Source organism: Bombus terrestris, chromosome 7 (genome assembly GCF_910591885.1).
Source record: "Bombus terrestris chromosome 7, iyBomTerr1.2, whole genome shotgun sequence".
In the NCBI taxonomy this organism is placed as follows: Eukaryota; Metazoa; Arthropoda; class Insecta; order Hymenoptera; family Apidae; genus Bombus; species Bombus terrestris.
Window position 1 is genome coordinate 7,511,775 of NC_063275.1, and position 69,611 is coordinate 7,581,385.

The 69,611-nt window shown below is 38.4% G+C and overlaps 2 protein-coding genes across 4 annotated transcripts; both read right to left on the reverse strand.

Moving 5' to 3' along the window:
* Positions 1-15,676: 15,676 nt before the first annotated feature.
* Positions 15,677-44,368, reverse strand: LOC105666794 (aminopeptidase N-like). Of its 3 annotated transcripts, none has more exons than XM_048407883.1 (12): positions 44,350-44,368; positions 42,201-42,886; positions 41,366-41,821; positions 40,660-40,843; positions 40,230-40,389; positions 34,198-34,279; positions 27,461-27,810; positions 25,582-25,859; positions 24,688-24,881; positions 17,120-17,425; positions 16,942-17,020; positions 15,677-16,179 (listed from the first exon to the last, which is right to left on the reverse strand). In XM_048407883.1, exons 2-12 carry the CDS (start codon positions 42,677-42,679, stop codon positions 15,952-15,954), a joined length of 2,796 nt encoding a protein of 931 aa, XP_048263840.1. In that variant the 5' UTR covers positions 42,680-42,886; positions 44,350-44,368; the 3' UTR covers positions 15,677-15,951. The 3 variants fall into 3 exon arrangements, with proteins under 3 accessions (XP_048263840.1, XP_048263841.1, XP_048263839.1); XM_048407884.1 differs by lacking the exon at positions 44,350-44,368 and adding an exon at positions 43,741-43,866 and having other exon boundaries at positions 42,201-42,737; XM_048407882.1 differs by lacking the exon at positions 44,350-44,368 and adding an exon at positions 43,741-43,825.
* Positions 44,369-60,101: 15,733 nt separating this feature from the next.
* LOC125385516 (aminopeptidase N-like) lies at positions 60,102-61,385 on the reverse strand. The gene is made up of 2 exons (XM_048407886.1): positions 61,038-61,385; positions 60,102-60,549 (listed from the first exon to the last, which is right to left on the reverse strand). Exons 1-2 carry the CDS (start codon positions 61,300-61,302, stop codon positions 60,254-60,256), a joined length of 561 nt encoding a protein of 186 aa, XP_048263843.1. The 5' UTR covers positions 61,303-61,385; the 3' UTR covers positions 60,102-60,253.
* Between the last annotated feature and the right edge of the window lie 8,226 nt (positions 61,386-69,611).

The following is a 69,611-nucleotide window of genomic DNA, read 5'->3' on the forward strand; positions in this document are numbered from 1 at the left end:
TTGTGGTGGTTGTTGACTCTTGTGTTATATCTGCTTCTGGACTTGTGTATTTCAACTTTGACTGTAGGTATCTTGAGGTCACGATGGATTGTTTCGTTGGTAACATACCAGGGTGCATTTAATAGAAATCTTAGCGTTTTCGATTGGAAGCGTTGGAGTATTTCAATGTTGGAATTACTTGCTGTTCCCCATAGTTGGATTCCGTAGGTCCAGACAAGTTCTATTACGGCCTTGTAGAAGGGTTATTTTGTTCTGTATGTTTAGTTTGGAGCGTCGGCCCGTGAGCCAATAGAATTTTCTTAGTTTTTCCTTTAGTTGCTTTGTTTTTTCTGAGATATGTTTTCTCAAAGTTAGCCTCCTGTCCAGGGTCATGCCCAGGTATCTTACGGAGTTCTTGCTTGGGATTATTGTGTTGTTAATGGTGACCTGTCAGTTCGTTCGTGAGTGCCGAGGCGTGCAGACGTGTGTCCAGTGCCCGGCAAAGTCCACAAAGCAGCAGTGACCATCCAGTTGCTGCTGAGTGCCGTGACGTGCAGACGTGTGTCCAGTGCCCTGTGAAGTTCACAAAACTCCACGTGACGCCCATCTGTCGAAAGCGAATCCAACTAACCTAGCCAGGGTTAACAGCCTCTCGACTAGTTCTTTCACACTGAATTAACTAGCTCGATGATGGCTCTATCATTTCCAACAGGCTCCCCGGAGCTAAATTATCACACCGCCATTTTTCCTCCCCCGTGGCAAGAGGGCAACACATCCATCCTGGTAAACGACCAGCACACGAAAAAACGGAAGCTCGAACCGACCAAGACAAACGTAAACAAGAATCAAACCAAACCATCAGCCAGCCAAGTGACCACCTACAATAGATTCTCAATACTGGAGTCCACGGAAGACTCCATGATTACAACCGAAAAGGTAAACAATCTCCATACTCAAAGAATTCCCCCTCCCCCACCGATATTCATAAACGACGTAATCGACATTCAGTCAATGATTAAGACTATCGAAAAAGAAATCAGCAAAGAGGACTACAAACTAAAGATTAACAACAACCACGTGAAAATACTGCCGACCCACCCAGACGCCTATAGAAAGTTAACCAAGCTATTAAAAACATTAAACGCTAAATTCCACACATACCAGCTCAAACAAGAAAGACCATTTCGAGTGGTGCTACGCAACATCCATCACTCAGTCGATCTAGACGAACTAAAGTGCGAACTGTCAAACCACGGCCACGAAGTAACTAATATCAGCAACATTAAGCACAGAATCACAAAAAACCCACTATCCTTATTCTTTATAGACTTAAAACAAAAAACAAACAACAAAGAAATCTACAATATCAATCGGCTGATGAACTCCATAGTTAAGTTCGAGCCACCTCTTGTAAAGAAAGAAACAATACAATGCAAAAGGTGCCAAAGGTACGGCCACACGCAGAAATACTGCAATCACAACTTCCGGTGCGTAAAATGTGCAGGTAATCACCCCACTGACCAATGCACTAAATCCCCGGAAACCCCCGCCAAGTGTATCCACTGTCAAGGAGAGCATCCTGCAAACTACAAAGGATGCTCAGCCTACAAATCGCTACATAATATAAGGTATCCAAAACTGAGACCCAAGGACATAAACATACAAGAACCTAAACCCCAAAAACTCACCTCACCAACAGTATCCTATGCGCAAGCAACGCAAGGAAACGTATACAACTCGAAAACACACAGTGTACACACAGAAAATAGAATTCCCACCCCACAAAGCACAGACAACTTTACCAGACTCGAAAAACTTATCGAGAAGCAAACTGAGCAAATTAACAACTTGCTGTCACTACTCACACTCTTTATGGACAAATTCATAAACACAGAAGCAAAATAAAACCAATGCGAATAGCTCTGTGGAACGCCAACGGTCTAGCTCAGCACAAATCTGAGCTAGAACTATTCTTAAAACAACAGCAAATCGATGTGATACTCATATCCGAAACCCATTTCACCGACAAAAACTACCTCAAAATACACGGCTACAACTTCTACCACACCCAACACCCCAGCGGAAAGGCTCACGGCGGCACCGGAATCATAATCAAGTCAATCATCAAGCACCACGAACTTCCACCATTCCAGAAAGACTACCTCCAAGCAACAAACGTAGCAATAGAAGACTGTCATGGTACAATCACCACCTCAGCTGTGTACTGCCCTCCCAGACACTCCATCGCCAAAGAAGACTTCGACCACTTCCTGGACACCCTGGGCAACAGATGCATAGCCGGAGGAGACTACAACGCTAAACACACCCAATGGGGTAGCAGACTGGTTACAGTAAGAGGCAAAAACCTCCTCAACAGCATAATATCCAACAACCTCAACTACCTTACCACATACGAACCCACACACTGGCCCACCGACACAAACAAAATACCCGATCTCCTTGATTTCTTTATAATTAAAAATATCTCGCCAAGACACGTCCAAATCAATTCCTCGGCTGATCTCTCCTCTGATCATTCCCCCGTGATAGTAACAGTCAGTTCAACTATCATCGAAAATACACCTAATGGCTCCATTCATAACCAACACACCAACTGGCAGCTCTTTAGAGAAGTCTTTACCCACACAACTTCAGCCTCAACCTCACTAAAAACCAATGACGAAATCGAAGCAGCCACGGAATACCTAAATGCGAGCATAATAAACGCTATCCGCGTCTCCACACCGGCAAAAACGTCCATCAGCAACCACGAATACCCCCAGTACATATTAAAAAAAATAGCAGAAAAACGTAGACTAAGAAGGATATGGCAGACCCATAGAACACCGGAGGACAAACGCAAACTAAACAACGCAACTAGAAAACTATCCAAAACCATAAAGAACTACAATAATGACCGTTTTCACAAATATCTCGCCAGCCTGTCCCCCACAGCCGACTCAAACTACTCACTATGGAAAGCCTCCAGGAAACTCACGCGCCCCCCACAAATAATACCTCCAATCCGCCGCCCGCAGGGTGGATGGGCGCGTAGCCCTATAGAAAAAGCCAACCTATTTGCCAAACACTTGACTGAAGTATTCGAACCCCATTCCTCCATAGCTGCAGCGGACGTCACCGAATACCTGCACACTCCCTTCCAAATGTCCCCTCCTATCCAACCCTTCACTTCTGCAGAGATCATAGAAGCAATCAGTCGCCTAAACCCCAAGAAAGCAGCAGGTCACGACCTAATAGGAAATAAAGCAATCAAGGAACTCCCCATAAAAGGGATTGCACTCATCGCATCAATCTTTAACGCCATCCTCCGCCTTGAACACTTTCCTAAGGCGTGGAAAATCTCACTAATCACCCTCATCCCCAAACCCGGTAAACCAATATATGAAGCCAGCTCCTATCGCCCAATCAGTCTCTTACCTACCCTGTCTAAACTATTCGAGAGGCTGCTCACGAATCGTCTCCTTCCACTCCTAGAGGAATTGAAAACTCTCCCAGATCACCAATTCGGCTTCCGAAAACAACACTCAACAGTAGAGCAAATCCACCGCATAACCCACATGATCAGCCAATCCCTTGAAAAGAAAAAATACTGCTCAGCCGTATTCCTAGACATCCAACAGGCATTCGATAAAGTATGGCATGAAGGGCTACTCTACAAGCTTAAAAAAATCCTACCCCACCCATACTACTCCATCTTAAAATCCTACCTAACCAACAGACAATTCATAGTGAAATGTCTAGGCGCCACTTCCGCAACATTCCCAATAGAATCCGGCATACCGCAAGGTAGTGTCCTCGGACCCCCACTATTCTCCATCTACACTGCCGACTTACCCGTACCAAACGAGGTAACAATAGCAACATTTGCCGACGACACAGCACTATTAGCTACCCACGCAGACCCGGCAATTGCCTCATCCACTCTCCAGCGAAGTCTCGACTCCATGGAAATGTGGTTCCAAAAATGGGGTTTTAAAATAAACGAAAAAAAATCCTCCCATGTAACCTTCACGCTCCGAAAACAAACCTGCCCCCAGGTCACCATTAACAACACAATAATCCCAAGCAAGGACTCCGTAAGATACCTGGGCATGACCCTGGACAGGAGGCTAACCTGGAAAAAACATATCTCGGAAAAAACAAAGCAACTAAAGGAAAAACTAAGAAAATTCTATTGGCTCACGGGCCGACGCTCCAAACTAAACATACAGAACAAAATAACCCTCTACAAGGCTGTAATAAAACCTGTCTGGACCTACGGAATCCAACTATGGGGAACAGCAAGTAACTCCAACATTGAAATACTCCAACGCTTCCAATCGAAAACGCTAAGATCCCTATTAAATGCACCCTGGTATGTTACCAACGAAACAATCCACCGAGACCTCAAGATACCTACAGTCAAAGATGAAATACACAAGTCCAGAAGCAGATATAACACAAGAGTCAACAACCACCACAACCCACTAGTCACCCAACAACTGGACACGACGGACCAGATCCGCAGACTAAAAAGAAAATACCCACTAGATTAAATCTTTAGTCCTACTAGAATCAACAATATAAAGCTATTATAATCCATGTCATTGTATCACGCCAAATTAAGTTACTGAAAATTCTCAACGAGAATTGATTGTAAATATTCTAATAAATAAAAAAAAAAAAAAAAAAAAAAATGGTGACCTGGGGGCAGGTTTGTTTTCGGAGCGTGAAGGCTACATGTGAGGATTTTTTTTCGTTGATTTTGAAGCCCCATTTTTGGAACCACTTTTCCATAGAGTCGAGACTTCGCTGTAGAGTGGATGAGGCAATTGTCGGGTTTGCGTGGGTAGCTAATAGTGCTGTGTCGTCGGCAAATGTTGCTATTGTTACCTCGTTTGATATAGGTAAGTCGGCAGTGTAGATGGAGAACAGTAGGGGTCCGAGGACACTACCTTGGGGTATGCCGGATTCTATTGGGAATGTTGCGGAAGTGGCGTCTAGGCATTTAACTATGAATTGTCTGTTGGTTAGGTAGGATTTTAAGATGGAGTAGTATGGGTGGGGTAGGATCTTTTTGATCTTGTAGAGTAGCCCTTCATGCCATACTTTGTCGAATGCCTGTTGGATGTCTAGGAATACCGCTGAGCAGTATTTTTTCTTTTCGAGTGTTTGGCTGATCATGTGGGTTATGCGGTGGATATGCTCTACTGTTGAGTGTTGTTTTCGGAAGCCGAATTGGTGATCTGGGAGTGTTTTCAATTCTTCTAGGAGTGGAAGGACACGATTTGTCAGCATCCACTCGAATAGTTTAGACAGGGTAGGTAAAAGACTGATTGGGCAATAGGAGCTGGTTTCATATATTGGTTTACCGGGTTTGGGGATGAGGGTGATCAGTGAGATTTTCCACGCCTTAGGAAAGTGTTCAAGGCAGAGGATAGCGTTAAAGATTGATGCGATGAGTGCAACCCCTTTTATGGGAAGTTCCTTGATTGCTTTATTTCCTATTAGGTCGTGACCTGCTGCTTTCTTGGGGTTTAGGCGACTGAATGCTTCTATGATCTCTGCAGAGGTGAAGGGTTCAATAGGAGAGGACATTTGGAAGGGAATGTGCAGGTATTCGGTAACGTCCGCAGCAGCTATGGAGGAATGGGGTTTGAATACTTCAGTTAAGTGTTTGGAAAATAGGTTGGCTTTTTCTATAGGGCTACGCGCCCATCCACCCTGCGGGAGGCGGATTGGAGGTATTATTTGTGGGGAGGCGCGTGAGTTTCCTGGAGGCCTTCCATAGTGAGTAGTTGGAATCGGCTGTGGAGGACAAGCTGGCGAGATATTTGTGAAAACGGTCATTATTGTAGTTTTTTATGGTTTCGGATAGTTTTCTAGTTGCGTTGCTTAGTTTGCGTTTGTCATCCGGTGTTCTATGGGTCTGCCATATTCTTCTTAGTCTACGTTTTTCTGCTATTTTTTTAAATATGTACTGGGGGTATTCGTGTTTGCTGATAGACGTTTCTGCCGGTGTGGAGAAGCGGATAGCGTTTATTATGCTCGTGTTTAGGTATTCCGTGGCTGCTTCGATTTCTTCATTGGTTTTTAGTGAAGTTGAGGCTGAAGTTGTGTGGGTAAAGACTTCTTTAAAGAGCTGCCAGTTGGTGTGTTGGTTATGAATGGAGCCATTAGGTGTATTCTCGATGATAGTTGAACTGACTGTTACTTTCACGGGGGAATGATCAGAGGAGAGGTCAGCCGAGGAATTGGTTTGGACGTGTCTTGAAGAGATATTTTTAGTTATGAGAAAATCAAGAAGATCGGGTATTTTGTTTGTGTCGGTGGGCCAGTATGTGTGTTCGTATGTGGTAATGTAGTTGAGGTGGTTGGTTGTTATGCTGTTGAAGAGGTTTTTGCCTCTTACTGTAACCAGTCTGCTGCCCCATTGGGTGTGTTTGGCGTTGTAGTCTCCTCCGGCTATGAATCTATTGCCCAGGGTGTCCAGGAAGTTGTCAAAGTCTTCTTTGGCGATGGAGTGTTTGGGAGGGCAGTATACAGCTGAAGTGGTGATTGTACCATGACAGTCTTCTGTTGCTACGTTTGTTGCTTGGAGGTAGTCTTTCTGGAATGGTGGAAGTTCGTAGTGCTTAATGTTTGATTTAATTATGATTCCGGTGCAGCCGTGGGCCTTTCCGCTGGGGTGTTGAGTATGGTAGAACTTGTATCCGTTTATGTTCAGGTAGTTTTTGTCGGTGAAGTGGGTTTCAGATATGAGCATTATGTCGATTTGCTGGTGTTTTAGGAAGAGTTCTAGTTCAAGTTTGCGTTGCGCTAAACCGTTGGCATTCCACAGAGCTATGCGTCTTGGTTTTATTTTGTGTCGGGGCGTATTAATTTATCCATGATGAGTGTTAATAGCGATAGCAAATTGTTTATTTGCTCTGATTGTTTCTCTATTAGCTTTTCAAGCCTAGAGACATTGTCTGTATTAGGTGAGTTGGGGGCACTATTTTGAGGAGGATCCCTGTGGCTATTTGGTGTATTTCGAGTGCCTTGTACCGCTTGGGCATAGGAGGTTGTGGGAGTGGTGAGTTTGGTAGGGCTGGATGTTTGATTGGTTGGGGGGATTGGGGTTAAGATGAATTTCGGCGAGCTGGATGTTTGGTAGGTTACCTCTTTTGTTCTGTGTTTGGGGTACTTGTTTGAGTACAGAGTTTTGTAGGCTGTGCAGCCTTTGTAGTTGGCAGGATAGTCACCTTGACTGTGGATGCACTTCGCTGGGGTTTCCGGTGATTTCCTGCATTGGTCGGTGTGGTGTGTTCCTGTACATTTGACGCAGCGGAAGGTATGGTTGCAGTATTTCTGCGTGTGCCCTTATCTTTGGCACCTTTTGCATTGCACTATCTCCTTTTTGATTTGCGGTGGTTCGAATTTTATGATGGCGTTCATTAGGCGACTGATGTTGTAGATTTCCTTATTGTTGGATTTCTGTTTTAAATCGATAAAGAACAGGGATAACGGGTCTTTCGTGACTCTATGCCATATATTGCTGACATTGATGACTTCGTGGCCGAGTTCCGATAGTTCGGTTTTTAGCTCGTCGATGTCCGTGGAGTGGTGGATGTTTCGTAGCACCACCCGAAAAGGTCTTTCTTCTTTGAGTTGATAGGTGTGGAAATTGGCGTTCAGGGCCCTATGTGTCTTGGTAAGCTTCCTGTAGGCTTCTGGATTCGTCGGCAGGATTTTGACATGGTTGTTGGTTATCTTCAGGTTGTAGTCCTCCTTGAAGATATCTCTCTCTAAGGACTTGATCATTGTCTGGATGTCGATGACATCATTAACAAATATTGGTGGGGGATGGGGGCTTCTCTGTACGTGGTGGTTTGGTGGCGGGCCTGCGATTTCTATTGCGTCGTTTGAGGATTCCAATATTGCGAACCTGTTGTGAATGTTAATTTGTGTTGTTGGCTGTTGGTTCGAGTTTGTGTTTGGTGATTCAATTTTGCGTTTTTTCGCCTTATTGGCGTCGTTGGCACGTGGGGATCTGCTGCACTTCTGCCACGGGGGGAGTAGTGCGGGGTAGTTGTGAGTTTGCACAGGTGAGCCTGGTCGTGATTGCTGGGCCATCATCGAGCTAGCTATTTCAATATGAATAACTAGTCATGAGGCTATGAGGCAAGGTTCGGGTTGGGCTTAGGTGCGTAGGCTTTTCTTCTCTCTGACGGATAGGAAACACTTGTGAGGATAAGAGCACGTTGTGTTCACTTTCGACGGTTGGGTGACACATGTTACTTTCGAACTTCACTGGACACTAGAGATACGTCTGCGCGCTTCGGCACTCAACAGCGAACTGTAAATGATAAATGAATATAAAATATGTTCATGATATATAAAATAAAATAAAATATATACTATACAGTTATATGAGATACATAATGAAAATGAAACCATTAGTCCAGTCAAAATAGACATAAAAATAGTGATGAAAGAATAAACATTCCAACGGAGCTAAATTCTGGTAGAAACCTTGGGTACACCTGTAGAAGTAAAGTGCCAAAAGTCTCCATTGATTCCATGTGTGCTAAAAAAGTTATTCAAGGTCAAAGTCAAAATTTTCGGATTTTTTGAATCTTTCTAGAAAACGGTAAGTTTTATTGCAAATATAGCCCAGACAAAAATTGTAGATCATAAAATTATCTACAAAAATGTTGCTCATACTTTTTCCCCTAAGAATATCGCCTAATCGAAGGAATCGAATTTCTAAGATATCGCCATTCTAAAATTTGAAATTCTATTGTCCACGTGGCGACGCTCATATTCCTGCTTTTCAGAAGTGGCTTAACAGAAATACTTTTAGTGTTGAACGTTCCTTTCGAGTGAATACATGTATTTATTGATAGCGTCTATTATTACAGTTTGTACCCGTTAATATTTTTAAAAAATGTCACAATTGAGCTATATATGCAATAAACTTTTGACGGAAGATGAAACTTACAGTTAGTCGTGTAATGAAAACTTTGATCGATGCAAGTATCGAAAGAGGTGATGAGTTTGTTGATTATCTGAGAAGTGAAAAGTCTGTAACAGTTCTCGTGGATTGCCGAAAATCATGCACCCGGAAAACTTCAATTGCTGCTATCAATAGACAACAGCGGGATGGACAAGCTAATGCATCAAAAGTATGTCCACCTCATACTAGAGCACAAGTAAGTGAATCCGACTTTTGTTTTAAAAATGAGCCTTAATTTCCCTAAAAACAAATGAAGATATTGAAACAGCCACGGAATACTTAAACACAAGCATAATAAACACTATCCGCTCCTCCATACCTACTAAGAGTTCTATCAACAAACATGTATACCCCCATTACATATTTAAAAAAATCGCAGAAAAGGATAGACTTTGATGGGTATAAAATGGGGATAAACACTATCCGTTGCTCCTCACCTACTAAGAGTTCTATCAACAAACATGTATACCCCCATTACATATTTAAAAAAATCGCAGAAAAGCATAGACTTTGATCATAGAACACCGGATGACAAACGCAAACTAAATAACGCAATTAGGTATTTAACCAAAATCATTAAAAACTATAAAAATGACTGTTTCCAAAAATATCTCGCCAATCTGTCTCCCAAAGCTGACTCCAACCACTCACTATGGAAAGCTTCCAGGAAACTCACGCGCTCCCCGCAAATAATTCTTCCAATCCGCCGTCCGCAAGGTGGATGGGCACGTCGCCCTATAGAAAAAGCCAATCTGTTTGCTAAACATCTATATAACGTATTTAAACCCTATTCATCCAAAATTGCCGCGGATATCACTGAATACCTGCACTCTCCCTTCCAAATGTCTCCTCCTATTGAACCCTTCTCTTCTGTAGAAATTATAGAATTAATCCGTCGTCTAAATCCCAGGAAAGCAACGGGGCATGACCTAATATACACTAAAGCAATCAAGGAACATCCCATGAAAGGGATTGCATTCACCACATCAATTTTTAACGCAATCCTTCGCCTTGAATACTATCCCAAGGCCTGGAAAATATCACTGTTTACTCTCATCCCTAAACCCGGAAAACCAATACACGAAACTAGCTCCTATCGCTCAATTAGTCTTCTACCTATTTTGTCAAAACTATTCGCGAAGATGCTAACGAATTGACTCCTTCCACTCTTAGAGGATTTGAAAACACCGCCAGATCAACAATTCGGTTTTCGGAAGTAACATTCTACAATAGAGCAAATTCATCGTACAACACATAATATCAGCCAAATCTTAGAAAAGAAAAGATATTGCTGAGCGGTATTCCTTGACATTCAACAGGCATTCGACAAAGTATGGCACGAAGGACTTTTATTCAAAATAAAGAAAATCCTATCACACACCTACTGCTCCATCCTAAAGTCCTACCTAACGAATAGACAATTCATGGTTAAATACATAGACATCACAACCACAACATTTCCAATAGAAGCTGGCATCCCCCAAGGTAGTGCCCTCGAATCCCTGCTATTCTCCATCTACACTGTCGATTTACCACTTTTAACACATATAATCATAGCGACATTTGCTGATGACACAATGCTATTAGCATCACACGCCAACCCGAGAATTGCCTCATCCACTCTCCAGCGAGGTCTCGCCTCTATGGAAAAGTGGTTCCATAAATGGGGCTTCAAAATTAACGAAAATAAATCCACACATGTAACCTTTATGCTGCAGCCCTCAGGTGACCATTAACAATATAACAATTCCTAACAGGGATTCAGTCAGATATCTGAGCATGACTTTGGTCAGGAGATTGACATGGAAACAATACATCATAGACACATAGAAGCAACTCAAGGCTAAACTTAAAAAATTCTATTGGCGACGTTCCAACTAAAGCACGCAGAGCAAAATGACGCTCTATAAGACCACAATAACACCTGTCTGGACCTACGGAACCCAACTATGGGGAACAGCAAGTAATTTCAACATTGAAATACTTCAACGCTTCCAATCGAAAACTCTAAGATCCCCTATTGATACAACCTGGTATGTTACCATCGAAGCAAATACATCGCGTCTTCAAGATACCCATAGTCAAAGAAGAAATAACAAAATGTAGTAATAGATATGTCATAAGAGTTAACAAACATCAAAACCTCCTAATTACTAAATTACTTAATACATCGAACCAGATTCGCAGGCTAAGAAAGCACTATCCGTTAGACCTAAGCACTATATTCAACTAGAAATAAACTTATTATAAATAATTAGCCATGTCACTGCGCCACGCCAAAGAAACTTACTCAAAATTCTCAATGCGAGAATTGATTATAAAGTACTTGTAAATGAAAAAAAATATTTCTCGAGTATACGTAAACACGTATACTCGAAATATTATACAAATATATGTAGTATAGTGTAGTATCGTGGACGGAATGTCTGGGAGATATTGAGAGCATGTTATCAGCGTTGTCAAGGAGTGTTGTCAGCGATGTCAAGAAGAGTTATCAGCGTATTAAAAAAGAACCGTTGTAACGAAAGTAGTGAGTGACGAATGGTGACTACATACACATAGACTGATGGAGTATCAAAAGATATTGTAACAAATCATACCGTTACCCAAACCTAACGTTTGTGTGTGTTGTAACGTTTGGTTGTGTAACGTGTGCGTGTGCGTGGGCGCGCGCGCGGCTGTGTATATTTCATTATTCGCATCTACACCCAAATATTTGTAACTCTTTTGTACTTAAGGTCACATGAAGGTTACAATGTTACAGATCCTTAGAGTGATTTCGTTATGATTTCGCTATCACGCTGTGATGATTCTTATCATCAAAACAACTCAGATATTCAAGGCGATCAGGTTATGTTATTCATCCTGTATATATGCAGAAGCTGTCTTAATGCAAATTAATAACGTTTATTGATTACAAGTACTTTATAATTTGATGTGTATTTATGCTTCAACATTATAAAATGAGTGTAATGAAGATTAGACAGAATTTTTTCGACTTGTAGCAAGAACACTACTTGTAGAAAGACAATTAATGAAAATCAAATTGAAAAGTGCGTTGATTTTTACAATAAATTATATGTGTCAATTCTAACTACAGATAGGTAGATTCAGTAAAAATTATATGTAATATTACATATAATAGTTTGTTCCTAATACTTTATGACAGCAAAATTTCTTTTATAAAATTGTATAATGTGACTCTTCAAAATCATATTTAAAAATTTACTATTGGAAATAGTATTGATATATATACTTTTATATAAAATTTACTAAAAAATTTCATAAAAATTTGTGTTTGGTATCATTTTAATCAGGAAAATGACATTGATATGTTAATGAAATTTATATTAACTACGCATTTAAAATAAATTGTGACACTTGTGTTGGATTACCGATGCGAAGGCCAAAATAACCATATTTCGAGTGTCCAGAATCTAAACAATGTTTAAGGCCTGTCATGTTTGCCCTGAGGGAAGATAGAGGGGGCCCTGGAGTTCCACCGGGTGCCTCTCTACTTCCAGGGCGTAGTTCGGATATATCTCCGGGACAGGAGTAATATCTACACTAACCGGGGCGGAGAAGTGGTTAGCAAGGTCCCGCAGGCGTCTGTATTAGGCCCACTTCTCTGGGACCTCGCGTATGACGGGGTGCTACAGACACTGATGCCTCCGGACTCGGCACTGACGTGCTACCCAGAAGTGGCATGCGTGGCTTCCATCAGAGGATTGGGGCTGGAGCTCTCTCTTGAGAAAATCAATTACGGGGCTTCTCCAACAGAATACCGCCTGATTCTAGGCTGGGGTTTTTAACTGAAAAGAAACAATGGATATTTATAATCTGGTTAATCCAGATGTAAGACGGCATATTGTACCGGTAATGAAAGTATTATTTACTTAACAGGATTACCTTATCTAGTTAATACTGCCTGTCAATTTTCCAGATAAGATTATCAAAAATAATTTCTCCTTTGTATATGTCGCGCAGAACAATCCAAATATCCACTGAAATCTTTTCCACTTTTCAGTAACTTACGACTTAAGTATAACTTTACTAATTTCTAAGACTTCTATTATTTCATTTAAATCGATACGTATAAATATCTCTGAGATTATTCATGAGACTGAAAAATGTTTCAAAAAAAAAGCTAAATTAGGGACGCATAACTTGATGGCAATAGTCTATTATGGGTAGAAACATAGAGGATATATGAAGGACACCTTTATTGTTTTGAATGAAATTATTTTTTAATACATTAATCGTTCCGTCTTGACATTCCCTATGAAAAGTTATCAATTTATCTATGTCGGAAAATTAATAATTTAGCAGATATGTTATCTTCTATTTTACAAAATTTAGTCTACGAAGGATAAAGGAACGCAAGTGTAGAAATAGTGCCTTAGATTTTTCATTGTCTTTCTCTTCTGAAGACAAGAAGAATTAGTTCACTTTTTGTGATTTACTTCTATCTATAATAGTATTAACTTCATGAATATAAACTAGATGATTTATTACTATTTTACGCAAAATGGCTCTAATTTACTTTATGCTCTATCGTATTCTTACATTGTGTGAATACGTATATTCTATTATATCTATAGGGAATGTATCATAATATATGAGACCGACTTCAGGAGTGAAGAAAAGGCATAATGAAAAAGGTTCATATGAGCATGGCTCTATCTGACCTTGTTTTAAAATTATAGTCACTATGAACAAAAAATATATGAAACTTACGTACAAAAGTGCGTTTCTAGAGCAGCTATTTTAAAAAATGTACCAAAAAAGTGATAATTACTGATATACTGAATTTCCACGAATTTAGCATGCACTTTTCAGGCGGCGCAACACGAAATATTTATTTTCTGGAATATTTGACAGCGATTTACCCAAGAAAGTTCCGTTAAATCAGGTCAAATTCATCCCAATAGCTCGAGTGAGTAGACTATATTATTTATGGCCACTGTATATTGTTGCACTAGAAAGTCTTTCAATTTCTTCTGTAGGACGTTGGACTTGCTGCACCATTTTCTCATAAGATGTAGTAGGATGGAATTTGGTCCATGTCGCCGATGCTATATTTTTAAAAACATATCTGCAAATGTCTCCGTAATCAGAGACAGTTGCAGTTCTCCTTTTTATTCTTTTTAAGTTAACGATGAAAATAAAAAGCTCTAATAAGATTAGTTATTGGGAGTTTAAACACCTTTGCTTGTACTTCCGTTATTACTTGCTGACGCTTGTTTGTAAACACGTTTTATCTCTCCGAGGGTTCGACGGAGAGTCCTTCAATTCCCATATTCTATTAAAGATATATTATACACATATCTTTTGTTATAGGTACTTTTTAATTATAACAAATTTAATCAATTTCACTTGCAGAACGAAAAAGATGTATATACTAAGGGATTACCCGTCAAGGTAAGTATCACTTTCACCCCTCGCTTTATCCATTTCTCCCGCAAATTATAATTATAAATTATTAAAAAATATCAATTTTTTTATTCTCTTTTTTATAATTCTCTTTTTTTAATTTATTTCTAAGTTAAGTTATTCTCATTTAAATATCTTACTGTAATTATTATCATACAGGTTAGGGCGGAAATCGTAGCACAACGGGGCAAGGGGTGATTCTACGTAAAAAACTAAGAAAAAATTTTGGCATAACGCTTTTTCATCCGAGGCTCCATTTTTAAGAAAATCGAGTTTGAAAATTTGACAAGTATATCTAAATTTGGAATAATTCCCGAATTAAAGAAGAATAAATAGTCGATAGGAGTTTAAACTGCATGTGAAAATAAGTAAAAAATGTAGAATAAAATTTTCTCATTTGATGCTTTGTTTCTTCAAGAAAGATAATTTTGAAAATATGTCATGCGTGTGTATCAGATCAGTTCGTAATTAAACAAATTCAAAGTTTACTTTCTTGAAAATGAGACTTTAAACGGAAAAATATTCTTTAATATTTTAAATTGATTTTTACATGTATGATAATCTCGTATTAATTAGTCCAGTTGAAGTATACTTGACAAATTTTCAAACTCGATTGTCTCTGGAACGAAGCGTCATATGAAAAATTTGTATTTTATATGTTTAACTTATTTTTTCATACAGATCCATCCCGTGCCCGGTTATTTTTATGATTTCCGATCCACTCTGTATAAAAGATCGTTACATTAGCAATTATACCATAATCATTGTTGCGAGATATCTCGGGAATCACATAGAAAGGACGTAGTACACGGATAAGTTGAAGAGTTAAAAAGTTGGAATCAGCTAGGGTTAACAAGGCTGATGAAGTCAGAAGGTTAAAATTATACATGTATGTTGTCTTATTTCGAGTGAAAATATAAAATTATAAAAGTCACTCAATATTTTATTTATTTTTAAGTCTCTTTATCATATATCTATATTTATTACAATATTATTTATAATATTACAAGATATTAAGTTATAAAACACTAACTGGTGTTTCAAGTAAATGACATAATACCTATATACACACATGATTGCACCAATGCATGAAACATTTACTATATAAATTATGCATCTTAATTAATATGTATCATATTTCTAAACAGCTTTATGCTATTAAAATTACTATTTATTTTTCATGTTATAATGATACTCTTTTTCTTTGTTAATATTATTGTAAATAGATTAAATTGTACGAATTAAATAAGTAAATCCAGAACGACATTATGATTTCACTCTTTATTATACATTTTTTAACATAGTATAAAAATATATTTGGACCAAACATCATTCCCTACAATCATTATTACACATTAAATTATAAAAATATTCCAAATCTTCACGGATTGTATATTATACCTCTCTATTGAATCATTGATTCCATGATCGTGTTAATGCATTCTATACATATGATCATTCTCGATTTGTTCTAATACTTGGTTGTATTTTTATGCGCCTCGGTTGCTCGGTGAACCAATTAAATACATTCTAACTACAGTTCAATTGAATAGGTTTTTAGTAGAATCTAAAATAAATATTGAGAATACAATGAGAAGCGTTTCAAACGTCAGCGAACTGGAGGAGTCGAAATAGTCCCTGTGAGTGTACAACCAGTTCTCAATGGTTTCTTGATGGACGTTAAGCCATGCCAAATTTCCGATTGCCTTCAATAAGGTCGTCTGAACAATATGTGGTTCAAATCTCTCCTTCGCCAAAAACATAAATAACTGTCAAGAAAAAAATTATTGCATACTATTAATTATTAATAACTGGAGAAACTTACTCAAAATGATGATAGATATATTTACTAGTATGAAGTTTAAGTTACTACTATATAATGGAGAACCACAAGGAAGGAATATAATCAGCAATTATTAATCTCAATAACCAGTTATTGAATATATAAAAAATGTAGAATACTATAATTTTGAATATATCCTTGATTAGATCATCATTAGATATATCATTTATAATATTTCATAAATCTATTACCTATTTTGAGGACCTTTATATCTTTTGATATATTAACTCGTCATATCTTTTGCATGTGCTTTTACATTATTATTATGAAACTTTCTAATACTACGACAATTGTGAATAGCACGTCTAAACATTTGTTCGTATAAGTTTTCTTCGGATTCATTCTGTATCTCTTTTCACTGTTGGCTATTGTACTAACGATTCTTTGTAAGAACATAACAACCAAACTATACGTCAAATATATTGATTAGCCATGATGTCCTTTTCAATTCTACTCTTGTCATGTAAAAATGATTGAAAACATTTATAAGTTAGATCAGACAAAGGAAACGCATGGGTGCATGAAGAACGACAATAAGAGCATATTTTCATAAGGAAAAGGAAAAATTACATTAGAGGCTTTGTTAAAATTCATTTTGTGATAAATATCGACCAATGCATTTAATTAAAGTAAAAAGAATTAAAATAAAGTTTTAAAGTTAATATATTTTAACTAAACGTTATCGTACCTGCGTAAATTGAACCTTATTTGTTATAGTGCTTGCAATTATGTCAGCACTCGATATGATGATGTCTTCGGCTTCGTTCCTGAAATCAAGAAGTTCTGTAGATTATACCGAATCAATCACACCTGTATATTATTTGATCGGATTCTCAACGATGAAAACAATTCCAATTGTTAATTACAATTTTTTTATCTCCTCAACTTCGCTGGTGAGCACTTCCAGAGCAATGCTGACACCCTTTGCGTTCTGAGACACTACATGTAGAACTGCATTATCAAATGTCACAATTGCGTTTTCCTGAATGGACATGTGCAAGTATTCCTTCAGAAGATCTACTGACTGGGAACAAGCCAAGAGAGAAAATAAACTCTTTTTTTCGACTTCGTCCTTCGTTTTCAGGAATTCGGTCAGAGTGTAGTTCCACGCTTCTTTATTTGCAGATCTTATTCCATCGCAGAGAATATTGTATTTCAAGTCAATGTCGAATCTGTAAATAAAGTAATTACGTTTTTGTTAAAAAAATTCATCTTGCACTATACATATTATCTATCTCAATATCGGCAATATCATTTAATTCTGCTTCGATCCACCATTTTTTGTGACTCATCGTCTTGCCTCCGTTTCAATCGAAAAAATGGGTTCCTAGTGATTCAAAGAAACTTTTAGCATGCAATTGAAAACAGGAATAACGCATACTAATCAACGATTATTTCTCTCAATCATAAGAAATATTCTAGCGATGGGAAATGATATAGAAAACGGAATACAGTCAGGAATCTATATTATATACATATTATATATTATATATTTATATATTATATATATGTCGGAGATGAAAGAGTACTGGAACCTTCCCTTCGGAACTTTGGGAAGACCCCTAGTGTTGTAATTTAGATTTCACCATAGCCGAATTAAGAAACTGTTGTCATTCGATTCGACTGTACTTATTTGAGATTTATGATAGTGAGTTCGGGCTCGAGGCAACAACCAGTCGCCAAACGTAGTCGCGGTCAAGGGTCGAACGTTTTGTCTAACAAAGGCATGAAGTAATTCTATAGCTCTCCCTAAAAGAGATATTTGGGACGGGGCACGACGGTAAACGTTTCAATGGTTTCTGCCCCGTGGCTCGCCACACGCAGACTTTGTCCTTCGGGTAAGATGATTGCCAGATGTCAACGCATCTTCACAGTATATGTTTAGTTGGGCGAGGACCCGCTACGAATATCAAGTTTCAATTATACAAAGTCTTTCAAATAGGCAAATAGCCTGTGCCCCAACTACGGGAAGATTTTTTTTTTTATTTTTGTTTATTAGAATATTTACAATCAATTCTCGTTGAGAATTTTCAGTAACTTCATTTGGCGTGATACAATGACATGTCTTATAATAGTTTTATATTGTTGGTTCTAGTAGAATCTAAAGATTTAATCTAGAGGGTATTTTCTTTTCAGTCTGCGGATCTGGTCCGTCGTGTCCAGTAGTTGGGTGACTAATGGGCTGTGGTGGTTGTTGACTCTTGTGTTATATCTGCTTCTGGACTTGTGTATTTCATCTTTGACTGTAGGTATCTTGAGGTCACGGTGGATTGTTTCGTTGATAACATACCAGGGTGCATTTAATAGGGATCTTAGCGTTTTCGATTGGAAGCGTTGGAGTATTTCAATGTTGGAATTACTTGCTGTTCCCCATAGTTGGATTCCGTAGGTCCAGACTGGTTTTATTACGGCCTTATAGAGCGTAATTTTGTTCTGCGTGCTTAGGTTGGAGCGACGGGAAATGAGCCAATAAAATTTTTTGAGTTTGTCCCTGAGTTGTTTGGATTTGTCTAGGATATGTTGTTTCCAGGTTAATCTCCTGTCCAGAGTCATGCCCAGGTATCTGACTGTGTCCCTGTTGAGAACTGTTATATTGTTAATGGAGACCTGTGGGCAGGTTTGTTTTCGCAGCGTGAAGGTTACATGTGTGGACTTTTTTTCATTAATTTTGAAGCCCCATTTGTGGAACCACTTTTCCATTGAGTCGAGACCTCGCTGGAGAGTGGATGAGGCTATTGTCGAGTTGGCGTGGGACGCTAATAGCGCTGTGTCGTCGGCAAATGTTGCTATGGTTATTCCTGTTGATATTGGTAAGTCGGCATTGTAGATGGAGAATAGAAGGGGTCCGAGGCCTTGGGGTATGCCCGCTTCTATTGGGAAAGTTGTGGTAATGGCGTTTGCGTATTTAACCATGAATTGCCTGTTGGTTAGGTAGGACTTTAGGATGGAGTAGTAAGTGTGTGGTAGGACTTTTTTAAGTTTGTAAAGAAGCCCTACGTGCCATACTTTGTCGAATGCCTGTTGAATATCAAAGAATACCGCTGAGCAGTATTTTTTTTTTTCAAGGATTTTGCTGATATTCTGTGTTATTCTGTGGATTTGCTCTATTGTGGAATGCTGCTGCCGAAAGCCGAATTGATGATCTGGCAGAGTTTTCAGATCCTCTAGGAGTGGAAGGAGTCGATTCGTTAGCAACTTTTCGAATAGTTTTGCCAAAGTAGGTAGAAGACTAATTGGGTGATAGGAGCTAGTTTCGTGTATTGGTTTTTCGGGTTTAGTAATGAGCGTAATTTGTGACGTTTTCCAGGTTTTGGAATAGTATACAAGGCGAATAATTGCGTTGAAGATTGAAGAAATGAGTGCAATCCCTTTTACAGGTAGTTCCTTAATTCCTTTGTTACTTATTTGATCATGTCCCGGTGCTTTCCTGGGGTTCAAACGATGGATTAATTCAGTAACCTCTAGAGAAGTGAAAGGTTTAATGGGGAGAGACATTTGGAAGGTAGAATGCAGGTATTCTGTTATTTCAGGAGCGGTATTGGAGGAATGGGGTTTGAAAATGTTGGGTAGGTAGTTGGTGAAGAGGTTGGCTTTTTCTATAGGACTTCGTGCCCATCCGCCTTGCGGACAGCGAATTGGTGGGATTATTTGGGGAGGACGCGTGAGTTTCCTGGAAGCCTTCCATAGTGAGTAGTTGGAGTCGGCAGAGGGCGACAAATTGACGAGGTACTTTTGGAAACAGTCATTTCTGAATTTTTTAATGATTTTGGTTAACTTCCTGGTTGCGTTGTTTAGCTTGCGTTTGTCGTCCGGTGTTCTATAGGTTTGCTATATTATTCTTAGTCTTCGTTTTTCTGTAATTTTGTTTAATATGTAATGGGGGTATTCGTGTTTACTGATGGAAGTCTTTGTAGGTGTTGAGGAGCGGATGGCGTTTATTATGCTCGTGTTTAAGTATTCTGCGGCAGTTTCGATATTTGCCTTTGTTTTTAGTGAGATTGAGGCAGAGGTTGAGCTGTTAAAGATTTCTCTAAAGAGCTGCCAGTTGGTGAGTTGGTTGTGAATAAGGCCATTAGGTGGGTTCTCGATTATTGCTCAACCGATTGTTGCTATTACGGGGGGTGGTCGCAGGAGCGTTCAGTCGAGGAGTTGATTTGGACGTATCTGGGAGAGATATTTTTGGTTATTAAGAAGTCGAGTAAATCGGCGATTTTGTTAGTGTCAGTGGGCCAGTATCTGGGTTCATTTGTGGTGAGGTAGTTGAGATTGTTGGTGGTTATGCTTTTCAGGCGGTTTTTACCTCTTGCTGTGACAAGTATGCTGCCCCATTGGGTATGTTTGACGTTATAGCCTCCTCCAGTTATGAATCTATTGCCTAAGGCGTCAAATAGGCTGTCGAAGTTCTCCTTAGTACTCGAGTGTCTGGGAGGGCAGTATACTGCTGAGGTGGTGATTGTACCATGGCGGTCTTCTATTGCTACGCTTGTGGCTTGAAGGTAATCTTTCTGGAATGATGGGAGCTCGTAGTGTTTAACGCTGGATTTGATGATGATTCCGGTGCCGCCGTGTGCCTTTCCACTGGGGTGTTGGGTGTGGTAGAAGTTGTAGCTGTGTATTTTGAGGTAGTTTTTGTCGGTGAAGTGGGTTTCGGATATGAGCAATACATCGATTTGCTGCTGTTTTAAGAATAGTTCTAGTTCAAATTTGTGCTGAGCTAGACCGTTGGCGTTCCACACAGCTATTCGCATTGGTTTTATTTTGCTTCTGTGCGTATGAATTTGTCCATGAAGAGTGTGAGTAGTGACAGTAAGTTGTTAATTTGCTCAGATTGCTTCTCGATAAGTTTTTCGAGTCTGGTGAAGTTGTCTGTGTTTTGTGCGATGGGAGCACTATTTTCTGTGTGTTCACTGTGGGTTTTCGAGTTGTTTACGTTTCCTTGTGTTGCCTGTGCATAGGATATTGATGGTGTGGTGAGTTTTTGGGGTCTTCTCCTTGGTTCTTAGTTTTGGATACTTAATATTATGTAGCGTTTTATAGGCTGAACATCCTTTGTAGTTCGCAGGATGCTCTCCTTGACAGTGGATGCACTTCGCGGGGGTTTCAGGGGATTTAGTGCATTGGTCAGTGGGGTGACTACCTGCACATTTTACGCACCGGAAGTTATGATTGCAGTATTTCTGCGTGTGGCCGTATCTTTGGCGCCTTTTGCATTGTACTATTTCTTTCTTTATAAGAGGTGGTTCGAACTTAACTATGGAGTTCATCAGCCGGTTGACGTTGTAGATTGTTATTTCCTTTTTGTTTTATATCTATGAAAAGTAGTGATAGTGGATTTTTTGAGATTCTATGTTTAATGTTGCTAATGTTTGTTTACCTCATGGCCAAGATTTTGAAGTTCGAACTTTAGTTCGTCTAGGTCGACTGAGTGGTGGATATTGCGTAGCACCGCTCGAAATGGTCTTTCTTGCTTGAGTTGGTAAGTGTGGAAGTTGGCATTCAGGTTTTTTAGCAACTTCGTTAATTTCCTGTATGCATCAGGGTTGGCCGGCAGGACATTTACGCTGTTGTTGCTGATTTTCAATTTATATTCGTCCTTGCCGATTTCTTTTTGGATTGTCTTTGTCATTGATTGGATGTCAATGACATCATCGATGAAGATTGGCGGGGGAGGGGTTTTTTGTGTAAGTTGTTTATTTACCTCTGTGGTTGAGACCATAGCGACATCAGCCTCCAGTATCGCGAACCTGTTGTGGGTGGTCACTTGGCTGGCTGACGTGTTGGGTTGCCTTTTGTTCACATTGGTCCTACTGGCTTCGAGTTTGCGTTTTTTCGTTAGAGGGTCGTTTGCAAAATGGGGTATGTTGCCCCTTTGCCACGGGGAACGAAGAGCAGTGTTGATGTAACTACGCTCCGTAGCTCCCGTTTGGGATGATTGGACCATCGTCGATTTAGTTAATTCAATGTGAAATAACTAGTCGAGAGGCTGTAATTCCGATCAGAGCTTAGTGGCGTTGGATTTTTCACTAGCACTTTTGCGAACACTTGACTTGGCTTGTTGGATTCGCTTTCGCCAGATGGGCGTCACGTGTTGTTTTGTGAACTTCGCAGGGCTCTGGACACACGTCTACACGCTTCGGCACTCACCAGCAAACTGAACTACGGGAAGATAAGTGCAATCTATCCCTCCATGAACGCTTCCCACTGGCAGCTTTTCCCAAGGACACCTAACGTCCTTCTCTGACCACCAACATGGAAATTGACCAATTAACAGTAACGTCAATTTCCCTCACCCTTCGAACGATGACTTTCCTCTACGAATCCGATAATCTCGTGCCCTTAGGCACACCCATCATAGTTTTCTTCGACAGCGTCACCGTGACGGAGAGACTCTCTTGTACGATCCCATCAACGATTGAATTGTCATCCTTATACGTAATGATTACTCCTTGCATTAACATTGAGTACAACTTGGACGCTACAGAAGAGTAGAGTTCGTCATCCCGTTGACCGCGGATTCGTTATTGAGCCTAGGATCATTGTCTTTAGCTTCTCGAGTATCTAATTATCGCGATTACTTGTCAAATTCTATCCTAGTCATATTTGCACTAGTAAATATATTCTCTATTGCATAATGATCACATCTAATGCCAATAGGGATTCGTTTCACGCCCTTAACCCTAACTCTAATCTTAACGCAAAGCCAACAAATATATATATGTCGGAGATGAAAGAACACCGGAGCCACCCCTTTGGAGCGGTGGGAGGACCCCCTTAGTGCTGTAATCCAGATTTCATCATAGCCGCACTAAGGAACTGTTGTCATTCGATCCGACTGTACTTATTCGAGATTTATGATAGTGAGCTCGGGCTCGAGGCGACAACCGGTCGCCGAACGTAGTCGCGGTTAAGGAATGAACATTTTGTCTAACAAAGGCACGAGGCAACTCTATAACTCTCCTTAAACGAAATACTTGGGACAGGGCACGACGGTAAGCGCTTCAACGATTTCCGTCCCGTGACCCGCCACACGCAGACTCTATTCTTATAGTAAAACAATCACCAGATGTTGACGCATCTTCACACCACATGTTCAGCTAGCTCGAAGACTCGCTATAAATCTTAAGATTTATTTAACGAAAGTCCTTCAAACCGACAAATAGTCTTTGTTCCAACTACGGGAACTTGGAGAAATCTGTTTTTCTCACATACGACGTTACCCGATAGCAACTTTCTCTCAAGGGCGGCTGGCACCCTTCCCTAACCACCAACATGGAAATTGACCAATTAACAGTAACGTCAATTTCCCTCACTTTCCGAACGAAGACTTTTCTCCGCGAATCCGATGACCTCATGCCCTTAGACACACCCATCATAGTTTTCTTCGACAGCGTCACCGCGACGGAGAGTCACTCTCTAGTGCGATCTCATCAGTAATCGACCTGTCTTTCGTATACGTAATAATTGCCCCCTTGCTCTAACATACAGTGCAACTTAGACGCAAACGAAGGGTAAAGTTCAGTAACCGTTGACCGCGGAAACGTTGCCGGAGCCGAGACCATTGTCATAGTGCCGCGAATATCGAAACCATGCGATTATCTATCGACGCTGTAATCTCCCTAATTTGTGTCAATAAACTCAACTATTGTTACACCGCACCTATGGCTAATTTCAACGAAGATTCACCGAACACCCCCACCCCCAATCCTGTCGTGCATCCGACATATATATATATATATATATATATATATATATATATATATATATATATATATATATGTAGTATCGTGGACAAAAAGGTCTCCGATATCGGTCGAACCATAAGCAATGTCGCGAGAGGCGAGGCGTCGTCGGGTCCATCAATGTGTCGTCGGTCCTTCAATGGAATAGTTTAATAGAAAAGGCTTACGTGACCCTGGCCACTGGTGTTTGCGGAACACATGCATGGTGTGGCGAAAAAAAGACAAAGGGATGCGAGAAGTCAGAGTGTCAGTTGAGAAGTCAGAGAGAGTGAGTGCAAAAGCCGGAGAGTGTGAGTGAAGGAGCCGGAGAGTATGAATCGGGAAGTTGAGAGCCTAGTATGATAGACGTACGACGATATTGTAATCAGTTCGTTGTATTGAGTATTGCTTGTTAAATTAAAACTTAACTCCAAATAAAGCATCATTACTTGTCCTTCCTCAAAGGCCCATTAAGATACTATATATATTCCCTAATTAACTTTCACTATCGCGTGATACATAAGTTTTCGTATAATTATGGAAATCGTCATTATTCAATAAAATGCATTTACGTTTAACAATTGGAAAACAATATGATCGCAAGATTTGAAAATGATATACACTTTCGATAAATCTTCATTTATTGTGAATAAGTCAACGATCAAAGGTAGGGAAGATTAAAAAAGAAACAAGTGAGAGCAAAAATAGCAACTTACGATCTACTGGAATTACTTAACCATGCGTTGAACTCTCTGTTGGTATAACTTTTGCATTCGTGAACACCAGCTCTGCAGGCCCATCCCATTGCGTATACCCTAAGAAGTTTCACGATATCGGGCTCTTCGCCTTTCTGATACGGCTCATACCTCACTTGACTCGTCACGGACTTCATTATTGTCCGAATATAACTCTGCAACGATTTTGAACTTTTATTAAAAAAAAAAAAAAATAGAAAAATTACTTACATTAGAGTAAAAAGATCTTTCGGAAGGAATATAATATGTGCAGCCTTCTCATTACGTAAATTCGATTTCTTCTGCCTACTATCTTTTGTGTAAAATTGCCTATTGTCTGTTTTAAAATAGAAAACGTGCAAGACCGTAAATATTATGAATGAACATGATATGTAAAAATCTATAAAATATCCAGAGTACAGTACTAGGTTTAGTATTTAATAGGTAAATTAAATTTCTGTCTGGGTCTTAATCCTTTAGTTGTGTTCATAAAATTATGAATTTGCATAAATATTCGGAGGCTGCTTATCATAGAATGATTGGACAAACATTAAATTAGAAGAGATCGCTTATAGCCATTTTTCAACGTGTGTATAATGATATATGACTACTATATTGTTTAGTCAATTAAAAACTTAATTCTTAAAATATACTAAGTTAATAATTCTATAAATTAGAAATAATTAAAAACAATTTCTCTATCACCAATAGAATAGCCGTTATTAATATAACTATTATAGGAAAATAGTTCATACGTGCTCGACTTATATTACCAATTCGACTATATAATTATCAAAATGAATAAAATATATCAAAAATTATGAATTAAAATATTTAGCTTCTTTAAGTCATATCATGTTATAAATATATGTATACCATGAAAATATTATATTGCTCAGAAGTACGTAACATGTTGTGCAAGAATTGCATATTGTTGAAAGTCGTACGCCAGGGCACGTAATCTGTTTCTCTCTCAAGGTAAAGTGTGAGTGTCAATGCAACCGTATAGTTCAATCGGTTAGTACGAGCCATGTTTAAGGCATCATCGATTAACTGAGCACGGTTCAAGACGTGGATATTCTTGTAGTTATCCGAATTCAACTGCATCGACAACAGTTTCCACATTTCTGGCTCATAATTCACACGATAATAACCTAAAACAAACCGAGTAACTAATAATTAAAAAATGAAAGTATGTGTGTATTGTCCATTTTGCAAAAGATTAGACCAATTCAGATATATTTATAATGACGGTTGGCTTAATTATCTTGCACGCTTTTTAAAAAATTTAGTTAAATATAAATATAATACATACACATTTTTTATAACGTTAAGATATACCTTTACAGTATAATAAATATTTTAATTTTTTTACAAAATAGTTAAACCATTAAAAATTGTTGATTTTTCAGATAACACAATTATAAATTAAGAACATGTTGAATTGTCTGATTTATATATTACAATATTAAATTATTATGACATTTAAAGCTACGATAATTATTATTGTATTGAAATATTTATAAGAATACTTTTTCAAGATTTGTCAGCTTCGTAGCTCGAAATTTGAATTTGCAATTCTTAGAAAGCTACATAATAATAAACATGTTGTTGTTAATTATGTAAATATTTCATATGTTTTCACAGCAACTATATTTTACGAAAATGAAAATTCATTCAATTTAAGTTTTATTGGTGCGTAATTAAATCACTATAAATTCTTGCATAAAAATAGTTTGTTTCTTTCTACGCAGTAACTTAAGCACCAGTTTATTATTCAAAAAGTTAAAATTATTTTGTATTATATATATATGTTTTAGTTAATAGTTTAAAAATAGTTATGTATTAAATTATCTTCAAATCTATTTATTAAAAAGAGACTTATATTCTATTTATAGTTTCATAGGGCAAATATGATACTAAAAATGGATAATTTAATTTATATTGGAGCAAAAGTAGAGAATGAATAAATAAAGAATTAGAAAATTCACTGACTAAATATTACTTCCTAAATTCTTGTTTCAAAATCAGTAATTTGATCGTGTATATGAGTATAGGAATTTTTAGTCCAGTCTTTCTAGTACTACAATAGTTATACTACAGAAGCTTGATTATTGGAAATATATAACCATGAAACGCGCCATTTCTTCATTTTTCACATTAATCGTATCAGGATATTTATTATTTTTAGGCATATTTCATCCTAAAATGAAAATTATTGATGTTAAACCTATAGTAATAAATTTCAATATATGTATATTCAGCGTATTTCATCCATATAAACAAAAAAAAATTCTTTAGATCTTTGGAATTCTTGAATTCTTATATGGTTTGTTTAATATGGTATGTTTCCGCTTTGGAATTATTTACGTATTCAATTTGTTACGAGTTCGAAAATATGTTATGTTGCGTAGAAATTATGCGAAAGCATGGATAATGTGACGAATATATTGCCCAATAAAACGTAAAAAGAAATATGTTATTTCATGTATTACTACTGTTGTATTAGTATTAGTTGTTGTAATTTATTAGTTGGAAGGAAATGGTCCCATACTTTTTAATAGGGTTATAATTTCAACTACGTATTCTATAAATATTAAAACTAAATAGGATCAAAACCCTATAATGAAAATGTATTGATTTCATTGTCATATTTTAATCTTACAGGGAATCACCCCAAAATCTCCCATTAATTGATGATGATAATCATATTCTACTATACTAGACATTCTTAAATATAGCCAATATTACACACCTGCTTGCTGGGTATTCACAATAATCCACTTGTCTGTCTTATTAAACTTTATCGTTTCATTACGGCCTGGCTTTAACCACATAATTGGAGATGTATTATTAAAGTCCATGCTGGACGACTTGACGTAAGTTATAGGCACCCACCAGTTTGCGTCATTTTTAGTTTCATAAAATGAAAATCGTTCTTGACTTAACTGCAGTTCATTGTCATGGTTTCGCTTCACATTCACAACCGGATATCCTGCGTTGTTCACCCATCCGTCCATGATTTCTCCGAACGAAGCTCCATCCCATTTTTTATTCTTTCCAAGATGCTCGAAAAGATTTGTCGAATTTGCAACATTCTCTGCACTGCAAAAATTATCCCTCGTTAATATGATTTGTCGGCAATACAAAAGACAAAAACTTGAAAAACCAATAACAAACATATGTAAATATCTTTTAAATGAAAAATGTTTACAAATATTTAATTTTTACTTGGGAAGTGTATATGACTGTAGAGTCACAGTGTTTTTTATGAGTAATTGAACGATACTCTAAAAATTGTTGTCGTATTCTTTCAGTTCATAGCGTAAATTACCTATTGTGTTTAAATATTATTAAATCATTTTTTTTTATTAATCTCATTGAGCGTAGCAAATACTTGCGCTTCTTCTGGATACATATATCCAGGTTTTTCATTTCTATTCCTAAGTCAAGGTTGTAATTGTATAGTTTAATCTCGAAAAAGGTACCAAAAGAGGAGCAGTAGCGGAAGACGTGCGGAAAATGCTAAATATACGTGTAAACTCCCTAGAGTTCATATGGGATAGGGATTCCCTTTGTTTTACGGGTAGCACGACAGGCTTTGTTTCACGACAGAGCGATCTTCTTTTGTTTTACGGACAACCATTTTTGAGAGGCACGCATTTTCCCAAACGGACGGACAGGGAGTTACATTAGAGACAGACAAGGTTACATAATAGTTATTTAAAATTTTAAAGACTGAAGAAGAAAGATCGGTAGCTCAGGACGTTGAAAATCGATTCTCGATTTTTAGGTAAACATTGTACAAAACTTGTTATTTCTCATTCATATAATTATTGTTATTTATTGTTATTGACGGATATTAATTGTTGTTTATTTTTGTATTTTATCTAATTACTTAACAATAACAAAAAACTCGATTTTTAGACTACAGAATCGATCCCTGAATTATCCCATGATTTACGATCTGTACAAAATATTATGTATAATAAGAAATGATAGGTTTGTAAATATGTGTCGGAGATGGAAAAGCACCGGAACCTCTCCTTGGATTCTCGGGAATACCGTAATGTCGTAATTTAGATTAAACAAATGTCGCTCCGATTGTTCGAGGTTTATGATAGTGAGCTTGGGCTCGAGGCGACAACCAGTCGCCGAACGTAGCCGCGGTCAAGGGATGAACGTTTTGTCTAACAAAGGCATGAAGTAACCCTATAGCTATCCTTAAAAGAAATACTTAGGACGGGGCACGACTGTAAGCGTTTCAACGATTTCTGTCCCGTGGCTCGCCACACGCAGACTCTATTCTTTGAGTAAGATGATTACCAGATGTCGACGCGTCTCCACAGTACATGTTCAGCTAGCCCGAGGACCCGCTATAAATCTTAAGATCTGTTTAACTAAAGTCCTTCAAACCGACAAACAGTCCTCGTCCCAACTACGAGAAAATAAGAGAAATCTATTTTTCTCACCAACGACGCTTCCTCTTCTCGAACTTTCTCTTAAGGGCGGCTAGCACCCTTCCCTAACCACCAACATGGAAATTGACCAATTAACAGTAACGCCAATTTCCCTCACTTTCCGAATGAAGGCTTTTCTCCACGAATCCGATGATTTCGTGCCCTTAGGCACACCCGTCATAGTTTTCCTCGACAGCGTTACCGTGATGGAGAACCACTCTCCGGTACGATCTCGACGACGATTCAAGTAACTCTCGGATACGTAGTGATTGCCCCACGCATTAACATTGAGTACAACTTAGACGCTAAAGAAGAGTAGAGTTCGTCATCCCGTTGACCGTGGATTCGTTATTGAGCCTAGGATCATTGTCATTAGCTTCTCGAGTATCAATTTATCGCGATTACTTGTCCAATTCCAACATGGTCATGTTTGCACTAGTAAATATCTCCTCTATTGCATAGTGATCACGTCTAGTGTCAATAAGGATTCGTTTACGCCCTTAACCCTAACTCTAATCGTAACGCCAACCCGACATATGTATATCTATTTGACCGCAATTACCCGATAGAATTACATACCGACGCTAGTTCCGAAGGGTTTGGGTTATATCGATACACAAGGTGGAAGGTAAAAATCGAGTAGTGGAGTACTATAGTAAAAGAACCAGCCCCGCGGAATCCAGATATCACTCCTATGAACTCGAAACATTTCCGCCACTACCTGCATGGACGGGAATTTCTTGTTGTCACGGATTGCAACTCCTTAAAGGCGTCTAGTAGTAAAGTACATTTGAATGACAGGGTACACAGGTGGTGGGCTTACTTACAAACGTTTACCTTCGACATTGTGTATCGGAAGGGCAAGCGAATGGCTCACGTAGATTTCTTTTCGCGAAACCCCACAGGCGTTGACCCTATTAAATTCGACAAAATCAAAGAGAAAATAGTTGATCTGGCCGAAATTTCGGAAGACTGGCTATTAGCGGAACAACTTCGTGATCTTCAAATCTTGGAAATTGTCAAGAAATTGCAAAACGACGAGCTCGCGGAAGATATCGCGAATACTTATGAGTTGCATACAGGTACCCTTTACCGCAAAGTGTAGCGGAGGGGCAGAACCCTCTGCTTGCCCATTGTTCCGAGAGGCTTTAGATGGTCCGTTATTAACCATGTGCATCAGTCAATTATGCACTTGGGTTGGGATAAGACGCTCGAGAAACTGTACGAGTATTAGTGGTTCGAAGGAATGGCGAAGTACGTTCGTAAGTTCGTAAGGAACTGCCATGCTTGTAGAGTTTCGAAGGCTAGTTCAGGTAAGATACAAGATACAAACCAAACCAAGCTAGAGCGAAAATTCAAGGGTCCATTCGTAATAGCAGAGATTTTGGAAGGAGATAGATATATTTTAAAAACGTTAGACGGCAAACGATCGTATAAAGACAGTTATGACAGATTAAGAAAAATGCCGGACAGTCGCGTTCCTGCTGAGTTGGACGTCGCTAGTGACAGCAATGACAGTGACCACGACGATATGAGCACCTCGATCTCGGAAGATCATTAGCACAAAGACCGTAACACCTTACGGAGTATGTTATGAAGCTCGGCTAAGGGGCAAGTGATGTGTTCACGCGCACCATGAGCTATAGTGTTATGAAGTTTGGTGTGGTCGTGCGATCTATAAAAATGGGATCCATTGGGGTACGAAATTGGGACTGGTCCATTTCGCCGTTAGGACCCGACTGATAATCCACAGGATGCAACTAGTACTTCCAATACTAATTACAACGTTACTAATTCATGTTCTCCTCTATTCCTTTTGTTGTCAAACATCCGGACAAAATTTTGTTGTTACACTGGACCTTCAACTTATTTAGACATTAAGTTAAAATGTAAACAATGTTAATTGTACCGAGACTAACGTTAGAAAACTCAATATTGTAGTTATACCCGAGGACGTCCGATAGTCAGAATGGCCGTGTCGGAGATGAAAGAACACCGGAACCCCTCCTTGGATTCGCGGGAATACCGTAACTTTGTAACTTAGCATAAACAAATTTCGCTCCGTTTGTTCGAGATTTATGATCATGAGCTTTGGGCTCGAGGCGACAACCAGTCGCCGAACGTAGTCGCGGTCAAGGGATGAACGTTTTGTCTAACAAAGGCATGAAGTAACTCTATAGCTCTCCTTAAAAGAAATACTTGGGACGAGGCACGACGGTAAGCATTTCAACGATTTCTGTCCCGTGGCACGCCACACGCAGACTCTATTCTTCGAGTAAGATGATTACCAGATGTCGACGTGTCTCCACAGTACATGTTCAGCTAGCCCGAGGACCCGCTATAAATCTTATGATTTGTTTAACTAAAGTCCTTCAAAACGACAAACAGTCCTCGTTCCAACTACGAGAAAATAGGAGAAATCTATTCTTCTCACGAACGACGCTTCCTCTTCTCGAACTCTCTCTTATGGGCGGCTAGCACCCTTCCCTAACCATCAACATGGAAATTGACCAATTAACAATATCGCCAATTTCCCTCACTTTCCGAACGAAGGCTTTTCTCCACGAATCCGATGATTTCGTGCCCTTAGATACACCCATCATAGTTTTCCTCGACAGCGTTACCGTGATGGAGAACCACTCTCCCGTACGATCTCAAAGACGATTCAAGTAACTCTCAGATACGTAGTGATTGCCCCATGCATTAACATTGAGTACAACTTAGACGCTGAAGAAAAGAAGAATTCGTCATCCCGTTGACCGCGGATTCATTATTGAGCCTAGGATCATTGTCATTAGCTTCTCGAGTATCTAATTATCGCGATTACTTGTCCAATTCCATCATAGTCATATTTGCACTAGTAAATATCTCCTCTATTGCATAATGATCACGTCTAGTGCTAATAGGGATTCGTTTCACGCCCTTAACCCTAACTGTAATCTTAACGCGAACCCGACATATATATATGTCGGAGATGGAGAGACACCGGAGCCTTTCGTCGAAACCGGGGAAAAACCCCTAATATTGTAGTTTGGATTCCACCATAGCCGTAGTTAAACAATCACCGTCCTTCAGCCCAATTGTAATTGCCTGGAATCTATGAGAATGAGTTTGGGTTCGAGGTGACAACCAGTCACCGAACGTAGCCGCGGTCAAGGGACGAACATTTTTCTAACAAAGTCATGAAAAAGTCTATAGCCCCCCATAAAAAGAAATAGTTCTAACGGCACTCGACAGTAAGCATACTAACGGTTTCTGTCTCATGGCTCGTCATAAGCAGACCCTATTCTATGGGTAGGTCGATTTCCGGTTGTCGAGATATAATCGCAAAACATCGGCAGCCAGCCTAATGACCCGTCATAAACCTTAAACCTTAATTAACGAAAATAGGCAAACAGTCTTTTCCGTGAAGGACACTTCCAAAGACTGACCAATTAACATTAGCGACATTTTCCCTCACTCTCCGAACGAAGACTTGTCTCCACGAATATAAAAGACCTGGTGCCGCTAGAGAAGAGAGCAGTTTTTCCTAAACAGCGTCACCGTGAGAGCTTCGAGTACGATTTCATCGACTAAGGTATCCTTTCGATAGAGTGCTTACTTCGCGTGCTAACTGAGAGTACCACCTAGGCGTTGCCGACGAGTAAAGAGTAAAAGAGTCCCGTTGACCGCGGATTCGTTATCGGACCTAAGACTATTGTCATTCGCATCGCGAGTACCTAACCGCCGCAGCTTATTTGTCAAACCTCACATCTCCATACTTGTGTCAATAAACTCTGGATCATACCTTGACAATGGCTACTACTGGTGAAGATTCGTTGCCTGCCCACACCTCCAATCCTACTGGCTCTCCGACATATATATCAGAAATCAAAAGACATCTGGGCCTTTCTGGAATTTTTTTGAAGATCCCCAATACTTTAGTCTAGACTATTTATTATAGCTGTACTTAAATAATAAAACTTAGAAGTAGTTTTTTATGATTCAATCCGATTATATTTGCCCGAGATTTGTGACGGTGGGTTTGGGCTCGAGGTGACACAACTAGTCGCTAAACGTACGGAATGACAGAGGTATGGAACAGAGGTATGGCATAATTGTATAGCTCTCCTGAAAGATATAGTTGTCGTGAGGGGTACAGCGAGGCACAGAGAAGAGTATATATGTGTAGTTCCATTTGGGCTGGGGGCAGTAAGTTAAGTTCTACTTGCACTGTGGACAAGTAAGTTTAGTTACACTTGAAATGCGGACATGTAAGTTCAGTTCGACTTAGACGTTGGAAGAATGCGCATTTGCTATCCCATCCACCGTGGATTCGTTATTGAACCTAAAGATCATTGCCATTAGCATCTCGAGTATCTAATCGCCACGGTTACTTGTCAAACTCTGTAATAATCATGTTTGTACCAGTAAATATCGTTTATATTGTATAACAATAATGGTTAATTCAAATGAAAATTCGTTACACGCCTCTAACCCCAATGAGAATTCGACATACATGTCGGAGATGTAGGGAAATCGGGCCTTTCTTTGGGAAGATCCCCAATACTTGGGCTCGAGGTGACACAACTGGTCGCCGAACGTGGCCACAGTCACGGGACCGTGTTTCATCTAAGAGAAGAAGTACCGATATTGAGGGACACGCTGTATTAGCAATCAAGCCCCGACCAGGAGCAATGTTGGTTTTACGCGGGACTGCCTAGTAACGGCGCTTGGAATTTTGTTGATATTCCCGATCAATATGTAATTCACAAATGTGACCGTATCTCTCTTTTATTTTGCAATCACCTTGGAGAGTTTACTGATATCGTCTAGGCAGTCAATCTGAAAGTAACCCAGCTTCTCAGTTAACGTGTCTGCGTGCTACAAAATATATTCTATTGTACAAAGAGTTTTCCTGTTGACCGTGGATTCGTTATTGAACCCAAGAACGTTGTCGATAGCTTTCGTTAAACTTATTAACTATTACGCGCCTAAAATTTCTAACGAAAACCCGACATATATATCATATAAATGACTTAAATATACGTACTTCTGCTTCAGGTATTCCTTTAAACCTTCGTGGAAAACGTTTTCTGTCAAGATGTGTGACATCATTCGAATAACTGACGCCGCTGCAAAGATATGGATACACATTAGAGATTGGTTTTTATTAATTCATGATCATTATTCAGTAGCGATTATTTATGTTTATTATTCATTATTCAAAACATGCATATGTAAACAATATCTAGATTTCTTCCAGGATCAAATGATATACATCTGTATATGCATCTTATTTGTTTTTTTTTTTAGTTTTAGTTTTGTTAATTGCATTGTTATTAAGCATTGCAAAAGAGAAATAGTAAAAATTCTTTTCAATTTAAGCATTTCTCATGTTAAAAAATGCTTCACCAAATGAGTCGCGTACGTTTCATATGTTTCATTTAAAAATTTTGAATAAATTCAGCAATAAAAGATATTGACCGTTCACTGTTCCATTATATGTAAATATGAATATTACGCAGACCATTGTCGACTTATATCATTCTTTTTTAAATTATACGATAATCTTCTAACTACAAGGAGCGATGTAAGATAGCAAATTATATTGATAATAATATTTTAGTCTTTGAATAAATATCCTTGTTCTCATATTCGATTATATTTCTTGAAGCAAAAATGATAATGGTAAAAATCTTTTATAATAATTATATTTTTTAGATTTTATAATATCAATATAATGCAATAAAACAGTAGGTACGATTCTTTTCCAGTTAACTCTATATGCGATGTGTGTGCAACGTCAACAAATATCTACACCCGACTCGAGAAACCTGAACTACCTTGCACACGACACCAACTCACAAACCAAAGGAATATGAATTCGACATGTAGGCATAAGATAAACCAATATCTAGAAGGGCTGGTCTTGATCGAGGCTTCAGTCTTTCGGTAACGGTCTAATCGCAAACTTATAATCTTATTATAGAATAAAGGTATATCGAATTCTGGTTCAAGAAACCAACATTTTTTTATTATTATTTTCCTGTCATTTTTACGTGACACGTGCAAAAAATTTTTAACTTATAAATACTATTAGCAAATAATGCATTTTCACCATTAATGATTTTTCTAATTCATTTATTTTTTCTAATGCTTTAGAACTGGAAAATCTGGCGATTGTGATGTTCATCTTTACATTAACGTCTTGAGCTTAGAAAATCATTTCCATTAGATTAGAGAAAATGTTGTCATAAGAACAGAGAGATATTCAATAAATTAATCTACAATCCTCAAGAAATTCCACCTCTAAAGTCCATTCTTCCATTAAAAGTTTGCTTACCATTTACAATGTTACATTATCATATTTGTGTTAGATTGCTAAATATTCTACTAGTATTACATTTTCGTAAAACACTTTTCAACTTTATCATTAAGTAATTTATTTAATGCAATATAATGAACTTATTTTTTCCAATTTTAATGTAGACAAGTAAAGTACTTCTTTTTTAAAATATTTCTCGTATTTTTATTGACAAGATATTAATTTGTTTCAATAATCTGCGCTATGTAGCTTGATATTATTCTCTTTGAACGTTTGTTCTTCATAGAAATTATTAATATTAATAATTAATAAATTAATTGCCATACTAATAATATATTCAAGAAATATAATCAACGCCATTCTAATGTATCTCCACTAGAACTCAAAAGTATCCTGCAATTTAATTAGAGTATCACAGTTAATAATTATGTGTTAATAAATAATGACGATATTCTGTATTAGTATTATAATATTATGACAGCAAAATTACTTATAAATAACTAATAGATATGGAATCAACTAATTTGATTTGTGGAGTGAAACCAGTTATGATACATTTTTTTAACAAAATTTTTACCATGACGTTATGGAGAGCTTATTTATCCTCAAACTGCATACATATGTAGTCTGTAGTCTGTAGCTGTAGTCATAAATGAAATAGAAAAGTTTTTCCATAAAATATAATTTAATGAATTGAAACTTATAATATAATTTATTCAAGCAATAGTTATTCTAATCTAATACTTCTTATCATATTTCAAATTTTAGGAAACTGTAGTAGACGAAAGGCCTAAGAGATATCTGGAGAACTATAAACAACGTCGCGAGAAAGCCGAAGTACCAAGAGGCTCAACAATGTACCATCGATCCTTCAATAGAATACAGACGACACCAAATTTACAGCACGCAATGAACATTAATCACAGTAACACCAACACCTTTGGTAGTCGAAGCTACGCGCAAGTAAACAACCAATCGCCACCCTTGGACAACCAAAATCAGAACAATAACAGCAACGACATTGCTGACAATTAAGTAGGCGACTGATCTAAGGGTAGAAACCCGGTAAAGAGATGTTAACTGTTCGAAAGATGAAAAATCATTGAAGTTTAGTGACGATGTTGTGGCGGATGAAAGCTAGTGATGGGTTGGTCTATGATCACGAAAACAGCTGATTTGTTAAGGGCAAGTTTTAGTTAGGATTGTTTTTTTCTTCCTTTTGTTTAATTCTTTACTAGATTATATCTCTTGTGAGGTCTGCTGGGTGTTTCCTTTTCAGTCTTCTTTCCATGTTTGAGGTGTTGATCGTTTTCGCAGCTAGCTGGTTCGAATTTCTTGCTATTCTTGCCTTATATCTTTCCGCATAGCTGCTGATTGCTTGCTTAACCGTTGGTATTCCCAGGTCCCTCCGTATATCCTCGTTTCTGACATACCAGGGTGCGTATACTATTGTTCTGAGAATGCTAGCTTGTATTGTCTCTATTTTGTTTATATGGTTCATTGCTGCTGTCCCCTATAGTGGTATTCCGTACGTCCATATTTCTTTTATGATAGTTTTGATATTTTTAATTTATTTTCTATGCTTAATTTGGATTTTCGACTTGTTAGCCAATGTATTTGTCTCCTCGTTGTCCATCTTTTGTCTATTACTGATTTAGTATGCTGTTTCCAAGTGAGTTGTCTATCTAAATAGAGTCCTAGGTATTTGACCTGTTTTGTTTGTGTTATATGCGTGCCGTTCAGTAGGATGTTTGGTAGTATCTTTTTTCGTAGCGTGAATGTAATATGGTTGCATTTATTGGGGTTTGCTTTTATTTGTTTTTCTTGTAGACACTTTTCTATTTTTGTGGTATGTTCTTGTAGCAATTTGACTGCTGATTCTGGGTTAGTGTGTATGACTAGTACAGCTGTGTCGTCCGCGAATATCAGTATTTTGCTATTGGAAGTTGGTTTGCTATTGGTATGTTGGCCGTGTATAATGTGTATAGTATTGGTATATGTGTATAGTATTAAGACGCTTCCTTGCGGAACCCCTACCTTCATGTCTTTAGCTTCAGAGTATGTGTCCTTGATTTTTATTAAGAAGGTTCTGCTGCTCAAGTAAGATTTTATTAATTGGTGCATTTGTTCCGGGAATTGTTTCCTGATTGTTTGTAGTAGGCCTTTGTGGTTTATTTTCTCAAATGCTTTCTCTATGTCCATAAAGAGGGCTTGTGCAGTATTGTCTGTTTTCTAGTGCTAGTATTATTTCGTTAATGAGCCTGTGCATTTGGACCGTGCCGCGTGGTGAAAGTCCTGCAGAATATCCGCTACATAGTGCAACGAGAAGGCGAACACGGGGGGCCGCGTACAACTTCCACTGCAGGCGTCCACATGAAGTGGTGTATCGTTGATGTTAGTGATGTAAGTGAGAGCAGTGAAGATGAGCACTTCTGAGGGCAGATGTGATGGTCAGGAATGGTTGAATGTTGTGTCGTAAGAAAAAAAACCTGATTAGAGATCGATCAAAACAGTGTCGTCTGTCCTTCGGTTGTTATTACACAGAGAAAAAGCCTATGTGACTAAAGTCACCTAGTTCTTGCGGAGTGTTAACAGGATGGGATTAAAATAACGCTGATAGAGGTAGACGATTTGAATTCAAAGAGTTGTTGATCGAGAAACGTTGAGCCGTTGATCGGAAAGCGTTGAGCGGTTAATCAAGAAGTGAGAGTGTGTCGAGAGGTCAGAGTTAATCGAGGAGTCGAAGAGTAGAATTATTAGCATTGCCGTGTTGCGAGAGTTGTTAGCGTTGTTGAAAGATTGAGTGCTTAGCGTTGTGAAGTTGCGTGACTTACTAGCGTAGCTGAGAGATTGAGCTGTTAGCTTGTCGAGTTGCGAGAGCGGTCGAATTAAGGTAAGAGTGTTACATTTAGTTCAACTTAAACATCCATCGTTTTCTGTCTAATTAATATCTGTATAACTAATTTATTGTAAATAAATTACAAATTATAAATAGTGTGAGGAAAAATCTATACCTGAATTTCCTCGATACTACAAGTGGATGCCTGTGGAGTGTTTGTTTCGGAATCCAAATTGATGATCTGGTACTAATTTTTTCTTTTCTATTATCGATTTTATGCGATCATATATTATTTTTACCAGTATTTTGGAAAACACTGCAAGTAGCGATATTGGTCTGTAAGATGCAGTTTGGTGTGGGTCTTTGCCTGGTTTAGGTAACATTATGATCTGTGCTAGTTTCCATAGTTTAGGAAAGTATTGGATTTTTAATATTGCATTGAGTATTATGGTCACTAGTCTTATCGCTCTTGGCCGAAGGTTCTTCAAGATTTTGCCATTGATCAGGTCGATTGCTGGTACTTTGTTGTTTTTTGTTTTCTCGATTATGTTTCTGATTTCTTGTGCTGCTGTTTTAGGTATGGTACTAGTTTCCCTGCGGTGTTGTTTAGTAGTTCAAGGGGGGGAGGGTCTATTATTTCAGCATCTATGTAGATTGGTGGTGGTTTAGCGATACCGATTATTGGTTTTTCAACTGAATCTGTTACTCTCTCTTCTGGCAGCGCGCTAAATGAGTTTCGGAGATTGATTTCTTGTAGCCATTGTTGCTTATCTGCTACTATTGCTTTCCTACAGCTTATGCATGGTGTTACTTTTCGTTTTTTGCTGGAAGTTACCACCTTCCAGCTATCCTCATGGTGGGTTAGTTCGTAGTTCTCATCATTGTTTTGTGTTGTTTCCATGTCTATTTCGTTTATAACTGCACACCCTTGTTCTTCGTTTATTGATTGCCTTGGGATGGTAGAGCTTGTGTCTCTATTTATGTATAATGTTTCGCCTTTACTTGTAATTTTTATTGGTGGAATTTGCATTTTCCACCATTTGGCGATGGCTGATTACGTTACCGCTTTCTCTTCCATTTGCCGCACTTTCACTGAAGCACTGTTTCGCACATCCGTTTAGATCGGCTGCTCGGGCAGAACTAGAATGCTTAAAGTGCTTCATGAAAGTATGTGAACACTTGCCGTAGAAAATTTTTGAAAATTATGGATAGATATATTATGTACGTTATTCGAACCTTTTTGAAATTTCATTGATGAAACATAACTACCTGATTATGTTGGTAAAATTTGTAATCAACTCAAAAGTATAATTAGAGGTAATTTATTGCAAGAAATATACTTATTGCAAGTAAAAAATAACGAACAGCGTAAATAGTGCAATGAATAATTGACTGTTGGAATACTTGGTTAATCTTTGCAAAGTCTATACTTGTAATAAACATTTTGTAACTTTCTATTTAAATATTTTATCAAAAGATCTTTTTATAAATCGTACCAATATAATCGTACGAGTTCATATATTTTCGCGAATTATAGCGTATGTATTGTACTTCATGAGCAACAACGTGTGTATTTTATTTCGATGATTCCGCATGAAGAATTTAAATTTGGTAAAAATTACTAACAGATCCGTTATAGGACGTCTCTCAACTATTTATTGTCGAAAGTCTCACCTTTTATTTTTGCCAGATAATGTTTTGGCTTAAGGTTTAATATATTAATTAATTGATAAAATACATAGGTACCTATTATCTCTTGCCCTTGACATTTGCCAATAAATAGAAATTATTAATGGTCACATCGTATTCGTTTATATCTTTTATCTGATGTTAAAAATGTTGCGTCGAACTTTGCTCTGAATATTCTCGAACATATGTATTGGGAATTACTTCTAATAACAATGAGAAAATCTCTTACCTTTCTGATACGCAATATCGTCGAACAAGTTACTAATTTCTTCAGGCGTGTTCGCGTCCATGTTCATGGGACGCGAATTTTCACCTGCATCTACAATGAAAGCGTTTCCTTGTATGTTGTCAACGACAAACACTTCGTCTAATCGCCATTCGGGTAGTACCTACATATATATTACAAATGTACTAGATATGATACAAGAATACGTTTAAAGTATTCGGCGAGAATTTAATGGTGAAAGATATATTAGTTGTTAATTGATGTAGAGGTCAGAAACATACGTAGAATGCATAGCTATGTTAATAGTCATATAAAATATAAGCAACTGATAATTGAAATTTTGAATGCAACAGAAATTTATTATCGAATTTATAACAATTCTATTATAACAAATTAATAGATTATAAGTAGAAGACACATTTATTACACTTACTTTATGAATAATAATGTATTGGAAGTAGTTTGCAAATCCTTCATTCAACCAAATCCACGTCCACCATTCTGGACTAACAAGATTTCCAAACCACTGATGCGTAAATTCGTGAGCTATAATCGTAGTTATACTTTGCTTCATATAAGTTGTGGTAACACCGTCTTGATAAAGAAGAGCGGACTCCCTGAAATGAAGAGTTTCGATCGAAGTTTGCCATCAAAAATATAATATTTTTTAACTAGATTTTAATATTGTATTAGTTGCAGATATATATATGAGATATGACTATTTTTAAAATTTATTTACTGTCACTGAGATTTGCACTTAGAATTTTCTTAATCTGGAATTTAGGGCAAGGCTCTTTATATTTGGAACAATTTAAAAGAATGTATTTAACGTTAGCCTAGCAGTTGTAAACGTTATTCGTTGCTGAATTTGATTACTAAACTAGATATACATATGTATAAACCTTATGTAGACAAAAAGCCATGACATTTGGTTTTCTTAAAAATAAAATTTCTAGTTTTATGAAAGCGCATCATTAAAACTCTACTGGTATGTTATTTGTTTGATTCATCATCCATTCCTAAAAACTTTCATACGCTATGGTCGAAAATTCGATGAGTTCGCCCTTGAAATTTGAACTTTGACCTGCTAAATCGAATTGTGATTTTGATCAACTTTGATTACGTGCTGCAACAATTACATGTAAGTGACGAGGCCCCAATTCTCTGTAGCGCCTAGCGGAAAGTCCTCCAGCGATACCTGATCCATTTTTGGTATATAATGGGTGAAATTGATGGCGGTATATTCATTTAAAGCGTCTAGCAATTCTTTACTCTTCTCTAAGACGTAATGTGTCTGATTCACTGCCTGTGGCTTAGTACACACCCTGAACATACCATCTTCGTTGCATTCATACTTGGAGACTATGAATGCCACTAAATAAGTGGATATCCGAGGAGTTGTTTTGAACTTAGTTGTCGCCATGTCGTTTTCCACTTTTGGTTCTTCAACTGGCAACGGAGGCATGTTTGAAATCGCATGGTAAGATTTCGGATGGGTTATAGAAATGTTGAAGCGTGCCTTGAAAGCAGGCTCATCCCAACAAGGGAATGCTAACCGTGCACCTGTTGGCTCGAAATGAGTTGCAGCCACATATCTGCAACATGAAAATAAAGTTCTCGAAAATATTGATCGTTTCGAGCAAAAAATGAGCGAGAAAATGCAACAGTTAGTCGTAATTTTTCTTTACGCTTTATTAAGAGAAATGATGGTGTGCAAAAGATTCTGGCCAATTAGGTTCAAAATGAACTATTCAACTAATTTTAAATAATATTACATAATTTCATAACAGCGTTTATTTCTTGTATTGGTTTCTTTTATTTATCATGCTCTTATACTCAATATTATCAAAATTCTTTTTAATACCAATAAAAAATTATATGAATGAAATTACAAAATGAATATAAATGAATATATATAAAATGAAAAATTTATCTAAGAGATGGCTTGCGAACTATATAAGAAGGTATTCTTACATTAGATTGCCATTTTTGTCGGCAGATCTGATCCTGTAAAATCCTGTTAATTGATCGTTCACGACTCCAGAATAGCTCACAGTAAGCAAGTATTGGTTTCCCTTCTTAAGCTTGTCATCAAGCGTAATAATTAAGAATTCATGTACTTCGTCAGATGTAAAACTATTCACCTTAATAGCAGCTTTGTTTAAATCGTGCAGGGTAATATTCTTGACAGTGAGGTTCTTCATGTTCAGTGTTATTGACTGGGCATCCTGAATTTCAGCTACAATGTAGATCTTCACTTCACCGGTAAATTTGAAGTCTGTTTCTGATAAATTTGAATTCAAATTCACTGTCAAATCTAGCTCATAAAAATTTGGTTTGGCTTCTACTGGTAGTTTATAGCTTGGTTCGTCGACTTGAGAGCTGATCACGTCTCCAAGTAGAAGATTCGTGAAAATCAGATTGATAAGGAACAGTATCAATATTCTTGCCATTTTGGATCGATTCGGCAAACAAGCGCATCCATTGGAAGACCCACAATTCGTTTATTTTCTATTTTGTAAAATATATTATTTATTTATATATTATTCTTTCGGCTCGTGAATGTTGATGAAATTTCTTTACTCGATTTTACTTCTAAATCACGCGAAATGTTAATTTGGGCGTATGTAATTAAATACTACACCAGAATCGTCTGCAACCTGCAATAGATTTTCAATGTACATTTGTATCTAACGTTTCAGCTCGGTTGCAAATATTTATGAGTTACGAATGAGAAGATAATAACGTAAGAAATATAGATGGAATCGTATACGCGTAATCCAATGAATGATTTAGTGATAAGAAGAAAACTTAATAACTTCCTTAATAGTTCCGATCATTATGACTTTCATATTTCGATCGAAATAGAAATTAATATTTTGGTAACAATTTCTCGAAATCGTCGGAAAATAAGGAATTCATTAATTTAAATGGATTAAAAAGTGTATAAATTAAATCGTACGTAAACGCCCAATTTTGGTCTTTAATGCGTAAAATAATGTAAAACACGGTGAATGAAAAATAAATACTGGCATTTCATCGATATCTCAAATTTTCTAATGCTGAAGAACTCTAAAATTTAAGAAGACCTCTTTTATTACATCAGAAATATATTTTTTTATATTTAAATCGTTTTTCTTCATATAATTTTGTAGTGGAACATGAGTCAAAGGACATTACGAATCATGTTCTGGTTTTGCCTCATATTGTCGAGACCGTTAGATTATGAGTAATGTAAAAGCAAATAAACTCCGGGCAAAACAATGTCACCGCTACGCGCAACCGTCGAACAACGACAAATTTAAATGTTCCGGCTCTCCTCCAATCGGTATAAATATACGGACGCGATCGCGAGCGAAAATATAAGAATATAAGAGTATAAGGCGATTAGCTGCGAATTATCGAATGGTCTGTATCGACATTAACGAGTATCTTGTCGCGTAAAAAAGAAATTCTCTTGATGATACAAAAAACTTTATTTCTCAAGAGTCCAAGACCCTTGGGTACGACTTACAATGTTCAAGTATCGGCTCACAGTTTAGACTAACTTAGTCATCAATATTCGGGGTTTATATACTATGCAAGGACAACGGAATAGATGGTGGGGGTATTGTTTTTGGAAATTCTTTACCAGGGTGGCGATGTGTCGCCTAAAGTGACGTCAGTGTAGAAGATTTTGGGGTTACAATCTCCGCGACGAACGATAATGAGATTTATATTGTATCAAGGACTCTGTACACGTATATTTATTCATTTTAAATATACTTGACAAACGGCTACGATTTTATTTTGGCTTTCCTTACTAGTCAATACTTAACACGACCAATCCACAACAATTTTATACGCAAATTATGAATTATGGTCGTTTCTTCATGCCGATTAATTTCCTTGTAGATTGTGGATTTTTATACAAATTCATATTATTTTGAACACAAGTAAATGAATAAAATCCAAATAGAAATATGTTTCATCTATTAAAAATTACTGTAATATCGCGGAAAATTGAGGTATACATTTTTCCTCATACTACTTATAATTTATAATTTATTTACAATAAAGAAACTAAACAGATATTAATTAGGCTGAGAACAATGATGGTTTAACTGGAACTGAACGTAACAACCTTATTTTACTTCAAGCACTCTCGCAACTCGACAACGCTAACAACTCTACTCTTCGGCTTCCCGACTAGCTTTGTCCTCTCGGTCAACACTCTTTGAACCCAAATCGAACCCCTCCATTAGCGTTATTTTTTCTTTTCTTTAATCTTATCATGCCAACGCACCGCAAGAACTAGGTGACCTTAGTCATATAGGCTTTTTTCCCTATGTAAACTAACATTGTTTGGAGGACAGACGACATTGTTTTGATCGAATTCTAATCAGGCTTTTTTTACGATACTACATTACAACCAGTGCTCCGTTTTAGATATTTTATATTTATTTGTATTTATATACGTCGGAGATGAAAGGACACCGAAGCCTTCCCTTTGGAACTTTGGAAAAATCTCCTAACATTGTAATCTAGATTCTAATGATAGCCGCAATTAAGCAATTGTGGTTATTCAATCCGATTGTATTTTTTTCTTATTCATTTCTTTTTATTCACAATTTGTTCAATTTGGACATTTGGAAGAATTAACTGTTTGATTATCATGTGGCTGACTACCCCCAGCGGGGTACCATCCGCGCGTTTACTTGATTATATCCTTTGTGAGGTCTGCTGAGTGTTTCCTTTTCAGTCTTCTTTCCATGTTTGAGGTGTTGATCGTTTCCGCAGCTAGCCGGTTCGGGTTTGTTGCTATTCTTGCCATATATCTTTCCGCATAACTGCTGATTGCTTGCTTGACCGTTGGTATTCCCAGGTCCCTCCGTATATCCTCCTTTCTGACATACCAGGGTGCGTTTATTATTGTTCTAAGAATTCTAGCTTGTATTATCTCGATTTTGTTTATATGGTCCATTGCTGCTGTCCCCTATAGTGGTATTCCGTACGTCCAGATTGGTTTTATGATTGTTTTGATATTTTTAATTTATTTTCTATACTTAATTTGAATTTTCGACTTGTTTGCCAATGCATTTGTCTCCTCGTTGTCTATATTTTTCTATAACTGATTTAGTATGCTGCTTCCATGTGAGTTGTGTATCTAAAGGGAACCTTTAAGGGTGCCTTTTTTGTGTTATGTGCATGTCGTTCAGTAGGATGTTTGGTGGTATCTGTTTTTGCAGTGTGAATGTAATATGGTTGCATTTGTTGGGATTTGCTTTTATTTGTTTATCTTGCAGCCACTTTTCGATTTTTGTATTATGTGATGTAGTAATTGGACTGCTGATTCTGGGTTAGTGTGCCTGACTAGTACAGCTGTGTCTTCCGCGAATGTCTGTATTTTGCTATTGGTAGTTGTTGATATGTTGGCCGTGTATATGTATACCATTGGTTCTAAGCCGCTTCCTTGCGGAACCCCTGCCTTCATGTCTTTAGCTTCAGAATATGTGTCCTTGATTTTTATTACGAAGGTTCTGCTGCTTAAGTAAGATTTTATTAATTGGTGTATTTCTTTCGGCGATTGTTTACTGATTGCTTGTAGTACGCTTTCGTGGTTTTTTTTGTCAAATGCTTTCTCTATGTCCATAAAGAGGGCCGTGCAGTATCGTTTCTTATTATCACTGCGGTATCATATATGGTGTAGTATGGTATTTTCATTTAGTTTTTTGGAGTGAAGCGTGTTTCTGAAACAAGTTGTATTTTCAAGCTTTCGCGGGGAGACGCGGTCGTTCGAATACGCGTCAACGGGAGTCGTAAATTCCCGTTACGATTAGAATAATCGACACCACGAATAGTTCGATCCCCTTATTTCGGTTAGGATAATAGGGGTAGTTGTGGTATAACACTGGGAGTCACAGAGTTATAAAGATACATATTTCCAACACTTTATACAATCACACAAAGTAGTAACGCCGTTGATTAGGATATAGATAACGAAGAGAAGGATTATTCTTAGATGAGAGAATGAGAGCTATAGGAGTTTTAGGCCTGTGAGAGCTGTAGGAGCTGTCGGACTCCTGAATACTGTGAGAGCAGTAGGAGGCTCTAGGCCTTGTAGGCACTTTGAGAGCCGCAGGAAGACTCTGAGAGATATAGGAACGGTGAGAGCAATAGGGATTGCAGGAACTCTAGGCACCGTGAGAGATGAAGGAACTCTGAAGTTTATTCTAATGTGAGTATGGAGGAAAACTCGGTATGGGTGTGCCCTTTGAACAAAGAACGCGGATTCGTTGCTTACATTTTTAGTTAGGAAAGTGAGGGCAATGATCCGCGATGCCGATTGGTTGTGACCAATGTTAGGGAAGAAGATAGAAGGAAGAAGCCTCCTACCAACTTGGGTCCTAGGCGACATATTTTATAGGGAAACTCAGATTTTCCGCTAGGCAATTATTTCGTTTTTCCCATTAGGTAACTACTTCCTTTCTCCTTCCTTCTTCTTCTTAAGAACACGTAATAAACCCAAGGACCCTTCTAAGAAACAAGCTGAAAACACTTCTAGAATTGGAAAGTCTTTTCAGGCAAACAGCTTGACTTAAACCATATGTGCGAACAATGCAGTTAGGATTTTGACTTTATGGTGGGTCCTTGGGTCTATGGAAGGTTCGAAGGACGGCACGTAGACCGTCGGCTGTCAAGCCGCGCGGTATGGAGTGCAGATGTGTTGCGCGGCGGAACACAAGTAATATGTCGATATTGTTGTTATACAGGGATGTTTTAGTTTCTGCAGCCCGTTGTTGCAGGCCGCTTGAGTTCCAGGCTGCTATTTTCAGCGTGTCCGTTTTTATTTTTTGTTTAGCATGTTTGTAAGTAGTTGTAGCATGACTGTGATTCGTTGCGTTTGCTGTCTGAGAACTGCGTTTTGTTCGCTTATCTTTTTTGTTAGCATTCCGGTGTTTATGATGAATTGTTTGAGCATTTCCTTGATTTCTGTTATGTCGTTGCTGTTATTGTTCTGATTTTGGTTGGCTAGGGGTGGCGATTGGCTGATTACTTGCGCGTAGCTTCGACTACCAAAGGTATTAGTGTTACTGTGGTTTATGTTCATGGCATGCTGTAAATTTGATGTTGTCTCAGTTTCTGTGCTGTACTGTTGCGCTTGTAAGTTATTGTATGTTATTGTATGCATTGTATTGTGTTGTATGTTTCGTAGCGGCGGAAACAGTTTACGTTGCAGTTGTTTTCTGACTACAGAGTCCTTGTAGCTAGCTGGGCGGTTTCCATTGCAGTTGAAGCATTTTACTTCATTTATTTTTCCTACATATGCACAGTTTATTGTTAGGTGCTTTTCTGCGCATTTAACACACGCCGGGTTTCTGTTGCAGTAATGTTTTGCGTGTACATATTGCTGACACCGTATGCATTGCGGTATGTCATTTTTGTGTCCAGGTGGCTCCACTGTTACTATTGTGTTTAGAACTTTTTTGATTTCATATATCTCTTTCCGAATCTCTCCACGAATCCGACAATGTCGTGTCCTTAGACACCCCATCATAGTTCTCCTCTGCAGCATCATCGTGACGGAAAGTTTTTCTCTCGTGAGGTCTTTTTTTTTTTTTTTTTTTTTTATTTATTAAAATTCACAATTTGTCCAATTTGGACATTTGGTGGAATTTTTTAACGGTTAAATTAGCATGTTGGTGGCTACCCCCAGCGGGGTACCATCCTCGTGTTTCTTAGGTTGTGTCCTTTATAAGGTCTGCTGGGTGCTTCCTTTTTAGTCTTCTGTCCATATTTGTGATTTTGTATGTTTCCGCAGCTAGCCGGTTTATGTGTGTTGCTATTCTTAATTTGTATTTCTCGGAGTATCTGTTGATTTCTTCCTTGACCGTTGGCATTCCCAGGTCCCTTCGTATATCTTCGTTTCTGACGTACCAAGGTCCGTTTACTATTGTCCTGAGGATTTTAGCCTGTATTACCTCTATTTTGTTTATATGGCTCATTGCTGCCGTCCCCCATAGTGGTATTCCGTACGTCCAGATTGGTTTTATGATCGTTTTATATATTTTTAACTTGTTTTCTGTGCTTAGTTTGGATTTTCGGCTTGTTAGCCAATGCATTTGTCTTCTTGTTTTCTGTATTTTTTCTACTATTGATTTGATGTGTAGTTTCCAGGTGAGTTTTTGATCTAAGTGGAGTCCTAGGTATTTGACATGCTTTGTTTGCGTTATATGCGTGCCGTTCAATAGGATGTTTGGTGGTGTCTTTTTCCGTAGCGTGAATGTAATATGGTTGCATTTATTGGGGTTTGCTTTTATTTGTTTTTCTTGTAGCCAATTTTCTATTTTTACGATGTGTTCTTGTAGTATTTTGACTGCCGTTTCTGGGTTAGTATGCCTGACTAGTATAGCTGTGTCGTCCGCGAATGTCAATACTGTGCTGTTGGTAGTTGTTGGTATGTTCGCCGTGTATAATGTGTATAGTATTGGGCCTAGGACGCTTCCTTGTGGTACCCCGGCCTTGATGTCTTTAACTTGAGAATGTGTGTCCTTGATTTTTATTACGAAGGTTCTGCAGCTTAGGTCGGATTTTATTAAGTGGTGTATTTGCTCCGGGAATTGTTTCCTAATTGTTTGTAGTAGACTTTCATGGTTAATTTTATCGAATGCTTTCTCTATGTCTATGAAGAGGGCTGTGCAGTATTCCTTGTTTTCTAGTGCTACTATTATTTCGTTTATAAGCCTGTGCATTTGCTCTATCGTGGAGTGTTTGTTTCTGAAACCAAATTGGTGATCCGGTATTAGTTTTTTTGTCTCTATTATTGGTTTTATGTGGTCGTATATTATCTTTTCCAGTATTTTGGAAAATACTGGAAGCAGTGATATTGGTCTGTAAGATGCAGTTTGGTGCGGGTCTTTGCCTGGTTTATGTAACATTTTGATCTGTGCTAATTTCCATGGTTTGGGGAAGTATTGAATTCTTAGAATTGCGTTGAATATTACTGTTATTAGTCTTATTGCTTTTGGCGGAAGGTTTTTTAAGATTTTACCATTAATTAGGTCGATTCCTGGCGCTTTGTTGTTTTTTGTTTTATCAATTATGTTTCTAATTTCTTGTGCCGATGTTTTAGGTATGGTGTATTCCTTGTCGGCTGTGGTAGCAGTGGTTTGTGGATCCTCCTCCGTATGACTTTTGAGGTTGCTGTTGTTGGTAATGTGTGGTGTGAATGTGTTGTAGAGGTGGTTGGAGAATTCTTCAGCTTGTTCTTCGTTGCTTCTTGCCCATGTGTTATCTGCTTTTCTGATTGCCGGGACGGGTATTATTGGCTTCCTTATTTTTTTCGTGGCTTTCCATAGTGAATAGTTGGTGTTCTCGTGTGTGGAGAGTGTCCCTATGAACTTTGAGAATTCGTTATCGTTGTGCTCCTTTATTTTGTTTTTTATTTCCTTTGCAAGTTTGTTTAAGTGTTTTTTGTTTTCTCGGGTTCTGTATTTTTGCCATTTTGCTTTTGCTTTTCTTTTTTCTTTGATTTTGTCAAGTATTTCTTGCGGTATTGTTATTGTTTGTCTGCTGGTTGGTTCGGGAGTAGTGGTTGTCCTTGCTGCTTCCTGAATAGTTGCTGTCAATGTTGCTACTGCCTGTTCTATGTGTTCAGGAGTTTTTAACGGGATGTTGCAGTTTATTTTGCTTTCTATTATTTCTTTGAAAGTTTGCCAATTGGTGGTTTTATTGCATAGTGTTTCTGGTTTGCTATAGTGAATTGGTTTGTTTCTGTATTCAATTATTATGGGTGTATGATCGGAGCTGAGCTCGAGGTTGGGTGTTATTTTTAGTTTATTTGTGTTTAGTCCCCTTGTAACTGCAAAGTCCAGAAGATCTGGTTTTTTGTTCAGGTCAGTCGGCCAATGTGTCGGTGTTCCTGTGGATAATATATTGAGGTTATTATTTCTAATGTATTTTTCCAGTGTTCTACCTCGAGGTGTAATGTTTCTTGATCCCCAGAGCGTGTGCTTTGAGTTGTAGTCTCCCGCTGCGATGTACTTCTCCCCTAGGTCCTGGAAGTATTCTTCCCACATTTGTGTTGTTATTTTGTGTCGCGGAGGCACGTATACTGCTGACAACTGGAAGTGGTTGCTGCTAGTTTGAACTGTAACAGTGGTTGCTTGTAAATATTCTTTGTTAACTTGGCTGTGAAGATAATGTTTGATGTCGTTTCTGACTATCACTGCTGTCCCTCCGTGAGCTTTTCCTGAGGGGTGTTTGGTATCATATATGGTGTAGTATGGTATTTTCAAATAGCTTTTTGTAGTGAAGTGTGTTTCTGAGACAAGTAATATGTCTATATTATTATTGTATATGAATGTTTTAGTTTCGAGGGCCCGTTGTTGTAGGCCGTTTGAGTTCCAGGCTGCTATTTTTAGAGTGTCCGTTTTTATTTTTTGCTTAGCACGTTTGTAATTAGTTGTAGCATGACTGTGATTTGTTGGGTTTGCTGTTTGAGTACTGCATTTTGTTCGCTTATCATTCTGGTTAGCATTTCGGTGTTCTTTATGGATTGTTTGAGCAGTTCTTTGATTTCTGCAGTGTCGTTGTTACTATTGCTGTGGTATTGGTTATGTGTGTGTGTTGGTTGGCTGGTTACTTGAGCATAGCTTAGACCACCAATGGTGTTGGTGCTGATAGGTTTGGTGTTTATTGCTTGCTCTGTATTTGGTAATGTTTCAGGTTTTGTGCTGTCATGATGGGCTTGTGTGTTAGTGCTTGTCCTGCTTCGTAGGGGCGGGAACAGTTTTCGTTGTAGTTGTTTTCTTACTTCACAGCCTTTATAGCTGGCTGGGTGGTTACCGTTACAGTTGAAGCATTTAACTTTTTCTATTTTTCCTGAATATGGGCAGTGTGCAGTTAAGTGATTTTTTGCGCACTTGACGCAGGCTGGGCTTCTGTTGCAGTAGTTTTTAGTGTGTCCGTATTGTTGACACCGAATGCATTGAGGTATATCTTTTTTGTGTCGTGGTGGTTCGACTGTTACTATTGTGTTTAGTATTTGTTTGATATCATATATTTCCTTGTTATTGATTCTGGGTTCAAGTTCTATTAAGAATAGTGGTAGTGGTTGCTTAGTGTCGAATCTTGTTATATTGTTTATTGTTCTAGTTTGATGTCCAATTTTAGCTAACTCATCGCTTAGTTTATGTACGTTGGTTTTAGGATGCAATCCTCTTATGACAATTTTATAGCTCCTTTCAGTTTTAAGCTGATAAGTGTGGTAGATGGCATTTTTTTCTTTTAATGCTTTTATAACTTTCCTAAATGATTCTGGTGTGTTTGTTTGAATTTTTACTTGATCCAATTTTGTTTGCTTTATTGTGTAATTGTTTTTCTCTTCTAGATTATTTAGTAGATCAATGAGCGGGTCTATTATTTGGGCCTCGACAAAGATTGGTGGTGGTTTTGTAATATGGTTTGTTTGGGTAATGGTTTTACTTACGGGGTCAGAGTCTATTTCTTCAGTTAGTGAGTTGAAGGAGTTACTTAGTGGTAATTCTTGCAGCCATCGCTGCTTTTCTGTGCCTGGGTTTCCTATGGCACTTGTGTCTGTGGTTGTTTTACGTTTTTTGCTAGCCTTCACTGGCTTCCAGCTTTCATCCTGGTAGTATCCTTCATGTTCTGAATTGCTATCTTCCTGTCCCCGATGCTCTTTTGTTTCTTCTGTCTCCATGTTGGTTTGTTTGGTTTTTATATAATATGTTTCTCCTTTTGTTGCTATGTTTATAGTTGGTATCTGCATTGTTATTTTATTTCCTCCTCACTATCACTTTGCAGCACTATTACTTTGGAGCACTTTTTCACTATTCACTTATACCTGGAGAGGACGACCGTCTAGACACGTCCGTCCTCCTCGGCTGTCCGAGCAGGAGTGTGAGGTCTTGTTAGCGAGATACATAGCGTCTTTACGCTCGGTGGATATTCTATGTTTTTACAAAGTATTCAGTAATACTTGTACCGTAGACAATTAAGTGGAGTACAACTTAGACTTTGAAAGAAAGCGCATTTGGTTATCCCATTGACCGCGGATTCGTTATTGAACCTAAGATCATTGTCATTAGCATCTCGAGTATCTAATTATCATGGTTACTTGTCAAATTCTGTAATAATAATATTTGTGCTAGTAAATATCTTCTCTATTGTATGACAAGAATGTCTAATCCAAATGAATATTCGCTTCATGCCCCTAACCTTAATCATAATGTGCACCCGACATATACATACACTTAGGTCTCAATCACTGATCTCGTAAAATCGCTTTGTTTCTTGTTACTTTTCGTTAATTACTTTATGAATGAAAACTATAAAGAATATTTAATATGCTTAACCGTCATTTTATTTTATAAGTTTTTTATTTTATTATTGTAGTTGTTTAATTCGTACTATCGCGGGGAGACGCGGTCGTTAGAATACGCGTCAACGGGAGTCGTAAATTCCCGTTACGATTAGAATAATCGACACCACGAATAGTTCGATCCCCGTATTTCGGTTAGGATAATCGGGGTGGTTAATGCGGTATAACACTGGGAGTCAGAGTTATAATAATGTATATTTCCAACACTTTATACAATCACACAAAGTAGTAACGCCGTTGATTAAGATACAGATAACGAGAGAAGGGTTAGTCTTGGATGAGAGAAGGAGAGCTTTAGGCGCTCTAGGCCCTTGAGAGTTATAGGAACTGTCGGAGTTCTGGATAAGTGAGAGCCTTAGAAGACTCTAGGCCGTGTAGGCACCTTGATGAATGATGAAGGAACTCAGAAAGATACAGGAACGGTGAGAGTTGTAGGAAGTGCAGGAACTCTAGGCACCGTGAGAGACGATCAAACTCTGAAGCTTATTCTAATGTGAATACGGAGGAAAGCTTGGTGTGGGTGTGCCCTTTGAACGAAGAACGCGGATTCGTTGCTTACATTTTTAGTTAGTAACGTGAGGGCAATAATCCGCGATGTCGATTGGTTGGGGCCAATGTTAGGAAGGAAGAGAGGAGGAAGAAACCTCCTACCAACTTGGGTCCTAGGCGACACGGTTTACAGGGAAGCTCAGATTTCGTTAGGTATATCTCCGCTTTCTTCGTAATTCTTAAGAGCACATAATAAACCCAAGGACCCTTCTAAAAAACCAGCTGAAAACACATCTGGGATTAGAAAGTCCTTTCTGGCAAACAGATTGACGTAAAACATGTGTGCGAACAATGCAGTTAGAATTTCGATTTTATGGTGGGTCCTTAGGCCTGTGGAGGGTTCGAAGGACGGCACGTAGACCGTTGGCTGTCACGCCGCGCGGGATGGAATGCAGATGTGTTGCGCGGCGTAACAGTAGTATATTATTGGTTCATGATAAAGTAATCTGCATTGAAATTGACCATTCATGGAGTACTTAGTTCTAAATCTGAATTAATCATATTATGAAAAATACATTTCCTTTTATTTTAAGGACAACATTTACAGCAAAAGTAATCTATCAATGTGTGTGCTGGTATCTGAATTGGAAAGCAACGTTTACGCATCAAAATCGACTTATCTACAAAACGGAATCTTATCTAAATAACATTCATCATCTTCTATTTATTCCTGATAACTCTACAATTTTTATAGACATATTAGTCTCAATTTTACACGTTTCATTTCACGAACAATTTCTTAGATTTTATGTTTGAAAAGTACGCTTAAAAATTAATATTGCATTAATATTTGTAATTTTCTAGATTTCTTAAAGTTTCAAAAAGTAAACCGGTCTTCTTAAAATAGAAAGACAGTCTACAGATAAAAATGCAATGACAAAGATAACATATTTTTATATCATACTATAATTGAGAACATTATAATAATTATCGTCAAATCACTTAAATTAAAATGTATAAAATATTTCATTATCAAAGCAGAGGTTCGTTATCGTACATTGCTTCGGTACGAATAATCTAATGAAATGACATTTTAAAGTACTGAATAATGAGGAAGGAGTAGGACGGAAATAAAGAAAAATAATTCGTACAAGTTTGATTCCTACAATAGATCATGTAGAGTAAATAATAAAATAAATATGTTTATTTGAATTAACTACCAAGTTTCAACATCTTAAAATTCAACATTGGACTTTGCCCAAAATAATCAAACTTGTCGTACATAGAAACGTAAACAAAAGGTAAATAATGAGATATAAAGCAGGTAAATAAAGATAATTCGAAAACGAAAGTGATGGATATTATACAAGTAAGTAAGTATTAGCATCGACACTATTTTATGCCATATTTGATGCAAAAATATGAATAAAATAGTTTAAGGATTAAGGGAACTTTAAACATTTTTTCCCGAGAGAACGGATCATTTGCAACCAATGGTTTCTTTGAGACTTTTGCTCCAATGATGAGTACTGTACGATATTAACAGAAAAAAATCGATCTCGAAATCATGCTCAAGGTCAATTTTGCGGTTCACTTTTTAAACAGATTTTCACCGAACTGCAGGTGTAGAATCACTTCCTAAAGCCATGCATAATTTTTTGACACCCTGTATTTATGTACTAGACCACCAACAACAAATCAAATAGTCTGTTACGTCGCGCGAAAAGGTCCGCGTCGTTATGATTTCGCTATCACGTTGTGATGATTCTTATCATCAAAACAACTCAGATATTCCAGGCGATCAGGTTATGTTGTTCATCCTGTATATATGCAGAAGCTGTCTTAATTCAAATTAATAACGTTTATTGTTTACAAGTACTTTATAATTTGATGTGTATTTATGCTTCAACATTATAAAATGAGTGTAATGTAGATCAGACAGAATTTTTTCGACTTGTAGTAAGAACACACAATATACGGGCGTAAAAAGATTTAATTGGTGATTCTTGAAGTTAAAATAAGATGAAGGTCAATAACAAAAAAGTTTCTTCGACTTTTTTTTCTAATTATTGACAATAGAAAATTGGCCGAAATGTCGGTGGGAACGAGCAAAGTTCTTTACACGAACGCAAATATTGTTTTTTTTTTTTTTTTTTTTTTTTTTTTTTTTTTTTTTATTAGAGTATTTACAATCAATTCTCGTTGAGAATTTTCAGTAACTTAATTTGGCGTGATACAATGACATGGATTATAATAGCTTTATATTGTTGATTCTAGTAGGACTAAGGATTTAATCTAGTGGGTATTTTCTTTTTAGTCTGCGGATCTGGTCCGTCGTGTCCAGTAGTTGGGTGACTAGTGGGTTGTGGTGGTTGTTGACTCTTGTGTTATATCTGTTTCTGGACTTGTGTATTTCATCTTTGACTGTAGGTATCTTGAGGTCTCGGTGGATTGTTTCGTTGGTAACATACCAGGGTGCATTTAATAGGGATCTTAGCGTTTTCGATTGGAAGCGTTGGAGTATTTCAATGTTGGAGTTACTTGCTGTTCCCCATAGTTGGATTCCGTAGGTCCAGACAGGTTTTATTACAGCCTTGTAGAGGGTTATTTTGTTCTGTATGTTTAGTTTGGAGCGTCGGCCCGTGAGCCAATAGAATTTTCTTAGTTTTTCCTTTAGTTGCTTTGTTTTTTCCGAGATATGTTTTTTCCAGGTTAGCCTCCTGTCCAGGGTCATGCCCAGGTATCGTACGGAGTCCTTGCTTGGGATTATTGTGTTGTTAATGGTGACCTGGGGGCAGGTTTGTTTTCGGAGCGTGAAGGTTACATGGGAGGATTTTTTTTCGTTTATTTTAAAGCCCCATTTTTGGAACCACTTTCCATGGAGTCGAGACTTCGCTGGAGAGTGGATGAGGCAATTGCCGGGTCTGCGTGGGTAGCTAATAGTGCTGTGTCGTCGGCAAATGTTGCTATTGTTACCTCGTTTGATATGGGTAAGTCGGCAGTGTAGATGGAGAATAGTAGGGGTCCGAGGACACTACCTTGCGGTATGCCGGATTCTATTGGGAATGTTGCGGAAGTGGCGCCCAGACATTTGACTATGAATTGTCTGTTGGTTAGGTAGGATTTTAAGATGGAGTAGTATGGGTGGGGTAGGATTTTTTTAAGCTTGTAGAGTAGCCCTTCATGCCATACTTTATCGAATGCCTGTTGGATGTCTAGGAATACGGCTGAGCAGTATTTTTCCTTTTCAAGGGTTTGGCTGATCATGTGGGTTATGCGGTGGATTTGCTCTACTGTTGAGTGTTGTTTTCGGAAGCCGAATTGGTGATCTGGGAGAGTTTTCAATTCTTCTAGGAGTGGAAGGAGACGGTTCGTGAGCATCCTCTCGAATAGTTTAGACAGGGTAGGTAAGAGACTGATTGGGCGATAGGAGCTGGCTTCATATATTGGTTTACCGGGTTTGGGGATGAGGGTGATTAGTGAGATTTTCCACGCCTTAGGAAAGTGTTCAAGGCGGAGGATGGCGTTAAAGATTGATGCGATGAGTGCAATCCCTTTTATGGGGAGTTCCTTGATTGCTTTATTTCCTATTAGGTCGTGACCTGCTGCTTTCTTGGGGTTTAGGCGACTGATTGCTTCTATGATCTCTGCAGAAGTGAAGGGTTGGATAGGAGGGGACATTTGGAAGGGAGTGTGCAGGTATTCGGTGACGTCCGCTGCGGCTATGGAGGAATGGGGTTGGAATACTTCAGTCAAGTGTTTGGCAAATAGGTTGGCTTTTTCTATAGGGCTACGCGCCCATCCACCCTGCGGGCGGCGGATTGGAGGTATTATTTGTGGGGGGCGCGTGAGTTTCCTGGAGGCTTTCCATAGTGAGTAGTTTGAGTCGGCTGTGGGGGACAGGCTGGCGAGATATTTGTGAAAACGGTCATTATTGTAGTTCTTTATGGTTTTGGATAGTTTTCTAGTTGCGTTGTTTAGTTTGCGTTTGTCCTCCGGTGTTCTATGGGTCTGCCATATCCTTCTTAGTCTACGTTTTTCTGCTATTTTTTTTAGTATGTACTGGGGGTATTCGTGATTGCTGATGGACGTTTTTGCCGGTGTGGAGACGCGGATAGCGTTTATTATGCTCTCATTTAGGTATTCCGTGGCTGCTTCGATTTCGTCATTGGTTTTTAGTGAGGTTGAGGCTGAAGTTGTGTGGGTAAAGACTTCTCTAAAGAGCTGCCAGTTGGTGTGTTTGTTATGAATGGAGCCATTAGGTGTATTCTCGATGATAGTTGAACTGACGGTTACTATCACGGGGGAATGATCAGAGGAGAGATCAGCCGAGGAATTGATTTGGACGTGTCTTGGCGAGATATTTTTAGTTATGAAGAAATCAAGGAGATCGGGTATTTTGTTTGTGTCGGTGGGCCAGTGTGTGGGTTCGTATGTGGTAAGGTAGTTGAGGTTGTTGGATATTATGCTGTTGAGGAGGTTTTTGCCTCTTACTGTAACCAGTCTGCTACCCCATTGGGTGTGTTTAGCGTTGTAGTCTCCTCCGGCTATGCATCTGTTGCCCAGGGTGTCCAGGAAGTGGTCGAAGTCTTCTTTGGCGATGGAGTGTCTGGGAGGGCAGTATACAGCTGAGGTGGTGATTGTACCATGATAGTCTTCTATTGCTACGTTTGTTGCTTGGAGGTAGTCTTTCTGGAATGGTGGAAGTTCGTAGTGTTTGATGTTTGCTTTGATTATGATTCCGGTGCCGCCGTGGGCCTTTCCGCTGGGGTGTTGGGTATGGTAGAACTTGTATCCGTTTATGTTCAGGTAGTTTTTGTCGGTGAAGTGGGTTTCAGATATGAGCATTATGTCAATTAGCTGGTGTTTTAGGAAGAGTTCTAGCTCAAGTTTGCGTTGCGCTAGACCATTGGCATTCCAGAGAGCTATGCGTCTTGGTTTTATTTTGTGTCTGGGCGTATTAATTTGTCCATGATGAATGTTAATAGCGATAGCAAATTGTTTATTTGCTCTGATTGTTTCTCTATTAGCTTTTCTAGTCTAGAGACGTTGTCTGTGTTAGGTGAGGTGGGGGCACTATTTTGGGGAGGATCCCTGTGGCTATTTGGTGTATTTTGAGTGCCTTGTACCGCTTGGGCATAGGAGTTTGAGGGAGTGGTGTGTTTGATAGGGCTGGGTGTTTGATTGATTGGGGGGATTGGGATAACTGTGGATTTCGGCGAGCTGGGTGTTTGGTGATTTTCCTCTTTTGTTCTAAGTTTGGGGTATTTGCTTGAGTACAGACTTTTGTAGGCTGAGCAGCCTTTGTAGTTGGCAGGATGGTCACCTTGACAGTGGATGCACTTCGCTGGGGTTTCCGGTGATTTCCTGCACTGGTCGGTGGGGTGTGTACCTGCACATTTGACGCAGCGGAAGGTATGGTTGAGGTATTTCTGCGTGTGCCCGTATCTTTGGCACCTTTTGCATTGGACTATCTCCTTTTTGGTTTGCGGTGGTTCGAATTTAACGATGGCGTTCAATACGCGACTGATATTGTAGATTTCCTTGTTGTTTGGTTTCTGTTTTAAGTCGATGAAAAATAGGGATAGCGGGTCTTTTGTGACTCTATGCCTTATGTTGCTGACATTTGTTACTTCGTGGCCGAGTTTCGATAGTTCTATTTTTAGTTCGTCGATGTCTGCGGAGTGGTGGATGTTTCGTAGCACCACCCGAAAAGGTCTTTCTTCCTTGAGTTGGTAGGTGTGGAAGTTGGCATTCAGGGCCCTGAGTGTCTTGGTGAGCTTCCTGTAAGCTTCTGGGTTCGTCGGCAGGATTTTTACTTGATTGTTGGTTATTTTCAGGTTATAGTCCTCCTTGGAGATATCTCTCTCTAAGGACTTGGTCATTGTCTGGATGTCTATGACATCATTAATAAATATTGGTGGGGGAGGGGGGCGTCGCTGTGTGTGGTGGTTAGGTGGCGAGCCTGCGGTTTCCATGGCGTCGTTGGTGGATTCCAAGATTGCGAACCTGTTGTGGGTGTTGATTTGCATTGATGGCTGTTCGTTCGAGATTATGTCTGCTGGTTCGGTTTTGCGTTTTTTCGCCTTATTGGCGTCGTTGGCACGAGGGGATCTGCTGAGCTTCTGCCACGGGGGGAGTAGCGCGGGGTAGTGGTGGGTTTGCACAGGCGAGCCTGGTCGTGATTGTTGGGCCATCATCGAGCTAGCTATTTCAATATGAATAACTAGTAGTGCGGCTATGCGGCAGGGATCGGGTTGGGGATAGTTGCGTAGGCTTTTCTTCTCTCTGGCGGATAGGAAACACTTGGGAAGATAGGAGCACGTTGTGTTCACTTTCGACGGTTGGGTAACACGTGTTGCTTTCGAACTTCACTGGGCACTAGAGACACGTCTGCACGCTTCGGCACGCGACAGCGAACTGACGCAAATATTGTGGATCAGCTTAAGCATCGACTCCTGCTCGGACAGCCGAGGAGGACGGACGTGTCTAGACGGTCGTCCTCTCCAGGTATAAGTGAATAGTGAAAAAGTGCTCCAAAGTAATAGTGCTGCAAAGTGATAGTGAGGAGGAAATAAAATAACAAATAACAAATAGCAAATTTTTTCTGCCTACTACCTTTTGTGTGAAATTGTCTATTGTCTGTTTTAAAATAGAAAATGTGCAAGACAGTAAATATTATGAATGAACATGATATGTAAAAATCTATAAAATATCCAAAGTACAGTTTAGTATTTAATAGGTAAATTAAATTTCTGTCTGGGTCTTAATCCTTTAGTTGTGTTCATAAAAATATGAATTTGCATAAATATTCGGAGGCTGCTTATCATAGAATGATTGGATAAAAATTACATTAGAAAAGATCGCTTATAGCCATTTTTCATCGTGTGTATAATGATATATGACTACTATATTGTTTAGTCAATTAAAAACTTAATTCTTAAAATATACTAAGTTAAAAATTCTATAAATTAGAAATAATTAAAAACAATTTCTCTATCACCAATAGAATAGCCGTTATTAATATAACTATTATAGGAAAATAGTTCATACGTGCTCGACTTATATTACCAATTCGACTATATAATTATCAAAATGAATAAAATATATCAAAAATTATGAATTAAAATATTTAGCTTCTTTAAGTCATATCATGTTATAAATATATGTATACCATGAAATTATTATATTGCACGGAAGTACGTAACATGTTGTGCAAGAATTGCATATTGTTGAAAGTCGTACGCCAAGGCACGTAATCTGTTTCTCTCTCAAGGTAAAGTGTGAGTGTCAATGCAACCGTATAGTTCAATCGGTTAGTACGAGCCATGTTTAAGGCATCATCGATTAACTGAGCACGGTTTACGACGTGGATATTCTTGTAGTTATCCGAATCTAGATGCATCGACAACAGTTTCCACATTTCTGGCTCATAATTCACGCGATAATAACCTAGAACAATCCGAGCAACTAATAATTAAAAAATGAAAGTATGTGTGTGTTATTCATTTTGCAAAAGATTAGACCAATTCAGATATATTTATAATAACGGTTGGCTTAATTATCTTACACGCTTTTTAAAAAATTTAGTTAACTATTAATATAATACATAGACATATTTTTATAAAGTTAAGATATACTTTTACAGTATAATAAATATTTGAAATCTTTTACAAAATAGTTAAACCATTAAAAATTGTTGATTTTTCAGATAACACAATTATAAATTAAGAATATGTAGTAATTGTCTGATTTATATATTAAAATATTAATATAGGATCAAAGGATATATTAGGATCAAAACCCTACAATGAAAATGTATTGATTTCATTGTTATATTTTAATCTTACAAGGAATCACCCCAAAATCTCCCATTAATTGATGATGATAATCATATTCTACTATACTAGACATTTTTAAATATAGCCAATATTACACACCTGCTTGCTGCGTATTCACAATAATCCACCTCTCTGTCTTATTAAACTTTATCGTTTCATTACGGCCTGGTTTTAACCACATAATTGGAGATGTATTATTAAAGTCCATGCTAGACGGCTTGACGTAAGTTATAGGCACCCACCAGTTTGCGTCATTTTTAGTTTCATAAAATGAAAATCGTTCTTGACTTAACTGCAGTTCATCGTCATGGTTTCGCTTCACATTCACAACCGGATATCCTGCGTTGTTCACCCATCCGTCCATGATTTTCCCGAACGAAGCTCCATCCCATTTTTTATTCTTTCCAAGATGCTCGAAAAGATTCGTCGAATTTGCAACATTCTCTGCACTGCAAAAATTATCTCTCGTTAATATGATTTGTCGGCAAAACAAAAGACAAAAACTTGAAAAACCAATAACAAACATATGTAAATAACTTTTAAATGAAAAATGTTTACAAATATTTAATTTTTATTTGGGAAGTGTATATGACTGTAGAGTCACAGTCTTATTGTAGAGTCTGACTGTAGAGTCAAAATCTTATTTTTTATGAGTAATTGAACAATACTCTAAAAATTGTTGTCGTATTCTTTCAGTTCATAGCGTAAATTACCTATTGTGTTTAAATATTATTAAATCATTTTTTTTTATTAATCTCATTGAGCGTAGCAAATACTTGCGCTTCTTCTGGATACATATATCCAGGTTTTTCATTTCTATACCTAAGTCAGGGTTGTAATTGTATAGTTTAATCTCGAAAAAGGTACCAAAAGAGGAGCAGTAGCGGAAGACTTGCGGAAAATGCTAAATATACGTGTAAACTCCCTAGAGTTCATATGGGATAGGGATTCCCTTTGTTTTACGGGTAGCACGACAGGCTTTGTTTCACGACAGAGCGATCTTCTTTTGTTTTACGGACAACCATTTTTGAGAGGCACGCATTTTCCCAAACGGACGGACAGGGAGTTACATTAGAGACAGACAAGGTTACATAATAGTTATTTAAAATTTTAAAGACTGAAGAAGAAAGATCGGTAGCTCAGGACGTTGAAAATCGATTCTCGATTTTTAGGTAAACATTGTACAAAACTTGTTATTTCTCATTCATATAATTATTGTTATTTATTGTTATTGACGGATATTAATTGTTGTTTATTTTTGTATTTTATCTAATTACTTAACAATAACAAAAAACTCGATTTTTAGACTACAGAATCGATCCCTGAATTATCCCATGATTTACGATCTGTACAAAATATTATGTATAATAAGAAATGATAGGTTTGTAAATATGTATATCTATTTGACCGCAATTACCCGATAGAATTACATACCGACGCTAGTTCCGAAGGGTTTGGGTTATATCGATACACAAGGTGGAAGGTAAAAATCGAGTAGTGGAGTACTATAGTAAAAGAACCAGCCCCGCGGAATCCAGATATCACTCCTATGAACTCGAAACATTTCCGCCACTACCTGCATGGACGGGAATTTCTTGTTGTCACGGATTGCAACTCCTTAAAGGCGTCTAGTAGTAATGTACATTTGAATGACAGGGTACACAGGTGGTGGGCTTACTTACAAACGTTTACCTTCGACATTGTGTATCGGAAGGGCAAGCGAATGGCTCACGTAGATTTCTTTTCGCGAAACCCCACAGGCGTTGACCCTATTAAATTCGACAAAATCAAAGAGAAAATAGTTGATCTGGCCGAAATTTCGGAAGACTGGCTATTAGCGGAACAACTTCGTGATCTTCAAATCTTGGAAATTGTCAAGAAATTGCAAAACGACGAGCTCGCGGAAGATATCGCGAATACTTATGAGTTGCATACAGGTACCCTTTACCGCAAAGTGTAGCGGAGGGGCAGAACCCTCTGCTTGCCCATTGTTCCGAGAGGCTTTAGATGGTCCGTTATTAACCATGTGCATCAGTCAATTATGCACTTGGGTTGGGATAAGACGCTCGAGAAACTGTACGAGTATTAGTGGTTCGAAGGAATGGCGAAGTACGTTCGTAAGTTCGTAAGGAACTGCCATGCTTGTAGAGTTTCGAAGGCTAGTTCAGGTAAGATACAAGATACAAACCAAACCAAGCTAGAGCGAAAATTCAAGGGTCCATTCGTAATAGCAGAGATTTTGGAAGGAGATAGATATATTTTAAAAACGTTAGACGGCAAACGATCGTATAAAGACAGTTATGACAGATTAAGAAAAATGCCGGACAGTCGCGTTCCTGCTGAGTTGGACGTCGCTAGTGACAGCAATGACAGTGACCACGACGATATGAGCACCTCGATCTCGGAAGATCATTAGCACAAAGACCGTAACACCTTACGGAGTATGTTATGAAGCTCGGCTAAGGGGCAAGTGATGTGTTCACGCGCACCATGAGCTATAGTGTTATGAAGTTTGGTGTGGTCGTGCGATCTATAAAAATGGGATCCATTGGGGTACGAAATTGGGACTGGTCCATTTCGCCGTTAGGACCCGACTGATAATCCACAGGATGCAACTAGTACTTCCAATACTAATTACAACGTTACTAATTCATGTTCTCCTCTATTCCTTTTGTTGTCAAACATCCGGACAAAATTTTGTTGTTACACTGGACCTTCAACTTATTTAGACATTAAGTTAAAATGTAAACAATGTTAATTGTACCGAGACTAACGTTAGAAAACTCAATATTGTAGTTATACCCGAGGACGTCCGATAGTCAGAATGGCCGTGTCGGAGATGAAAGAACACCGGAACCCCTCCTTGGATTCGCGGGAATACCGTAACTTTCTAACTTAGCATAAACAAATTTCGCTCCGTTTGTTCGAGATTTATGATCATGAGCTTTGGGCTCGAGGCGACAACCAGTCGCCGAACGTAGTCGCTGTCAAGGGATGAACGTTTTATCTAACAAAGGCACAGAGTAACTCTATACCTCTCCTTAAAAGAATTAGTCGTAGCGACACGCGGCAGTAAATATTTCAATGGTTTCTGTCCCGCGGCTCGCCACACGCAGATTTTGTCCTCCGGGTAAGATGATCGCCGGATATCGGCATGTCTTTGCAGTGTATGCTTAGCTAACGTGAGGACCGGCTATAAATCTTAAGATTTAGTCGGAGTTCTTCAAATAGACCTTGTTGCAACTACGGGAAATAGGAGAAACCTATCTTCCACGAACGATGCCACCGTCAACAACCTCCCCTCAAGGGCGGCCAGCATCTCTTTCAAAACGCCGATATGGAGATCGACCAATTAGCAACAGCGCTAATTTCCCTCACCTTTGGGACGAAAGCTTTCTTTGACGAATCCGAGGATCTCATGTCCTTAGACACACCCATTATAGTTTTCCTCGACGGCATCGTCGAGACGGAGAGTCATTCTTTCGTGCGATCTCACTGGCGAGTGACAGTACTATCTTTACAACCAGTGAATATCTCACGTCTAGTTAACAAAGAGTTAGACTTGAACTGTGCGAGAACATACGTTCATCATCACGTGACCGGGAATTCGTTTCGAACCTAAGGTCATTATCAGTAGTGCTACGAGTGCCTAATCTTGTTAATAAGCCTGTGTTAATAAACTCTTCATTGTATCACGGCAATGGCTATTTCTAATGAGAATTCATTAAACGCCCCTTACCATAATCCTGACTTCAATTCGACATATATATGTATATGTCGGAGATGAAAGAATACTGGAACCTTCCCTTCGGAACTTTGGGAAGACCCCTAGTGTTGTAATTTAGATTTCACCATAGCCGAATTAAGAAACTGTTGTCATTCGATTCGACTGTACTTATTTGAGATTTATGATAGTGAGCTCGGGCTCGAGGCGACAACCAGTCGCCGAACGTAGTCGCGGTCAAGGGATGAACGTTTTGTCTAACAAAGGCATGAAGTAACTCTATAGCTCTCCTTAAAAGAAATACTTAGGACGGGGCACGACGGTAAGCATTTCAACGATTTCTGTCCCGTGGCTCGCCACACGCAGACTCTATTCTTTGAGTAAGATGATTACCAGATGTCGACGCGCCTCCACAGTACATGTTCAGCTAGCCCGAGGACCTGCTATAAATCTTAAGATCTGTTTAACTAAAGTCCTTCAAACCGACAAACAGTCCTCGTCCCAACTACGAGAAAATAGGAGAAATCTATTTTTCTCACCAACGACGCTTCCTCTTCTCGAACTTTCTCTTAAGGGCGGCTAGCACCCCTCCCTAACCACCAACATGGAAATTGACCAATTAACAGTAACGCCAATTTCCCTCACTTTCCGAATGAAGGCTTTTCTCCACGAATCCGATGATTTCGTGCCCTTGGGCACACCCGTCATAGTTTTCCTCGACAGCGTTACCGTGATGGAGAACCACTCTCCGGTACGATCTCAAAGACGATTCAAGTAACTCTCAGATACGTAGTGATTGCCTCGTGCATTAACATTGAGTACAACTTAGACGCTGAAGAAAAGTAGAGTTCGTCATCCCCTTGACCGCGGATTCGTTAGTGAGCCTAGAATCATTGTCATTAGCTTCTCGAGTATCTAATTATCGCGATTACTTGTCCAATTCCATCATAGTCATATTTGCACTAGTAAATATCTCCTCTATTGCATAATGATCACGTCTAGCGCCAATAGGGATTCGTTTCACGCCCTCAACCCTAACTCGAATCTTAACGCCAACCCGACATATATATATATATATATATATCAGAAATCAAAAGACATCGGGGCCTTTCTGGAATTTTTTTGAAGATCCCCAATACTTTAGTCTAGACTATTTATTATAGCTGTACTTAGGTGTACTTAATAATAAAACTTAGAAGTAGTTTTTTATGATTCAATCCGATTATATTTGCCCGAGATTTGTGACGGTGGGTTTGGGCTCGAGGTGACACAACTAGTCGCTAAATGTACGGAATGACAGAGGTATGGAACAGTGGTATGGCATAGTTGTATAGCTCTCCTGAAAGATATAATTGTCGTGAGGGGTACAGAGAGGCACAGAGAAGAGTATATATGTGTAGTTCCATTTGGGCTGAGGGCAGTAAGTTAAGTTCTACTTGCACTGTGGACAAGTAAGTTTAGTTACACTTGAATTGCGGACATGTAAATTCAGTTCGACTTAGACTTTGGAAGAAAGCGCATTTGCTACCCCATCCACCGTGGATTCGTTATTGAACCTAAAGATCATTGCCATTAGCATCTCGAGTATCTAATCGCCACGGTTACTTGTCAAACTCTGTAATAATCGTATTTGTACCACTAAATATCTTTTATATTGTATAACAATAATTTTGTTGATATTCCCGATCAATATGTAATTGACAAATGTGACCGCATCTCTCTTTTATTTTGCAATCACCTTGGAGAGTTCACTCCTGCTCGGACAGCCGAGGAGGACGGACGTGTCTAGACGGTCGTCCTCTCCAGGTATAAGTGAATAGTGAAAAAGTGCTCCAAAGTAATAGTGCTGCAAAGTGATAGTGAGGAGGAAATAAAATAACAATGCAGATACCAACTATAAACATAGCAACAAAAGGAGAAACATATTATATAAAAACCAAACAAACCAACATGGAGACAGAAGAAACAAAAGAGCATCGGGGACAGGAAGATAGCAATTCAGAACATGAAGGATACTACCAGGATGAAAGCTGGAAGCCAGTGAAGGCTAGCAAAAAACGTAAAACAACCACAGACACAAGTGCCATAGGAAACCCAGTCACAGAAAAGCAGCGATGGCTGCAAGAATTACCACTAAGTAACTCCTTCAACTCACTAACTGAAGAAATAGACTCTGACCCCGTAAGTAAAACCATTACGCAAACAAACCATATTACAAAACCACCACCAATCTTTGTCGAGGCCCAAATAATAGACCCGCTCATTGATCTACTAAATAATCTAGAAGAGACAAACAATTACACAATAAAGCAAACAAAATTGGATCAAGTAAAAATTCAAACAAACACACCAGAATCATTTAGGAAAGTTATAAAAGCATTAAAAGAAAAAAATGCCATCTACCACACTTATCAGCTTAAAACTGAAAGGAGCTATAAAATTGTCATAAGAGGATTGCATCCTAAAACCAACGTACATAAACTAAGCGATGAGTTAGCTAAAATTGGACATCAAACTAGAACAATAAACAATATAACAAGATTCGACACTAAGCAACCACTACCACTATTCTTAATAGAACTTGAACCCAGAATCAATAACAAGGAAATATATGATATCAAACAAATACTAAACACAATAGTAACAGTCGAACCACCACGACACAAAAAAGATATACCTCAATGCATGCGGTGTCAACAATACGGACACACTAAAAACTACTGCAACAGAAGCCCAGCCTGCGTCAAGTGCGCAAAAAATCACTTAACTGCACACTGTCCATATTCAGGAAAAATAGAAAAAGTTAAATGCTTCAACTGTAACGGAAACCACCCAGCCAGCTATAAAGGCTGTGAAGTAAGAAAACAACTACAACGAAAACTGTTCCCGCCCCTACGAAGCAGGACAAGCACTAACACACAAGCCCATCATGACAGCACAAAACCTGAAATATTACCAAATACAGAGCAAGCAATAAACACCAAACCTATCAGCACCAACACCATTGGTGGTCTAAGCTATGCTCAAGTAACCAGCCAACCAACACACACACATAATCAATACCACAGCAATAGTAACAACGACACTGCAGAAATCAAAGAACTGCTCAAACAATCCATAAAGAACACCGAAATGCTAACCAGAATGATAAGCGAACAAAACGCAGTACTCAAACAGCAAACCCAACAAATCACAGTCATGCTACAACTAATTACAAACGTGCTAAGCAAAAAATAAAAACGGACACTCTAAAAATAGCAGCCTGGAACTCAAACGGCCTACAACAACGGGCCCTCGAAACTAAAACATTCATATACAATAATAATATAGACATACTACTTGTCTCAGAAACACACTTCACTACAAAAAGCTATTTGAAAATACCATACTACACCATATATGATACCAAACACCCCTCAGGAAAAGCTCACGGAGAGACAGCAGTGATAGTCAGAAACGATATCAAACATTATCTACACAGCCAAGTTAACAAAGAATATTTACAAGCAACCACTGTTACAGTTCAAACTAGCAGCAACTACTTCCAGTTGTCAGCAGTATACGTGCCTCCGCGACACAAAATAACAACACAAATGTGGGAAGAATACTTCCAGGACCTAGGGGACAAGTACATCGCAGCGGGAGACTACAACCCAAAGCACACGCTTTGGGGGTCAAGAAACATTACACCTCGAGGTAGAACACTGGAAAAATACATTAGAAATAATAACCTCAATATATTATCCACAGGAACACCGACACATTGGCCGACTGACCTGAACAAAAGCCAGATCTTCTGGACTTTGCAGTTACAAGGGGACTAAACACAAATAAACTAAAAATAACACCCAACCTCGAGCTCAGCTCCGATCATACACCCATAATAATTGAATACAGAAACAAACCAATTCACTATAGCAAACCAGAAACACTATGCAATAAAACCACCAATTGGCAAACTTTCAAAGAAATAATAGAAAGCAAAATAAACTGCAACATCCCGTTAAAAACTCCTGAACACATAGAACAGGCAGTAGCAACATTGACAGCAACTATTCAGGAAGCAGCAAGGACAACCACTACTCCCGAACCAACCAGCAGACAAACAATAACAATACCGCAAGAAATACTTGACAAAATCAAAGAAAAAAGAAAAGCAAAAGCAAAATGGCAAAAATACAGAACCCGAGAAAACAAAAAACACTTAAACAAACTTGCAAAGGAAATAAAAAACAAAATAAAGGAGCACAACGATAACGAATTCTCAAAGTTCATAGGGACACTCTCCACACACGAGAACACCAACTATTCACTATGGAAAGCCACGAAAAAAATAAGGAAGCCAATAATACCCGTCCCGGCAATCAGAAAAGCAGATAACACATGGGCAAGAAGCAACGAAGAACAAGCTGAAGAATTCTCCAACCACCTCTGCAACACATTCACACCACACATCATCAACAACAGCAACCTCAAAAGTCATACGGAGGAGGATCCACAAACCACTGCTACCACAGCCGACAAGGAATACACCATACCTAAAACATCGGCACAAGAAATTAGAAACATAATTGATAAAACAATAAACAACAAAGCGCCAGGAATCGACCTAATTAATGGTAAAATCTTAAAAAACCTTCCGCCAAAAGCAATAAGACTGATAACAGTAATATTCAACGCAATTCTAAGAATTCAATACTTCCCCAAACCATGGAAATTAGCACAGATCAAAATGTTACATAAACCAGGCAAAGACCCGCACCAAACTGCATCTTACAGACCAATATCACTGCTTCCAGTATTTTCCAAAATACTGGAAAAGATAATATACGACCGCATAAAACCAATAATAGAGACAAAAAAACTAATACCGGATCACCAATTTGGTTTCAGAAACAAACACTCCACGATAGAGCAAATGCACAGGCTTATAAACGAAATAATAGTAG

What these genes read in the sequence shown, in the direction of transcription:
- LOC105666794 (XM_048407883.1), bottom strand. Translation starts at nt 42,679, where the DNA reads ATGGCAAGAATATTGATACTGTTCCTTATCAATCTGATTTTCACGAAT. An exon ending in CGATATTGCGTATCAGAAAG is followed by an intron (nt 34,280 to 40,229) that starts GTAAGAGATTTT and finishes ATATCTTTGCAG; the next exon opens with CGGCGTCAGTTATTCGAATG. An exon ending in TTAAGTAATTCCAGTAGATC is followed by an intron (nt 17,426 to 24,687) that starts GTAAGTTGCTAT and finishes CTTTATTTACAG; the next exon opens with ATTCGACATTGACTTGAAAT.
- LOC125385516 (XM_048407886.1), bottom strand. Translation starts at nt 61,302, where the DNA reads ATGGACGGATGGGTGAACAACGCAGGATATCCGGTTGTGAATGTGAAG. An exon ending in TGTGAATACGCAGCAAGCAG is followed by an intron (nt 60,550 to 61,037) that starts GTGTGTAATATT and finishes GGATTGTTCTAG; the next exon opens with GTTATTATCGCGTGAATTAT.